This window comes from Mercenaria mercenaria, unplaced genomic scaffold (genome assembly GCF_021730395.1).
Source record: "Mercenaria mercenaria strain notata unplaced genomic scaffold, MADL_Memer_1 contig_3073, whole genome shotgun sequence".
Classification (NCBI taxonomy): domain Eukaryota; kingdom Metazoa; phylum Mollusca; class Bivalvia; order Venerida; family Veneridae; genus Mercenaria; species Mercenaria mercenaria.
Window position 1 is genome coordinate 1 of NW_026461179.1, and position 70,093 is coordinate 70,093.

A 70,093-nucleotide genomic window follows, 5' to 3' on the forward strand; every position below is an offset into this window, starting at 1 on the left:
TGGCACCCTGGGTGGTGATATGGCACCTTGGATGGTGATATGGCACCCTGGATGGCGGTCCCTAGCAACGGACGGGCTGGATGGTGATATGGCACCTAGCAACAAGCCCCATGGCACCCTGATCGTTTGACTGAAAAAAATAGATTAGAGGGGCCTCTGCTACCTGGGATGGTGATCTGGTACCCTGGATGGTGATCTGGCACCCTGGATGGTGATATGGCACCCTGGATGATGTTCTGGACCCTGGATGGTTATCTGGCACCCTGATCGTTTGACTGAAAAAAATAAGTTTAGAGGGGCCTTTGGAACCTTGGATGGTGATCTGGTACCCTGGATGGTTATCTGGCACCCTGTATGGTGATCATGCACCCTGGATGGTGATCTGGCACCCTGGATTGTTATCTGGCACCCTGATCATGTTACTAAAAATAGATACGAGGGGCATCCGGTACCCTGGATGGCGATCTGGAACCCTGGATGGTGATCTGGCACCCTCCAATGCTAAATTCCCACAGGGTGCCGGATTGCCATATTTTGTTCCTATTTTTAGTAACATGACCAGGGTGCCAGATCACCACCCTTTACTACTTGCATCGTTATAAATGTACGCACAATTTGAGTTTTTGACCCTTTTTTATCCCCCCGCCAAAGGCGAAGGAGATATTAGAAATGCTCTCCGTCCGTGCGTCCGCAACGATCTTTGTCCGGAGCATAACTTCAAAAGTACTGGAGGGATTTTCTTTAAACTTCATACACTGATAGAACACATTGGGAGGAAGTGCAGTGTGCAAGAACAGTAACTCTTCCTTGCCTATTTTTTGAGTTATTCCCCTTTATCATATTTTCTTAAAACATTTTGTCCGGAGCATAACCCCAAAAGTACTGGAGGGATTTTCTTCAAGCTTCATACACTGATAGAACACATTGGGAGGAAGTGCAGTGTACAAGAACAATAACTCTACCTTGCCTATTTTTTGAGTTATTCCCCTTTATCATATATTCTTAAAAAATTTGTCCGGAGCATATCTTCTTCATGCATGGAGGGATTTTGATATATCTTGGCACAAATGTTTACCACCACGAGGCGGAGTGTCATGCGGAAGAACCAGGTCCCTAGTCCTAAGGTCAAGGTCACACTTAGAGGTCAAAGGATACAAGAATAAAAACCTTGTCCGGAGCATTTCTTCTTCATGCATGGAGGGATTTTGATATAACTTGGCACAAATGTTCACCACCACGAGACGGAGTGTCATGCGCAAGATTCAGGTCACTAGGCCTAAGGTCAAGGTCACACTTAGAGGCCAAAGGTCAGATACAAGAATGACTTTGTCCGAAGCATTTCTTCTTCATGCATGGAGGGATTTTGATGTAACTTGGCACAATTATACACCATCATGAGACGAAGTGTCATGCGCAGTTCCCTTCTTTAGAGTTACTTCCCTTTGTTGTTACTTTAAATAGCTTTTATTGTAACTTTTTCATTACTAGTTGTAGGGAAAAAACGAGACCACTTTTCTGTAGTACAACAAGCATGCTAAATCCAATTTTGAGGTGTATTTTGACCAATCTCTACCTGATAAAGATTTTTGTGTGGACTTGCATTTTTTTTTTTTTTTTTTTAAAGATTAACTTAGTTAGTTGTTACTATAAATAACTTATATTGTAATATTTTTATAACTGACCCTAGGGAAAAAACAATACCACTTTTCTGTGGTACAACATAGATGTTACTCTCCAATTTTAGGTGTATTTTATTAATTATAAGGTATCTCTACCTGGTAAGGAGTTTTTTGTGGACTTTAAAAAACAAAAGACTTACAATGATTACTAAACAACCACAAAATTAACATTCCATTTGCAAATACAGCTGGTAGAGTAAAGAAATTTGCTTTGACGGGCATATATTGTGACATTCTGGCACTCTTGTTCCCTGTTAGCTATCCATTCCTTCTTTTTACATAGCTATACTGTTCATGAAAATTAATAAAATTTAGCAGTAAACCACCTCACTACTGACTTATTCTTTCTTCCACATCTTAAAACCCCTGATGCGGACCACAACTAAACGGTTCTTCAAAGCTTTCCCCAAAATTAATACTTTCAGACACTAACTTGCCAGGAACTTTAGCTTTCAATTATAATATGCCCGGCGGGGGGATTAGCCATGTGTAACATGGCTCTTGTTGTAATTTGTTTTAACCTTTTGACATCTTTACCCATATCAAAGCAGGTGTCTCAAATAATACCAAGGTCTCCTTACAATCCTTACAAACATCAGCAATGCGTGATATATGTTATTATAACCTGACCCCTTAAACCACCAATGTTGCAACCCTTTGATAATCCTTATTGTTCAAAAGCCAATCCGTAACAATCTATAGACTTTAGCCATGACACGTAACTTAGACCCTTTTTAAAAGAAGTGCTTAAACATCAGGCGTTTCCAATATCTTTATAAACGCATGCTCAGAAGATTGAATGCTTTTGATGCTGCTTTCCACTGTGGAATCGATGCAATGAATATCCCGAACGGACGTTGCTAATTCGCTCATATCTAAAGAAGCAATGTGGTTAGAACCATTCATTTATTTATCTTATGTTATATGCCTTTCAACAAATACACATCTCAGTGCTTTACCATCAAGGGTCAAAGGTGTTCCTTGGTCATGGCGTGAATACCCTATGTTTTATATTTGGAAACACGCATTGGTAGGTGCTAATAATATTCAACTGGACCTCGTTGTCTGGTTTTGGATAACTTAATAATATAATAAGTGCATTGTAATAGTATTAAAAAGTGATTACATTTTCACGCAGCACGCACACTTTGTTCTACCGTCGTTAAATCTGATATAGCTCTAAATGATATAACTGGATTGCACTTTCTTGCAACATGTTCAATTAACTACAGTTTAGCAATACCATTGAACCTCAGTCAAAGTGCTTCCAAAACAGCATGATGAAAAAGAGGTTTTTCGTGAAGTAAGTGAATGTATTTCTTTATTTGTTCTAGAGGAAACCCTTCGATCCAGAAGAAATTGGAGTAAATGAGACTTGTTGTGCACAGTTTTTTCAGTTTAGAAATATAAATCCAACGTTATCCGTTTTAAATACGTAATAAGTACCTTTTAGCTGTTCAACACGAATTATACTAACCATATACCTAGCAGTTATGCTGATTTTCAGTGATATTGGTTAAACAATATTAAAACTACATGACTTAAAATATATAGATTCCGAACAAATACAACCGCCAAATGGCAATGCTAAATATACATCTAAAGGAACATTATCAAATCAAATATGGTTAATTAATACAACATAATCCGACAATTGCCCAAAGTTTAGAGCCAAACCTGACCAAAGAAATTACACTGGGCTACACTATATTAATTAATAAAGGAACATTCGGTCATAAAAACTACTTTTATGACGGATCTGGACATGTATTAACAGGAGAAAATATTGTATAAGCAGATCGATGCACGTGCTGTTAAAACATTCTAATTTTCAACTACCCGATATTTATTCTTTCGCAGGGAAACATCTGGTATTATGCGTCTTGTTTCTTCCATAAAAAGTCTCTTTTTGTAGAATTCATAACATTTTGCTACTTTAGATACCAACCCCGACACACTACAATTTCCCTATATAATAAAGACTGTATCAAGAGTACTTCGCATAATTCAAATTTGATCATGGACTGTTATTTTTACTTGCACACAAAACAAGAACATATAAACAATGGAATTTATATCTAAGAATGAACGAAAGAAAGAATTCTTATTTACAGCGAATATATCATGCAGGAATGTATTTAATTTCTAACTGTTTTTGTTACTGATTGAAATCCTGTCGAAGTGCGTAATATCATTGAATAAAGTTCGCTGTCATTGGTTTTTGCTTGTTGCTAAAAGGGCAATAATGAAAGATTCAGTGTACTACATTTCGTAGTTTTGACTAAATAAAATTTTGGAAAAAAACAGATTAGAAGTTTTACTTTAACGAAAAACGCCGTTAGCGCAAATAAATCAAAACATCAATGTACGGATTACTTTGCGTATGTCATTGTCACAAATAATGGTTCCAGTTCATATGTTGTCGGGTAGAGTAAGTTTGTACTTATTTTAGTGAACAGTTTATTAGAGCTTTATTTAGAAATCCCGATCACTATGGAATGTGAAATGAAATACACACAAATACAAAATGCCCAATATAATATATCTCGTTGATGCTACATTTCCAAGAAGGGTTATATTTCTTTGATAACACAATTAACATTTATATGAAGCTTTCAAATGCTCATTGCAGTGCATTTTGTTTAAATGTATTAAGTAAATATAGTGTTACATATGTATATATAGCAAGTGCGTCTAAATTTCTTATTGCTTTGAGAAGTAAGAACATGGTACTGCTCAGGTCAACAGCTCATTCATTTTTCTATTTACACCTTTTACAATGAATGTCTGTAATGTCGAGTCATTTGTACATACGGAGCATAAAAAAAATTTCATTATTTACCAACAATTGTAAATTTACTTGTAAGGCAATCTTGAAATAGTACAGAACTTTCTATACTTTTATCGAGTAATCTGGATATCAAGATTATTGTATATAATATTAACGAGTTTAAACTAAGACTATTTTTGTAGATGGATAGGAAAATCAAACGGCGTGTGTGTATGTTTACAACTTTAACTGTGGTTTACATTGCTGGATATTTGTTAGTAACATATTATAAGAATGAAAAAATCATATATACTACATACAACTCAAGAAGTCAATATTCAATATTTTCTGGAAACAGCAAAAGTACCAGTAGAACGGAAAATATAGATATGTCCCATATGTCCCTTACGGGACATGAGGAGGCTCGAATCAAAACATGTGCACACAATTTAAGTTTGAAAGTAAGATATGATTCTGCACGGAAATTTCTTACTTTGAATAAATCTCTTTGTTGGACACATCATACTTACCTGAAGGGGAATACGTCTTTTTTGATTGAAGTTGGAGGTAAGCTGCTCCATATTAAGTGTGATCTTGTAAAGTAGTTCATTGTTTCTTTATGAACCTAATTCGCTTGGTAACATGTTATATTTCATTTACATTTAAAAGTTTCTTTTCAAACGTATGTCCGGTATGGACAAACTACGTAAGCTGATCAAGAAATTATAATCTATACATGTAATGCTTATAATCGCTTTCGATAAATCAGTGCAAAGAGATAAGCTAATTTCTGTTGACAAAATTCTTAAAAGTCTTATTGGATGTGACGTCGTTGTTCAGTTTGTGATATGTTGTTGATAAACAACCATTTATTTATTCATGTTTATTCATGTTTGTTGTGAGTGTTTATTTTGATTTTAGTTATTTCCTTTAAGTTTAATTTCTTTCGAACTGATATTTTAATAATTATACAGGCAACAAAGGAGACGACTCTGAGAAATTTCAAAATATTTATAGTCCAAAACATATCATTTTGGAGCCTGTCCTGATTTACTACAATCGTTTGACAGAGAGATTTAAAGAAAACCGAAGGTAAGGCAAAATGTTTGCTTTAATATAAGATGCAAAAATAATTTATGCTTCTCGATTAGTTGAACGTTACTCCTACACCATTATATGCCATATGGGAACTTTCCAGATCTTGTTTGTAAAGGAAATCCCCGGGAATTATTTCAGACAGACTTTCCTTAATAAGCAAGGACAAGGACCCAATAGAATAAGCAGCGTTACCAGAACATAGACACTACTGCAGCGTACGCATGTATGTGTAAACGATAGACTAGTCTGTATTCAGACCATATAATTTGTTCATATAACTACTAGGACTTTTCAAATTTGGTCAAAGTATGCCCCTTTCCTTCTCAGAACATAGGGTCTGTATTAAAAGTGATTTCAGCATTCTCCTGGATACTGGAGATTGACCGTTTCTCAGGTCTTGAATAAAGTAATAACTATAAGAACTTTGTGATAAGAATTTTAAAAATGTCATATCATAAAGCGTTATTAACTGTATTTCCTGGGGATCTGCGGATCTACGATGGTATGATCTGAGTTAGTATAATATAAATGTTGTCTTTTGTATTGTTCAATATCCTTGCAAAAATATCTTCTAAAGTTTTGCTAAACAGGTTCAAACAAGCATTAAACATGTCACTATAAACAAATACATTTGTATAAACAAAAAAAAAACATGTACATGCACATACTTATAAAAAAGAGTTTAAGTTGATTCACATATCAACATCTAATATTTCTTCAAAACTTACATTTGTATAAAGTCACCTGTCAGCAAAAATCAGTTGATGTACTATCTAAAAAAAAATGTTATCAGCAGACAACAAAACCAGCCAGAAAAAAAATAAAATCTTAACAGGAGAACACTCTGACAAGGGGCTATTTTTGAGTTTGGAATGTATGGTTGGCGGGGGCTGATTGAGAATGAAACAAACTGATACAACAATAAAGTAAAAATAAAAATGTATCTAAGCAAATGCTCGTCTCAGGACACTTAGGTAACTGAAGCAAATAAAAATGGATGGCGGAAGGTTGTGATGAGATAGTAAGAGAAATATTAATAAACAGAAACTAAACTTAGTTTAAAAATATTTCTTTTGATGGGGTTGAACTTTGTCGAGGGATAATGTGGGTGGGGTAGGAGTTGAGCGACTGAATACTTGAAGACATACATGAAAATGAGGAAACAACAAAATCTGAAGGAATGGCGTTTGTGGTGGGCGTAACGTGTAGGTAGAGTGACAGGATTCTAATAGACATCAACCTAAAAGTACAAAAAAAACTTTTGCTGCTTGTGGGATAATATGGGGGTGGGGGTAGGATGATAGGAGGAACAATTTGAGCGGGGACAGAGACCGTGATGCTCAGAGTCAGCGCAAGTCAACGCAAGTTGTCAAACACACAATAGAATTAAAGTGAAAACGATATTTACTTTTGGGTTAGTGGAGGTGTAACACTGTAGGGAATAACAAAATAAATTTTTGAAAGACAAAATAAACAATAGCATGAAATGTATATTGTATAAATGTCTAAATATAAAAAAAGGGAGATTATATATTTTATTATATATATTATGTAATATAGTTCAAACCACTGGAATATATATTGCGACGATAAGAGTATAGTATCACTTACATAATTATAATGTGTAAGTTTTGAAGAAAAATAAACTCGCTGTCAACATGTCGCAAATAGAATTTTGTTAAAAAACACCGCTAAGTAAAAACGTACAAAATGCCCAAAATGTGATAAAATGATTGATACAGCAAGAGATTTTAAACCAAGTCATTCAGTTGGTATCATCATGTAGAGATGGTACCTAAGGCCACGTATTCAACAACAACAACAACAAATCAAGTGCAAAACTTAAGCGCATATCGCTTATCTTACGCTAGCAATATTTTAACATAGCACCGTTCAGTAAATACGGGAACTTTTGATAGCGAATTTTGATGGATTAACTAAAGAAAGGTGATTGTCATTTCTTTTTAACTAACACAGCCATTTTATTGATACTAGAGAACGCATGCATTATATTAACAGAAGTTTCTGTAACGGCAGATTCCGCAAGGTAAATATGCAAATTAGGTACATTTGTAAACACAAGGTGCATGTCATAAAAAGTGAAATAACTTCTTTCGGCACAGTTTTTGGTATTGGTTTGGTGTGACCATCAGATAGAATATACATTTTTATATCGCTCTGTTTTAAATCATTCATTTTGAGGCCTTGATTATTCTTGGCAAACGAATTTTGTAAAATGTTGAGGGATTCAATGTCGTAAAATTCTTATAGTCTATTTATATTTTTTTCTCGCGAATAATGTTTTCTTTCCTATGATCATACCATACCTGTAAATTATCGGCAGTTATGAATAAAAATAATTTGAATTATTTCGTTCGAAAATGAAAGATAATGCTCAACTTTTTTGTTTGAATGACTATTTATAGATCTTGAAGTAAACTAAATGTTTGGGAAACACATCCGAATCTATGCGTACTTTGTTCACATAACTAAATAGTCCTAGAAGAGTTATCTGTCACTGGCTTCACTTTTCAAAGTAGGACCAAATTTTTTGGATTAAATATTGCCTTTCAAAAATGAAGTATGAAAGTTAAACCATTATATAATTGAGGTACTCCGGTATTAAGTTGTCAACAAAAAATAATATCAGATGCATTTGAATTTTTAGGTACCATCTCTACATCATGGCAAAGATGTTTGTGACTTTTCATTTTGTTGCGATGGGTAATTACTGAAATGCAGAATCGCTGACAATCATGAACAAAATATTGTTTAAAGGCCGGGGTTTGATTCAGTAAATTACGGGCCAGCAATTATGCCTATTAGGTATTAGGGGTAAAGGTAAAGGTAAAGGTAACTTTTGGTTACCGTCGCTCTGTGAAATAATGAACATAAGCTCTGTAGAGCTTTGAGCGACTCTATTTTAAGAACAGTTAAAACCAATTATACCTTACCCCCAGGACTTTGCTGGTACCCATTTACAGCTGGGTCGACTGAGTCAATCATGATAAAGTGCCTTGCCCAAGGACACATCGCAATGGGAGTAGCCAGGAATCAAACCATGGGCCTTCACCTCCGTAGAAAAGCGTCTTAGCCCTCTCGACCAATGCGTTTTAGGAGAGGAGCTTTACTACCTATGTGAGAGTCAGCAGACGACTTTAATATGATCATATAAACACAGAATTCGTCTGCTTGATATCTAAAAGTATTTAATTAATGTTATCAGTTTTGTTTGAATTAAACACTGAATTTATATAATAAATGTATTTTTTCTTTATAATGTTTTCTACATGTATAAAGTAGTTATTGCCTCATATTCTTTTCCTTCCTCGCTGTCATAAGTTCCATCTACATCACCAAGTAACTGCTAAAACGTTGCATTGTGTTCTTTAATACCCAAGTAAATTGATACACAGCCCTTAATATTGATAAATGCCATTCATTTGACAAAAGGAAGGTAAACAAAATGCTGCGCATGTGATGGTGGAATAGGCTAAATTTATTGATTGGTTTCATATGTTTAAATGTTCAAATTTTTCTACAAAATAAAAATGACAAGTGTATTACTGTGTATTCTTTTTTATCAATAAATGAGAAGATAGCTCTTCAATTTCCGTTCCCCAAAGCCATAACTGTTGGGACAATAGTTTTCTATGTAATTCAGTAATACAGTCATGTTCATAAACATGTGAAATCTTCCTGCCTTATGTCAAATGATACGTAGAGGGTGTGACCCATACAACTGCTGTTTCATGATTAGCTCTTATCCAATGGAGAAGCTGCCAATCATCTGAGAGGTAAATTCAAATATTGTATTAGACAACAATTTTTTTTCCTGGAAAGAACACTTCTAGACAATCATTCAACATATTTTTTACACAAATTATAAAAGAAGACTTGTGCAAAATTTCTAAAAGATCTGTGCACTTATTACTGTGAAATTATTATATAAACCTCTGATGTTGCTTGCTCACTGTATACAAAAAGAGTAGCCATTTCTCTACCTGAATCCTTTTTTTATAGTTATAGTATACTTAAAATGGCTAACAACAAAGAGAAATCAAATTGAAAGCAAAAGTTATAGAACCGGTGTGATGAAGGAGAAGGCAAAAAATGAGTAATAACTGACATATGAGCTTGCTGAGAAGCGTTAACAAGGTGTCATGACACCGACGCCGGGGCATGTATCGCATTACATGTACCTCTAGTGACTTTGTAACTCAAAAAGAAATTTTGATTAACCATAGCTGTTTATTTTAGAAAATATTGATTAATATAAAATGCTGACATCCTGATGACGTAGGAACCAAACAGTGATAATCATTATTATTACCGTGCCATAAATGATTAAGCACACATTTAAAGTTCAGGTAAGGATAGTTGGGACATAATCAGCATTACAATTCCCGGGACAATGTATTCACTGCCAATATTCAGATTAAATTCTGTTTTATCACAGCATTGAATTAATTAATAAATTAGCCGTACGTATTAGGATTAATGTTTATGATATAATCTGGGAAATACTGGGTACTATTCCTTTGGTTACATCGTTTATACAGTGGAAATCTGAATCAATGAGTTTTAATCAATGATTCTTTAGAGGACTGGTAATACATTTAGTTTGACCTACAGCGAGTAAACTATTACAGGTTAATACTGTCCCATGCACTTAGTAGTTATATATTTAGATTTTATATCATATACTTCTGTATGGACGATAAACTTTAGTTTGTTAAATTTCCCAAAGTGTAATAAAATCAGATAATAAGATCAGGCCACGACAGAGATTAGAACATGTCACGCAATTATTGCAGGATATAATTATTGATATCAACCGATCCATCAATTTTGAAATTAATAAAGTAACTAAACATTTTGTTCAATTTAAAATCATTCCGTTAAGTAATTACCTCCAAACGTCCAAAATGAATATTAGATATTTATGGGGCGCCGTTCTACATTTTTAGCTCAACTGAGCCAAAGGCTCAGGATGAGCTATTGTGATCCGTCCGTCCACACTTTCTTTTAAACAACTTCTCCTCCTAAACCACCAGACTAATTTTGATGAAACTTCACAGGGATGTTCCTTGGGTGGTCTTTTCAAAACAGTTTCAAAGAATTGCATTCCGTACAGAACTCTGGTTGCCATGGCAATCGAAAGAAAACCTTTAAAAATCTTCTCGTCCAAAACCACAGGGTCTAGGGCTTTGATATTTGGTATGTAGCATCATCTAGTTGTCCTCTACCAAGATTGTTCAAATTATTTCCCTAGTGTCAAATATGGCCCACCCTGGAGGTCACATATATAGGGAAAATTTTGAAAATCTTCATGCACAAAACCACATAGCCTAGGGCTTTAATATTTGGTATTTTGTATCGTATCGTATTCCTTTACCAAGACTGTTCAAATTATACACCTTGGGTTAAAAATGGCTCCGCCCGGGGGTGGATGCACATGGTTTCAATAGACTTGTACAAGGAAAAACCTTTTAAAAAACTCTTGTATTAAACCATAAGGCCCAGAGCTTAGATATTTAGTATATGGCATGCTTTAGTTGTTCTCTACCAAGATGGTTAGGATGGTTAAAATCATGACCCTGGCGTTAATATATGCCACGCCCCGGGCTGGGTGACGGGGTGTCCCTTGTTTTACATTGACTTATATAGGAAAAATATTTTAAAAGTTTCTTGTCCAGAACCAAAAGACCCCGACCATAGATATTTGGTATTTAGTATTGTCTAGTGGTCAACTATCAAGTTTGTTCAAATCATGACCCTGGGGTCAAAATTGACTGCACCCCAGGGTCAACAGTTTTTACATTGGATAATATAGGGAAAACTTTTAAGGAAAATCTTTTCTGAAACCATAAGGTCTAGAGATTAGATATTTGATATGTTGCATGCTCTAGTGTTTCTCTAACAAGATTGTTCAATTCATGGCCCTGTGATCAATATTGGCGACGCCCGGGTGGTCCCTTGTTTTACGTAGGCATTTGTTTTTTTTTTAAGCAATGGTAAAGTAATTTGCACCTCAAGTATAACGTTTGATACAGATTTCAATATTGATCTTGAATTGTCTTAATCGTGACCTACTGACCTACTTTCTCGCTTTTTAAGTTACAGCATAGAAATTTGGACCACATGCATAATTTTTGATACAGATTACAATACTCATCTTGAATAGTCCTAATGATGACCTACTGACCTACTGTCTTGTTTTTGAAGTTACAACAAGTAATTTGGACCACATGTATATTTTTAATATAGATTTCAAAACTGATCTTTAATATTCTTGACCCAATAACCTACTTTCTTATTTTTGAAGCTACAGCAAAGAGATTTGGACCACCTGTATAATTTTTCATACAGATTTCAGTAGTTATCTTGAATTATCTTTACTGTGAGTAGTAATGTAAAATAAGGGTGCGGAAACAGTATGACCTCACTTGACCCCATATCCCTATTTTATAAGTGGACTTTAACCTTACCCTAAACTTAAAATACTAACTTGGTACCCTGAAAATCTTTTAAATCTTTAGTTAAACCGAATGAAAACCTCTGATTTAACTAAAGATGATTTAAAATGAAGAAAACATATATTTTTATTCAAAAATAGTTTCCACTTAAAAACTTTAAACACTACACCGAGAGATAAAATGTAGAATAGGTTTGGCCTAATATAACATACAGGAAGTAAAATATAGTGTGGTTGAATTTAGACCACATTTATTTTCTGTTTAAATCACTCTTCTACTTCTGTTTTGTAATCCTTTACATAGATAAAACAACCGTTAAAGACATTAGAAATGACACAAAATGTACACAGTTCCAATAAATACATTAATAATTATCCATGAAACAAGAAAATTTCAAACTAAAAATAACACAGACCGGGAAAACCAAACGCTAAATATAACAAATATAACAAGGTCAGGTTATTTACAAATCTATCTCCCTTTAATAATTGAAATTAAAAAAAAAAAGTAATATCTCCCTTTGATAACTGAAATTCATACAAATTGTTTTAATTAATATTGGAAGAATAAAATTACTTGAGGAGTTGTTATTATTTAAAAACAAAAAATAATTGAATAAATTATAACATGAAAAATAAAATTATGATAAACCATAACATTATTATAATAAAGAATTTACGTTATATAAAAACGGTTTCAACTTTTATATCATTGAGTCGAGTTGTGGTTACGCTTAGTTCCGGAAGTTTATCTGACGTTTCCTTGTCTGTTTAAAGGTAGCTTGCAGTATGGTTTGTGTACTGGGTCGTCTTGTCTGTTAACGGTTACAGCCTGCTGTTATGACATTGACTGGTTGTGCACATAAAGAATTCTTCCGTCAATGTCGTAATAGCACTAAATTGCCTTACTTCGTTCTTGTCTCTAATTTCGAAGGTTTCGAGAGGCAACGAACAATGGGGTTGAAGGTGATTCTGGCTGCAAAACCGGGCAGGTTTGATGATTTAGGAAAACCAGCTGTATGGTGAGCCTACAGATGAGGTCTCTTAGGAAATACTAATGGTTCACCCCGGCGTCGGGTGTGCACGTAATAAATTCTACCTGGCGTCGGGGTTAAAATAAATGTACACAACACGGCTTTTGCACTTTTTTAATAAATATTGTTCAACATGCGTATGCCATACTCAAACGGTTGAGTGATTTCAGTTGTTTATACAACATTTACGAACATAGTTCTTTAATGTTATACAACATAACCGCGTTAAGGTATTAGAGCATTTAAGTATTATCATTATTCTGTGTTAATCACAATTTTAGGAGGGTGTAGGTTCGAGTCCTACCGGAACCCATTTTTTAGTAAAAATGCTTTTTAAATAATTTTAAATACATATAATATAAATGAATCAAAAACAAATATATTGTGTAAAAGAAAGGAAATTTACTGATAGTATATATCCTCAATATGTTACATCAAAAAATGGTAGACTTATGTTAAGAGCTCAGTGTGCATCCTGTGGTAATATAAAAACACAATTTGTTAAACGTTCTGGAGGTGCAATTGATATTCACAAAGCAATGTTACCTTTATTACCTAAAAAGGGGTTAACACTTCCGGGTTTTCGTTATTGTGGGCCTGGAAACGCTTTAGATAATGGACCCCCTGTCAATGAACTGGATGCAGTATGTATGGACCATGACTTTTGCTATGACAGCGGTGTAAAAAAGGGTACATGCGACAAAAAAATGCTTTCCGACTTAAATAAAACTAAATCAAAAACATTTGGGGAAAAGATTGCAAAACATTTAGTTGTGAAACCTATAATTAAAACGAAATACAAACTTGGGCTTGGACAGGAACAACAGTTCCCTATGGGTTTAACACCCAGACAAAAGTCAAAAAACGGGAAAAGGGGGTAGAGTATACCCCCGGAATCACTGCAGAGCCGGTAACTCCGAGCTACCGCTGGAGCGATGAATTAGCAGAAGAATTACACAAACCAATTAAAAGAAAATTTAGGAAAAGAAGAGTGATAGTTAATGACATTGATGATACTTGGTCAGCTGATTTAGTTGACATGCAAGCTTTTTCAAAATATAATAAAGGAGTAAAGTACTTGTTAACCGTTATTGATATATTTAGTAAATATGCTTGGGTTATTCCATTAAAGAATAAAACTGGAGAATCTGTTACAGAAGCATTTGAAAAAATAATTTCTGAAGATAGAATTCAGGGACGAAAGTCCCCGAAGACTGCAAGGATTCCACAAAATTTATGGGTAGATGAAGGAAAAGAATTTTATAATAAAAAGTTTGAATCATTTTTGAATAAAAATAAAATTAATATGTACCATACACTTAATGAAGGAAAGGCTTGTAGTTATTGAAAGATTTAATAGAAGTTTAAAAAGAATAATGTGGAAATATTTTAAGCAAATAATACTTATACTTATTTAGATAATTTGCAGGATATGGTTGATAAATATAACAAAACAAAACATTCTAGTATAAAAATGACACCAACCGAAGCTAGTAAAAACTTAATAAAGGTACTGTTTACTTTAATTTATATGGTAATTTAAAGATACCAAAGAGTAAAGCAAAATTTAAAATTGGTGATCGAGTTCGCTTAAGCAAACTTAAAAGACATTTTGAAAAAGGATATACACCAAATGGACAGAGGAAATATTTTAATTTATGGAATTAATAATACAAATCCCAGAATATACACTATTAAAGATTTAAATGATGAAATAATTCAATGTTCATTTTATGAACAAGAACTTTTACCTACTACACAAGAGGTTTTTAGAATAGAAAAAGTTATTAGACGAGACTATAAGAAAAAACAAGCTTTAGTAAAATGGAAAGGTTACAATGAAAAATTTAATAGTTGGGTACCATTTAGTGAATTGGGAGAAATTTAAGTTGAAAAATATTAATATTAATTATATAAATGAGTAATAAAAATCTAATTTCTAATAATAATGGAATAGAAACAATAGATCAATTAATTATTCACTTAACTAAACTAGCTGCTGCTTACAGAAAAAGTTATAAATTTTGTGGGAGAGCAAGTACTGGGTTATATATTACAGCAGGTATTTTTGGTTGCTCAGCTGCATTAGCACTTGTTCCAGCTATTCCTATATTTGTAGCAGTTGCTGGCGCTGTTCCAACAATAATTACCATATTTACTAATAGACTAAAACTTGACAAGAAATTTATTTTAAAAACACATCATCACAAAATAAAACAACTTATAACAAAAGCACGGATCGCAGCTTTAGCTGTTCATGACCCTAATGATCCTGGAAAAGTAAATAAAGAAGAAGAGAAAAAAGTTATTCAGGATATTTTTACAATACTATTAGAAATGCAGAAAGAAAAAAATTATTCAACACCTCTTGAAATGCATATGAAGGAATTTAAACTTAACGGATATAAAAGTAAAAAAGAAGAAGAGTTGTATTAAAGGTTAATAAAGATTATTAAAGATTATCAAAGATTATTAAAGATTTATTAAAGATTTTTCTATAAGTATTTTTATATAAATGAGAAAAATTATATCAGTTGAAGGAAATATTGCATCAGGAAAAGTACGTTTTTAGATATTATTAAAGAATATAATCCTAATTTTAATATAATTCCAGAACCAATTCACGAATGGCAAAATGTTATGGACTCTGATTTAATTCATATAACCTTTTTGAACTTGTGCTCAAGAACCTTCCAAATATTTATTTCCTTTTCAGCTAAACAACTTTAAACAGTCATATAAAAACGTTATCTTCTGCTAAACAGTTGATGGTGTTTTGTCCTTGAACGTTGTTATTTAACTAACAGTAAGTTTCTACAAAACAACATCACGACAACGGTGTTATAAATGACCCCGAGTGGGCAGTATACAATCTTTTCTTAACTGATCATATTATAAAACCATACGGAAAAACCCAATTGATGGATTTGTTTATGTTAAAACCGACCCAGAAATATGTCTTAAAAGACTCCAAAAAAGAAACAGAACGGAAGAAAATAGAGTTGGTTTAGATTATTTAGAAAAAACTACACAAATTACACGAAGAATGGTTAAACGAATGTCTCAAAATAGGTATTAAAATTTTAACAGTTGATAACAATTTAGAAAAAATGACTTTAAAATCTTATTCAAAAGATATAGATAATATAACAAAATTCTGAAATCAATATAATTTTTTAGGTGCGTTTTAAAGATTTTTTTCTATAAGTATATTATATATAGATGGTTAATAGAAAGGTAGATAGAATGATTATGCCAAAATTATCTAGTACTTTAGGAGAAATAATGAATCCAGACAAAAATTCATATAAAAAAGTTCTTAAAAGAAGAAATGTTATTAAATCAAAACTTAATCAAATAGTTAGCCATGAATATAAAAACCATGTCATTGATAAATTACAAAATGTTATAGATCCTTATCTTTTAAAAAATAATTTATTTGAATGGAACTGCGGTTGCTATTAACTGAAGAAGAAATGCTGAAAATTATGTGATTGTCCAAGACCAAATAATATTCGAAACAATCCTAAAAATGTTATTGCAACCAATTGGGATACTAATGAAGAAAAAATATATAGAAGCACTTACGCAGCATCCAAGACCTTAATATTAATTCGGGGTTAATAACAATGTGCTGCAAAGGAAAAAACAAAGTTAAAGTGGAATATCAAAAACCAGCGGAAAAAGATATAAATTTAAATATTTTAGTTTTCTTAAACTTTATTTGTTTTATTATTTTTTTAATCCTTTTTTCCTTAGTGATTTTTTTTCTAAATATAATATATAGATGGAAATTGAGAGATCAAAAAATCAATATTATAAGAAATTTGAAATTAAAATTACATATAGACAAGATCCAAGATTCAATTATATTTAACTATAAAGACTCTTATGAAATACTAAAATCTGAACTTAAAATTTTAAAAGGTATAAAATAAACGTTGTTTTAAAATTAACTTTTGTAAAATGAGTGCAACTGATACAATATATAAATCAGCTTATTTCAATCAAGGCTTTAGAAATTATTAACACAAATGAAATAAAAAAAACTTTACGTCAAGCTTTTGATGAAATAATAAATAGAATTTGTAATTGGATTTCTGAAGGAAGTGGCTGGAGAACAGAGTCAGTTGATGCTCATTATATAAATAGATATAAGTATAGTCCATTGGCTGCTTCAAGTTTATTTAGAATTACCAAAACCATTACAAAATTCAATGAAAGGATTAATAAAATATAAAGATGTGATAACGAATGTTTTAGATGGTGTCATTTAGCTTATAAATTTCTGTTAAAGAAAACCCTCATAGAGTTTCAAAATATAAAAAAAATATAAACGATCTTGATTTACTGGATTGAATTTCCTGTTACATTAAATCAAATACCTAAAAATAGAAGTTTTAAATGAAATATCATTTAATATATTTGGTTATGAGAAAATAGTATTTATCCATTGTACATATCAAAATATCATACGAAGAACATTGTGACATGTTGCTAATTACTAATGATAAGATAACTGATGATGACTGTAAGAGGGCTAAAGCCACTGTAGTCCAACATTATGTTTGGATAAAAGACTTTAATAGATTAATGTTTAACAAACAAAATGTAAAAAACAAAAAACATTTTTGCAACATCATGTTTACAAAATTTTTCACAAGAAAGAATATTAAATGAACATATTCCAAAACTGTTTAGCTATTAATGGTACTCAAGGTATTAAAAATGCCAAAAGAGGGAAGTAAAGTACAATTTAAAAATTATCATAAAGGTTTAGCAGTACCTTTTGTAATTTATGCTGATTTTGAATCAATAACTAAAAAAGTTTTAACTGCTTTACCATCAACTGAATCTTCATTTACTGAACCATATCAAAAGCATATAGATTGTGGTTACGGCTATAAAGTTGTTTGTTGTTATGATAACAGTTATACTAAACCAACCCAGATTTACAGAGGTCCTAACGCAGTTGATAGGTTTATTGAAAAAATGCTTGAGGAAGAGGAATATTGTAAAGAAATATTTAAAGAACATTTTAACAAAGATTTGAGAATGTCTAAAAAAGATGAAAGTGAATTTAAAAAACAAAAGTTTTGTCATATCTGTGAAAAAGAATATATAGAAGGTGAAGTGCCAGTACGTGATCATTGTCATGTAACAGGAAAATTCAGAGGAAGTGCTCACTCAGAATGTAATATTAATTTTAGACTAACACACAAAATTCCTGTTATTTTTCATAATTTAAGAGGCTATGACGGTCATTTTATTATGCAGCAAATAAGAAAATTCAAAAAAGAAATTAATGTTATTCCTAACAATATGGAAAGATATATGGCATTTATGATTTCTGACTTGGTCTTTATTGATTCATTCCAGTTTATGTCTCAATCATTGGATAACTTAGTAAAAAATATTCCAGAATTTAAATACACATCAACTGAATTTGGTAAAAATATTGAATTATTAAAGACAAAAGGTGTTTATCCATATGATTACATGGATTCATTTAAAAAATTCAAAGAAACAAAATTACCTTCTAAAGAAGATTTTTATTCAATTTTAAATGAAACACACATATCTGACAACGAATATGAACATGCTAAAAATGTTTGGAATAAATTTAAAATTAAAACAATGGGAGAATATCATGATCTATATTTAAAAACTGACGTATTACTTTTAGCTGATGTATTCGAAAATTTTAGAAAACTATGTTTAGAGTACTACAAATTAGATCCTTGTCATTATTTTAGTAGCCCTGGTTTAGCTTGGGATGCAATGTTAAAAATGACTGCAATTAAGTTAGATTTAATAACTGATATTGATATGTATCTTTTTATTGAAAAAGGACTGAGAGGAGGAATAAGTTATATTTCAAACAGATACAGTAAAGCAAACAATAAATATATGAAAGATTATAATCCTAAACTTGACAGCAAATACATTATGTACCTCGACGCCAATAACCTTTACGGTTGGGCCATGTGTCAACCTTTGCCCTCTGCAAACTTTAAATTTATATCCAAAAAACAATGCAAGAAATTAATTGCAAAAGGTAAAAGTAACTTTATAGTTGAATGTGATCTTGAATATCCAAAAGAATTACATACTGTACATAATGATTATCCTTTAGCTCCTGAAAAAATTAAAATACCAGATCAATGGCTTTCCAATTATAGTAAAAATATTAAAGAAGAATTTGAAATAGGAAAAAGTAATGTAAAAAAATTAGTTCCAACTTTAATAAAAAAAACAAAATTATGTAGTTCATTATAAAAATCTTGAACAATATACACAATTAGGGTTAAAAGTAACAAAAATACACAAAATATTAACTTTTGACGAAAGTCCTTGGTTAAAAAAATATATTGATTTTAATACCCAAAAAAAATCTAAAGCAAAAAATTCATTTGAAAAGGACTTTTTTAAGTTAATGAACAACTCTGTATTCGGTAAGACGATGGAAAATTTACGCAAGAGGGTTAATATTAAATTAACTCATGATGAAAACCTTTTATTAAAATATATAGCAAAACCTTCATTTGTTAGTTCAAAGATGTTTAACAAGAATTTGTTTGGTATTCATAGAATAAAAGAAAGTTTGTTATTAAACAGACCTTGTTATGTTGGAATGTGCATTCTAGATTTATCAAAATATTTAATGTATGATTTTCATTATAAATATATTAAGGAATGTACGAGGGTAACTGTAAATTACTATTCACTGACACTGATTCATTATGTTATGAAATTAAAACCAAAGATGCATATGAGGATTTTTATAAGGACAAAGATTTATTTGATAATAGTGATTATGATAGTAATTCAAAATTTTATTTCGACAATAATAAAAAAGTAATTGGAAAATTTAAAGATGAAGCTGCCGGCATTCCCATTGTTGAATTTGTCGGATTAAGAAGTAAAATGTATTCATATTTATTAGAAAACGAAGTAAATGTTAAAAAATGTAAAGGAATTAAAAAAACTTGTTGTTAAGAAAACAATAGTTCAATTAAATTACAAAGATACTTTGTTTAATACAACCCAAACTAATCACACCTTTAAAATTATTCGTTCTGATAAACACAATCTTTCCAGTTATGTTATAAATAAAACATCTTTATCATGTTATGACGATAAAAGATATATTCTTGATAATGGTATTGATACATTAGCTTATTCTTAAATTAACTCTTAAATTATAGAACCATAAATTGTTAACTGAATATTCATAACGTTTAAAGAATTAATATAAATAACATCATTTATTTTAAATTTATTAGCATAATTAATAGAAATAGATTCATTTTTTCTGTTATTTTTTACATTGTAACTTTGAAGAATTACATTTTCTTTATTGTTTAGTTGTAATTTAGCTTCTCCTTTATCTAATTTAATTGCATCAACAAGAATAATTAAAATGCAATTAAAATTAATTCTTACATTATTACCATTTTGAACTAAACCAGGACTAGCATTTACAGTTTTCCATTGAAATAATCCACTACCGGTATCTTGAGTGTAACATGTTAGAAACAATGGAGGTTTTCTTATTAATTGTGTGAGCTTCCAGCTCTCAGGGACTGACGTCCATCTTTCTATTTGTTTTTCTATTTTATTTACTTTTTCATTTATATTATTAAATATTCCCATTATATTAGTTATTCCAGTTAAATAAAAACACAGTTATAATAAGTTTTAATTAAAACTTTAATTAAACTTTTAATTCAAAAGTTTACTTTCTTTATAATTTATATATTCCTCCAATATGTAGAATTTGACATGACTATCCGACAAAAGCATAAATGATACTTCTGTAGATGTTGAATCGTCATAAGGATGAATGTCAAACATTGTCCTTTCTGTTAAATAAATTTTGATTTTTTTATGATATAAACATATACTGTCACCGGTCACACCTCCACTGACTTTGGGTGTTATATTTACACTTCCACCGGGAAATTTACCTGTAAAACCATCTTGCCACCACCTAAAAAGAAAATGTGATATTTTGCATTTTTCCTTCTGCTGTCCGGGCACCGTTAAATAAAACCTGATATCTATTATATAAGTTCCGGCTTTTTTGGCTAAAAACACATTTTTAATAGTACATCCGGTACAGGTAGTTTATATTCTTGGTTTGTGTTTATAAAATCTTAATAATCTACGATATTTCCAGATTCCAAATTAAATGCATCAAAATAGCCTATACCACTTTTAGTTAGAGTATCATATAATGAATATATCCAGACACCGTGGCGATCGAAATACTTTTTCATTTTTATGTATGAATATGTTTCAAAGTTTGTTGGTTCTGGTTTTGGTTCATCAAAATAACCGCTGTTATATTCAAAAAGAAACACTTCACGTCGTCTTACTTTTTCTATTTTTCAAATTCTTCTTTTATTTTTTTATCTTTCTTTTTAAGTTTAAGAATTATTTCAGCTAAATCATCAAGTCGTTTTGTTGTAGCAACTTCAAAAGCAGATAAATTGTCAACAACACCCTTTGTTCTAGCTAATTGTGTTTCTTGTTTTAGAAAAACATTTTTTACTTTTGTAATTTCTTGGGTATTAGTAGAAATTTTTTGAGTATTAGCAGTAATTGATTCACCTTGTTTAGTTGATATTTCAACTACAGAGTCCAGATCATTTATTATTTTTTTAATTTTATCATTAAATTCGCTGATATCTTTTTCTAACATTTCTGTAAGTGTACTTAATTCCGCGTACTTTAAATTGTGGCGTGTGTAATCAAGTTCCGAAGTTGTTTCTTAAAATTTTCTAGCTGATCATTAATTGTGTTAATTGCTTTAGCATTAGCAGTAATTGATTCTCCTTGTTTAACTGATTTTTCAACTACAAAGTCCAGTTCATTTTTATGTTTTTCAACTTTAGCATTAAATTCATTAATATCTTCTTGTATTTTTTTTGTAATATTACTTAAGTCTGCATACTTTAAATTATGACGGTTGTCAACAGTACTAATCCAAATTCGAATTTGTTTTTTAAACTCATCTTTTTTAGAATTGAGCTCTTTTTTAAGGTTATCTAATGCTGTGTCATGATCATCACCTCTTTGTGAAGCTGCCTTTTCCAGTTCAGATTTATATTCTGCAAGTTTATTTGAAAATGTATCAAGTAAATCTTGATTCCTTTTACCATTTCAGTATTTAGTTTATTTACTTCTGTTTTGATTTCTAACTGATACATATTTTGTAACTTTTTCTCAGCTTCAATATCTTGTCTTTTAGTTCTTCATGTTTAATCATACTGTCTTTAGTCTTTTATTTGATCATGAACTATAGCAATGTTTTGCTTAAATACTTTATTATTTGCTCATCTGTTGTGTCAGATTTCTCTCTAAGTTCTTTTAATGTTTTATCTAAAGTTTCATTTCTTTTTCAATTTTTTTCTTGGAGTGAAATTATTACTTCGTTATTCTTTTTAAAATCTTTTATTAATTCTTCAATATTCTTTACTTGTGCTTCTAGTGTCTGTTTTATACTTTTAATATCTTCAAGATTATAGTCATCTATTACACTTTGAACTTTTTTATACATAAACCGCCTTGAAACTGCATCGTTGGGTTTATCTGGATCTCCTAGGTTGATTATTTCATTACCTCCCATATCTAATGCACTGTTCATTGTGTTATCAAGTTCCTTATTTCTGTGAAGATATTGATTCCGTTTCCTTTTAAGTTTTTTGAATTGTTTTTTAGTAGCATAATCACTTAAATCAATATCAAATTAACTTTACTTATACTGTCAGGTTCACTTATTTGTTTCTATATTATTAAAAACTCCCATTATATAATTATTATATATTACCAGTAAAGTTTTTTCTAAAAAACTTCCTTGGTTTGTCAATATATAAGAAATCATATTTTTGATTTGTTGCATTAGCAAAAGATTTAGGGTTAATATTTGTTCATTACAATCATATCATTTTCTCGTTTACTGGCCTTTCAAATAAAATATAATGTGAACAGTTAATACGGATATCTTTGGTGTTTTATAGTAAGACTGACTTAAATAAATAACACAACAGTTTTTGTGACGTCCTTGAATAAAGTATTTTGTTATTTCATTTTGAACCATTTTATCTTCACATACAAAATCATCAAATATTACTACTTTTTGTTTTTCTGATTCAAGATTCTCACAAGGTTCAATTTGGTTGGAATCGGCCGAATATTCAAGTATTTCATTTGGATCTGCTTTAATTTTTTTTGCAATTTGATTTAATTGGTTAATTAAATCTTGATATTTAGATTGTTCTAGGTTTTTAGCATATAAGTATAATTTATCGTAATATATAAGAGGTTTTCGAAGTATATGCATTAATGTATTTGTTTTTCCTGATCCAGAAGATCCACATATTAACATTCTAAAACATGAATCTGGCATAAAAGGATAATGTTGTTTAAAGTTATTGGATTTATCACTTTTTGTATCATAATTTGGAATTTCCATTTATATATAATAATACATTATTTACATTATCTTACATTATCTTACATTATTTTACATTATCTTGTGTTATTATATAAATGCAATCAAAACTTAATGAAATAAGAATAAGAAAAAACTTAGTAAAAGATGAGAGCTCTTAGAGAAGAAATAATGAGAGAAAAAATTAAGAAAGCTACAAATCGGGATATGTACACTGAAATTTATAAGCCAATTACTGAAGGAATAGAAAGTCAAAAAGAAAAATTATCAAGTCAGTTAAAAGCATTACCTGCAATAAAACAACAATTAGAGTCATTTGGTGATGAAATGAAAGACATACAAAAATATCAGGGTTTACCACAGCTATTCCAAGAACCAATACGATTATTACCACCGAAAGATCATATGGGTTTGGATGATGAAGATGATGAGTTTGAAGACACTAAAGAATTCCTGAAGAATCAGAAGAATTGGGAGCAAGACCAAAGAAAAGAAAATACCTACAGTAGATTTAGATGCTTTTCTGGATGATAATGTTTTAAATAAATATAGATATTACAAACCGTTTAAAATGTTTGACATTTTAACTGCAGATAAATCTAATCCAGATAAAATAGATAAAGACGTACTTAAAAATACAATAGATGATGTTACTACGGATATCAAAAAATTAAATGGTCCAATAACAAGTAAATCAAGATCAAAAGATTCAAATAAACAAAAAGAAGCAAAAGAATTAAAACATGCCCAAGGCGAATTATTAAAGTACAAAGACCGGTTAAATCATATTCTTGGTATGTCTTCTACATATGGACAAGGAATAAAACATCATAAAAAACAAAGAAAAATATCAAACAGGGAATGCCACGCACCAAAAACGCAGCCTCCCCAAAACGAAACCCCCAGCACGCAGACGCGCGCACCACACACACATACACACACACACACACCCATAATCCATATAAAGTTTTACCAAATGGTCAATATGGTAATTTAATTATTGATCTTAATAAACTTTATGGTCAAAACAAATTAATTGCTAAAGATAGAATAACTGGAAAAGAAGTAATAAACACTGAAGTAGATGATGATTTGATTGATTTGATTAATAAAAGATATAACAATAATAAAAAACATTCAATTCATTCTAGAAAAATATTCAAAGAATTAACAGAAAAATCAGGATTACCTATCAATAAAAGATCTATGAAATTTAAAAAAGTAATTAGAGGACAAGGTTATGGCGTTTGTCCATGTAATCCAAAAAAATTGATTAATGACTTGGAGTTAATTTGTGGTTCAATTAATGCTGGAAATAATAATGAAGAACTAAAAAATGAAGGTATTAGAATAATTGATGAACTATTAAAAATGAAATCACTCTTACCAAAAGAACATGAAATGTTATATAAAAATTATTTTTCTTGAATTTAAATTTTTATTATATATAAATGGAACAAAAAATAGTATTAAGTTCTGAAACAGTTAAAGATGATAACAAAAATACTCCGAGTGATTTTACAATCAGATTTAGTCGTTCTTTAATTTTAGATAAAAATAAAACTTATGTTGTTGGTTTGGATAGTATTAACACTATGACCTACTCTTGGGATAATATTAGTGATGAATATGATAATAAAAGAATTCGTTATAATAATGGTAAAGAATGGAAAGATATTATATTTACAAATGGTTCTTACAGTTACACAGATATTAATAACTATATTAGGGAAACATTAATAAGTAATGGTGATTATGAATTTGATAAATCAGACATTGCTCCAATAAGTTTGGAATTTGATTTAAGTAGTTTTAAGATTTTGATTTCAATTACAGATAATTTTAAGTTGGATTTGGAAATATCAAATTTTCCTACATTGCTTGGATTTGAGAAAAAATTTGTAAACAAAACTGAATGGGGAACTACAACACCAAATATAACTAACTCTGTGGATACAATTTACATTCATTGTGATCTTATTGATAATTCACTTGTTGATGGTAATTTCAGTGATATTATTATGCTTTAAGTACTGCAGATTTAACAAGAGCTTATCCATTTACAAAAGAACCACAAAGAGTTGGATATTCTGAAATTAATAAATATAATAATATAAAGTTTTACACTAATTTTAAAAGAAATATAAATTTTAGTTTTATATAATGTACAAGAAAGTTTATGATAAAAATAAAGGAATATTTATTTATGTTGATGCTCACACAGGAAAAGAAATTATACGCGGAACAGGTATCTTTGACACTTTAACGAAATTGCTTTCAAGTTCAGCCGCATCTTCAATTAGCACAGCTGGAAAAAAAGCTTTGGAAACAGCAGGAAAAGCAGCACTTGAAAGTGGAACAAAAAAGGTTGGAACAGAAGTTGGAAATTTGGCTGCTAATAAAATTGTTGAAAAATTTAAAAAGAAACCTGCTCCGGCAGTTGGTAATTTAATTGCTAAGGAATTACAAGAAAAGAATAACAGTAAAAATAATAATAAAAATAATAATGATAATGAGGAGGATATTAATATAAGATTGAATAGATTATTGTCAGGATCTGGGACTTCAACTCAGCGTAAACGTATTAACAGATTAATTTATAAAAAATAAAATAATATATAATATATACATGTTTAGAACAAAACAAAATTGTGAAAGATATGAATTAACTCCTATTCAATTAGATACAGCTTTAATACCTGTCTTGGGAAATAATGTTAAGCAACAAAAAAACGGATATCATTTTACAATTAATGATAGAAGCTCATATTTTGATTGGTTTAATGCTTATTTTGAAGTAAGTTTTAAAGTAAATAAGCTTGCTAACGGTAATAATTATGCTGATGGAGATCAAATTGCTTTAATTAATAATGCAGCTTCATTAATTGATCAGTTAGTGGTTAAACAAAATGGAAAAATTGTTTATGATTGTAATAATTTATACAAAGTAACAAATTTAAAGAGTTTGGTTGAACTATCTGAACATTATGCAAGAACAACTGGATCAAACGAATATATTTATTTAGATACTACTGATACTGCTGCCGCTGATAATAATTCAGGTTTCAAATTTAAAAAGGAATTAATCCAAGGTGGTAAAGAGGTAAATGCTAAAATTCCATTAAATAATTATTCATTTTTTCAGGGTTTAGAAACTAATATTATACCTCCAAGTCAAATTCAAATAACACTGCAGCTGACAGATGATGATGAATTAATTTTTAGAGCTAATGCTGCTGATGCTGGTAGAGTAATTGTAACAAAATTAATTCTATGGGTTCCACGTTTGGTTTTTAATGAATTTGGACTTAATTTAATTTCTGAAAGATTTACAAAAGCAAGATGGTCATACCTACGGGAAATAGTGACGCAATCAACTGATACACAACAGATTAATACAACTTTTAGAATAACGGCTGGTGTAACAAAACCACAACATGTATTTGTTTATTTACAACGACCTGATAAAAGTAATTCACAAGAACATAACCCACATTTATTAGATACATTTAAAGTTAATGCAGTAGGTAATGGTTGCACTTTGAGTTCTTGTCGTCTTGAAGTTGGTAATGGTGTTTTTTATCCAGAAACAGAATACGCAAGTATATCAAGAATATATGACGATGTAATTAATTATTATTATAAACAAAATAACAAAACTACTGGAAGTCTCTTAAATAGGTTTAATTTTCAAAGTTTGTATGGATTTGTTCATTTTAACTTGGAATATAAAAGGGAAGTAATAACAGAAGTTCCTAAACAAATTACATTAACAATTAAATTAAATACACTTCCCACTGCAAGATATCGTATTTACGCAATTGTATTGTATGAGGAAACAGTTGAAATAAATACTATTGGAAATGAACTTGTTATTGTTTAAATAAAATAAATATAAATTATATATAATGACATCAAATTATATTGAATATAAAGTTAACCTAACAGATGGACAAAAGAAAAATTTAGCACAAGCTTATAATAATAAAATTCCACATACTTTTAGATTAAAACATGAACAATTACATGGAAACTTCCTTTACTATTAACAAAAACACAAATTAATCAAATTAAAAAAAGCTGTTGCAAATAAGAAGGGATTAGAAATTAAAATTTCAAAAAAAATGTCCAGTCAAGGTCAAAATGGTGGATTTTTAGGAGCTTTGGCTGGTTTGTTAGGAAAAACAATTCTTCCAATGGCAGCAAAATAGTTCCAAAATATTAGCCCTCTAGGCATCGGCGCTTTGTCTGGGTTTGCCAGTATGGTGTTAGTAAATACTTGGAATGGTTATGATTTCAGTAGCTAATGATAAGAAAAATGTTATATCACCATATCTTACACCTAATCAAAGAAAGCAACTAGTAGGATCTGGGGTGATTAAATTAACACAAAAACAGAAACAAGACGGTTGGTTCCTGGGTATGCTGGCTGCTAGTCTAGGGATACCTTTGATTACATCTTTGTTAAGTGGTAAGGGACATGGTCAGGGTATACAGATTGATTCTCAGAGGAGACCTTACAGACGAATTCCTATAGTAAAAAAAAAATAAAATTTATAAAAAAACCAATTTCTAACTTTGAAATTGAACAATGGGTAAAACAATTAAAAATTAAAAACTTTAGGGGTGTATTTAGTAGAAATAATTTATTAAAATCAAAAGCAAAGGACGAGTGTGGAATAATCAATTTAGATGACTCTGTTGGGTCTGGAACACATTGGGTTTGTTACTTAAATAATATGTACTTTGATTCATTTGGACTTCCTCCACCAAAGGAAGTAATTAATTATATACCAAATGTAAAATACAACAATGTTCAATATCAAGACAAAACAAGTACACTCTGTGGATATTATTGTTTATTTTTCATTAAAATGTTACTAGACAAAGTACCGTTGTATGATTTACTGTATAAAATACTAAAAATTAATAATGTAAAACAAAATGAACAAACTATTAAACTTTATTATAAATTATTTTAATTAATAAGGACAAAACTATTAAACTTTATTGTAAATTGTTTTTAGTGTGGAGTATAAATATAGAATCTCTGATTCTCTTAAAGTTTCCTTCGGGTTTTTTTTATTTTTAAATATATGTTTTCTTCATTTTAAATCATCTTTAGTTAAATCAGAGGTTTTCATTCGGTTTAACTAAAGATTTAAAAGATTTTCAGGGTACCAAGTTAGTATTTTAAGTTTAGGGTAAGGTTAAAGTCCACTTATAAAATAGGGATATGGGGTCAAGTGAGGTCATACTGTTTTCGCACCCTTATTTTACATTACTACTACTGTGACCTACTCGCGTACTTTTTTTGTTTTTGAAGGTTTAGCAAAGAAATTTGTCCAAGTAGCTAAACTCAGGTGAGCGATATAGGGCCATCATGGCCCTCTTGTCCTTATTTTATGATACATATGAGATTTATTTCGTAACATCACTAATTCATTCGATGCTATTATTTAGTGGTTGATTTAAAAAATATATATATATTTCAGATGCATTTTGTGACGTCATGAAATAATTTTGTGATATCGTTTGTAGTTTTCACGTCATAAAATGCTTATCGAAATATCATGAAATGGTTTACTGATACCTATAACCCGATTGCTTGTTTACATAAAGTTAGTTTTATTTCATCAGCTGCTTTATTCAGTTTAATGGTATCTATATATTGTAGTTATAAATTATGATATCGAAAGATAGCAAAGCTGAATAAGGATATCACTTGATAACATATTTCTTTTTATGAGATGTTTATCTCGTGAAATTATATCTAAACATGCATTTTAGTACGTTCTCGATTTACTTTAGCAAAAGTGACATCATCTATGTATTTAATTAGAGCATGAAACTACTTTATGATGTCACAAACAGAATAAATATTAAAAATTTAATAGGTTCTTGAATATTTATTTAAGAAAATGATTATGAGCCACAAGAAATCTGAATTTCCAAGAAATGCTGAACACAATACTGATTATTTTTTGTAGGTATAATACACGTTTTTTTGTGTATTAACGTCTGCAGAAGTCCGCGGAAATGTTTGCTTGGTCTCGGTCACAAACAAATCCCAAGGGCTTCTGCAGACGTTAATAAACAAAACAAACTTGTATTGTCGCTATTCTTGCATAAAAAACATAACACGACGACTAAATGTATTGTTTTCATGTGATGACTTTACGATTCCGGAATATTTTTAATTACCATTTTGTTGTTCTTGGAAATGTTACACATGTTTTAAATATCCAGGGCCCAAAAATCAATAACACTGCAAAAAAGCACGTAATAAAGGTTTTTAAACGATGTTTTCATGTCTCGTTATAAGAAACATGTCACTACCAATAATTTTCCATATTGCTTTAAAAAAAGGTAAACTGGAGCACAATTTCAATAATAATAACTTTACATTCGAGTTATTTTGAGTACGAACACATTTCGAGTAGGATGAGTACGAACGTAGTAATAAGCTTTCAAGGTTTTTATATAAATTCGCCTCAAGAAATTAGTTCTAAAACATACCGACCGATACTTACCAAAATCATTAATATGATTCCTAACAACAAATAATCGCACAAGTTACACACGATTCTTAAACATTTCATTATCAACAAAAACTGAATCCACGCTGACGTCTAAAAGGGGAGTAAATAAGGGAAGAAGCGAGTGCAAACATTGTTGGGGACAGTGCATGTGGCGTTGGTAACTGACACAGCAAAACATTGTATGGATTATATTGCATCTTTTATGCTACAAGAAGAGGCTTTTATAACCGAAACAAGACGCAGATACCAGATGTCAATCTGCGCAGAAATACTTATACGTCCCTGGGAAACCATTTCAAAACTAAAAAGCATGTATTAACAGCACACGAATTGCCTTGTTTGCACACGATTTTTCTCCCGTTAATACATGGTCGGATCCAGTGAAAAAAGTAGTTTTATGCAAGAATGTTACTTAATCATTGATCCAATCGACATATTTTCACATTCTGGCAGGTCATCTCAGATGTTATATCTGTCGCGTTTTACAAGACTAGATCATCAGAACTAGGACGGTTGCTGAGACAGTTAAAGGAAGAATGTAGTAATTTAGATTTTAAAAAATCACAAAGATTATCTAGTTGGTTGCCAAACTAACGATAGACATATACAAATAAGATAAAGCCACAGCCAAAAAGTAAGAAATAAGGAAAAATATATATAGAGATTGAAGAATACAGCTGGATGGCTTCCATACAATAAATAATTAAATACCCAAATCGATGTGAAGGCGAAATAACTCTAAGCAATTTACTTTAACCACACTCCCATGATGCACTAAAATGTAATCTACGCTTCATGTTCTACACACATGCATATCTATTACAATACAAACTGTTCCAAGTTAGATGCTGTTTTTTATCAAATGTTGCACGAAAATCAGTGTATGATCTACATTAAATCATCCCGCTTTCCTTTTAGACAATACGATGACGTCCAAACTGTAACCAAAAATGGTAAAAAATCCAACGGGAAAACAATATGTATTTCTTACAATATCGTACACATAAATGGCGTGTCCTTAGGGGAAATGGGACATTTGCCTATAGGCAAACATTTTCCTACGGGCAGAATTTCTTTAAACTTTGTGTACTGACTGAAAATCAAGTTTAAAATGGAAATATGTATTAAAAATCATAGGTACCCAGGCTTGATCTTGAATTATCTGCCCTTGAAAATCAGAAAATACTAAAATATCCAATTTTCAAGGGCAGATAATTCAAGATCAGGGCAAGAGAAGTTATAGGTACCCAGGCTTGATCTTGAATTATCTGCCCTTGAAAATCAGAAAATACTAAAATATCCAATTTTCAAGGGCAGATAATTCAAGATCAGGGCAAGAGAACTGTGTATTTTAAATTTCATTTCTTTTCAGACTTCATTTGCAGTCAGTTTACAAATTTTAAAGAAATTCAGTCCATGGGAAAGACTAGGACTTTGCGGTATCATTTTGTCATGTTCCTAGTTCAGGACATTTGCAACAGTCTCTATATTGACATGGGGCAAACATTTTCTTACAGAAGGAATTTCTTCTTTAAACTTTTTTTCCTGACACAGAATCAAATCAAAAACAGAAATATGAAATAAATTAAACCATAGGAACTCAGTCTTTGTCATGAATTATCTACCATTGAAAGTCGGAAAATACTGAAAAAAAATCTACTTTCAAGGGCCGATAATTCAAGATCAAGCCTGGGTACCTATGATTTTTGAAATATATTTCTGTTTCAAACTTGTTTTCCAGTCAGTATACAAAGTTTAAAGAAATTCTGCCCGTAGGAATTTGTTTGCCCTATATACATATAGGCAACTGGGGCATGCATGCCTCCAGATCGTTCGACAACAACAAATATATATATATTTTTAGATATCTTGGTGTGTTTCCACTCATGTGTTTCCGTAACGTAAAGTTTGCCAGTAATTAAGTTTTAAAGCCTTCTTAAGAAATATAGCATTTCTTAAACAGTTTGTAAAACTTTAGGTATTGTATTTAGATTTATAGACATACACAGAATCAGGCCTACTGTAATCGTGAATATTAAATAAACATATAACACAAAATCCTTGAAACCGGCCACACACAAACGGAATGCTGTCGAGTTTGATAAAAATAATCGGATCAAATTTGTGTTCTAAATCAGACAAACACTGTCAAAACCATGGCCCGACTGCTGTTAAAAATATAAGGAGACATTTTGAAAACAAGAGGGTCATGATGACCCTGGATCACTCACCTGAGTAATATGAGCTACATGTTTCAAATGTCAAACTGATGATTTTTAGATTTTTTTGGAAAATTTTCCGATGTACAATCAAGTAACCCCTGGGGTGGGGCCAATTTTATCCCAGGGGTCATGATTTGAACAAAGTTTGTAGAAGTCTACTAGGCAATGTTACATATCAAATATCTAAGATCTAAGCCTTCTGGTTTATTTTTAGCAAATTTATGAAGATTTCCCTATGTACAATAAAGTAACCCCTGGGGCTGGGTCAATTTGACCTGAGGGATCAAGATTTGAACAAATTTTGTAGAGGTCCACTAGGCAATGCTACATGTCAAATATCTAAGCTCTAGACCTTCTGGTTTATTTTTAGAAAATTTTGAAGGTTTTTCTATGTACAATCAAGTATCCCCATGGGGCGGGGTCAATTTGACCCCGGGGGTCATGATTTGAACAGATTTTATAGAAGTTTACTAGGCAATGCTACATGCCAAATATCTAAGATCTAGGCCTTCTGGTTTATTTTTAGAAAAGTTTTGAATACATTCCTATGTAAAATCAAGTGACCCCTGGGGCAGGGTCAAATTTACCCCGGGGATCATGATTTGAACAAATTTTTGTAGAGGTCCAATAGGCAATACTAAATTTCAAATATCTAAGCTCTAGGCCTTCTGGTTTAGTTTAAGAAAAGTTTTGAATATTTTCATATGTAAAATCAAGTGACCCCTCGGGCGGGGTCAATTTTGACCCCGGGGGTCATGATTTTAAACAAATTTTGTAGAAGTCCACTAGGCAATGCCACATGTCAAATATCTAAGCTCTAGGCCTTCTGGTTAATTTTAAGAAAATTTTGAAGATTTTTCTATGTACAATCAAGTAACCCCATGGGGCGGGGTCAATTTGACCCCGGGGATCATGATTTGAACAAATTTTGTAGAAGTCTACTAGGCAATGCTACATGTCAAATGTCTAAGATCTAAGATCTAGGCCTTCGGGTTTATTTTAAGAAAAATTTTGAATATTTTGCTATGAATTTTGTAGAAGTCCACTAGGCAATGACACATGTCAAATATCTAAGCTCTAGGCCTTCTGGTTAATTTTAAGAAAATTTTGAAGATTTTTCTATGTACAATCAAGTAACCCCATGGGGCGGGGTCAATTTTGACCCAGAGTGTCATGATTTGAACAAATTTTGTAGAGGTCCAGTAAGCAATACTACATGTGAAATATCTAAGCTCTAGGCCTTCTGTTTTTTTTTAGAAATAAATTGAAGATTTCCCTATGTAAAATCAAGTGACCCCTGGGGCGGGGACAATTTTGACCCCGGGGGTCATGATTGAACAAATTTTGTAGAGGTCCACTAGGCAATGCTACCTGTGAAATATCTAAGCCCTAGGCCTTCTGGTATATTTTTAGAAATTTTTTGAATATTTTCCTAATATGTAAAATCAAGTGACCCCTGGGGCGGGGTCAATTTTAATCCCGGGGTCATGATTTGAATAAATTTGGTAGAGGTCCACTAGGCAATGCTTCACACCATATATCTAAGCTCTAGGGCTTCTGGTTTTTGAGAAGAAGATTTTTAAAATGTTTCCTTTCGGTTGCCATGGCAAGCAGAGTTCTGCATGGAATTCAATTCTTTGAAAAATTTTGAAAGGGGGCTACCCAGGGATCATTCTTGTGAAGTTTGGTGTAATTCTGCCAAGTGGTTTTTAAGAAGAAGATTTATTTAGAAAATGTTGACGGACACACGACGCACGACACACGACGGACGACGGACATTGAGCGGTCACAATAGCTCACCATGAGCCTTTGGCTCAGGTAAGCTAATAAAAAATCATAAAGATATACACGCCGATAGTTAAGCGAAAATAAACAGGACGAAATTAAGTTGATCAGGTTGACTGAATGCTATCGACAGTCGTGTTACTCTTCAAATATATTATGAATGATCAGCAAGACCTACTCCCATAACAATATAAGATAAACTTCAAATTTCAATTGCAAACAAAAAGAAAGACCTATCAAGCCTTTTCGGAACAGGAATCATTCAAAGCGAGTTTTGTGGCTATTACAAGTCTTCCGAAACAAAGGAAGTGAAAGTAAAGGAAGTGCTCGCACAAAGCGATGTTGACACAGTTGATGAAATAATAGTGTAAATTATCAATTATTTTATTCATGCATTGCATTGCTTCTTGTCGGAAATCATAGCATCTGCATACAATATGTTTTAAACAGTTTTCAATGAATACTTCTCATAAATTTGTTCAATGCAAATGTCACTCCCGTTTATAAGCAAGGTTCTTACACAACAAATAAGTGATACTGTTAACCAAACTATGACAACATATGTCCTGTATTTATAACTGCAATGTTTATGCAGAATGTATTACGAATAGAAGTAACATAAGTGTGCAAGCACAAAACCTCTATTTACAACTGCGTTTTTTCTGCACTGTGCATCTTGTTTGCATTTTTAACTAGCCCCTTACTGCTCCAGCAGAAACATGTTTTCTTAATATACAACGTGATTGCACAAGCATTATATTTAGAATTAACACAAAGTGTTAGTGCCAAAAATATTTGCTTTTAACTTTTCAATATTTAACTGTATTGTTAAACGGCTTATACAGACATGATATACATTAGTTTAAATATATGTATAAAGTTGAATATATGTGTAAAGTTATGTACGTGTTCAAAATTTAATAGATAAGAAAATATAATGTTTTTTGTTTATCTTGAAAAACAATTAGAATGGCGATGTGAGGTTTCTGTTCTAACCTGACGATATTTATCAATGCCTATTGTCATGTAAACATTTCGATACTTATAATTTCTATTTCAGAGTCACGGTGCTTAATTTCGGGCTTGGTAATGTCAGCAAACAAGTAAATGTTGTTGTGCATGAACCGGGAGGTCTAGGCACTTCTATTTATGAAAACAAAAATGGTTCGACTGAAATAACCATTGTAAATGCGATCGAATTCTTCAAAAACATCGGAGTAGGACAAACAGAAGTAGATTTGTTATTTCTGGATTGCGAAGGTTGTGAATATATTGTTTTAGAATGTTTAATCAAAGCAAACATGATTCAGTTCTTCAAAAACATTCAATTTGAAGGGCATTCCCATCTTCCTGGTATTAAATTACCGTTCCAACGATACTGCACGATATGTGAGCTGTTGTCACGTACCCACAGACCAACGTTTCGATTTATATTGTATTATGAAAACTGGCGGCGTACTGATCTTCCTTAAAAGCTGCTACATATCATAAACTTATCATTTTATAACCCCTTAAGTTGCAGTTTATTATGCTTTCATTCAACCGAATAACAGAGCATATATTATGCAGTTTTTTTTCGCTCCGTCTGTCTGTCGCCCCGCCTGTCGGTCAGTTTTGCTTCCTATTGATAACTTGAGACGTCAGTAAGTCAATACTGAAGATCAAATTGACCTCGATATAGATTAACAGTTTCTGCTAATTGTCTGGATAAAACTTGTCTGGTGAAGCCTTTACCTTTCCTGATTATTTTCAATGTTCAGTAGATAACCCATGCTGTATTAGTGAGGGTAGGTAGGTCAACGGTCAAGTTCAATGTGGCTAAAATAGTTTCCAATCTATGACTTCTGTAACTCTTTGTCATATGGTCACCTGATTTTATGCTGATTGCCTGTGTTTACATTTTTTGATAATCTTTTATAGTCAGTGTGTCAATGCCCGTGGTCCCAATTATCTTGAAACGGAAAATTTTTAATCAATTTCTGGAGTACTTTTGGTTTACGGTTGCCACATTTCATACGATTTGTTCTTGTGGTAAGTTAAAGAATGTGTGTATTTAGTCAATGCCTGAACTCTGTTTTTAGCTCAAAAAGTCAAAGATCAAGGTAACATAATATTTAAGACTAACAATTATATACTCCGTTACCTCTGACAGGCTTTCATGGAGTTTTAATCGTTTAAAGAAACAGACCCATGCTACCTACATGCAACGATAAGCAATGAATGTGCTTATGATTATTATTAAACTCTTAACGTACTATAACTGATTTGCAAATTTACTTAGATCACTACCATGTGTACACTTTGCTTTCTACATTTTTTTATTTACTGCATGAATGTTTCATATTATTATGTAGTATCAGATTTAGAACTGGAATCGTTAATAGCTAAGCAAATAAAATATTAAGAGAACGAGGAAATTGTTGTCTAAACACAGAAATACTTAGACTTCAGAATAGTTCAAAAAATTACCTGTCATCTCAATATCAGTTGATTTTTCAATTTCAAAGCATACTAAACAACACATTTTTATAGCTTAAATACTGTGGCGCGCTAATAACACTTTAAAGTTATGCAAACTAGGCTCTTGGTAATCTAATAAAAAAGTGCAATAATATCATAAAGCATTTAACATTTTACAATGTTTATAGCTAAAACACAGAGTAAAACACAAAAGGAACTATACAATGCATTTTTCTGTGACGTCATGTATATATTTTATCCACGCTTGTCAAACAAAGGAAAATATACATACCGTTGTATTTGTTTCTTTTTACCATAAATAAATTCATATATGAGCCATGCCTGCATGTCTCACTTTCAAATACGAGTCATGCCCGCATGACTCATTTTAGAGTTGAGCCATGCCTGTATGACTCACTTTCAGAGAGAGGCTTGCCTGCATGACTACTTTCCGTCATATGAGAATCCCTGGAGGGTACTTCTGTAAACGAGCCATCCATGGATGACTATGTAGCCGTGTCACCCAGGGATGACTCATTTTCAAGGGGGACATCACGAATGACTCAAAAAATTTCCTGTTTTTCAATTGATGTTTATATGTGGGAGCCAAACATGTATGTCCCCAATTTAAAGCCAGTCGGTTGACCCCTAGGTTCATATAAAATTTTTAAATACTGAATCTGAAAATCACCTGTTACTTCGTTTTAAAGATAAGTTAAAAAAATCATTTAAAATTTTGGTTTTCAAAGTTTTTTTTAAAAATTTGGAGACAAGGGGTGTTGATCGGAAGCAAGTCCAAGAAAAAAATATAGTTGTGCTTTTTTGGGTATTTTATATGTCGTTTTTTAAAGCCTAAATTTTTTATTTATTAATATCAAACCCCTTTAAAATTTCATTTTACACAACAAATTTTTTTGAAGTTGCGAAACTTTAAGTAAACCCGGAAATAAATAATTTATCAGAATATTTTAAACCCAAACGGGAAGTTTTGATGAAATGGAAAATGTTCAGTGGCAAATCTAAACCATGCAAATCTACCTCTTTGTATATCAAGGAAAACCAGTTCATTTTTTCAATTTAAGTTTTTTAATATTTATACAACATACTAAAATTTTAAAGGGTGTTTTAAAAGGGTTCCTCGAATACTTTCAAATATTTTTTAAACCATCGATCTGCCCAAAAATTGATATTTTTAATTACTTTTTCAATCACAAGTAATGAAAATATCAAATTATAGTTTTAATTTTTTTGTAATCTCTTTTTAAACCCTGGACCACTGTACACCCTTGTCCCAAAATGCAAAAAGACCAACTTCTTTTTGTCATCCAAAAACCCCTTATGACCCCACCCCCCGAATCCATTGAAAACACCGTTTTTATGAAAAAAAAAAAGGGGTAATGATAATATTAGAAATCTTAGATATAAAATCTTTCAAAAAAGGGGTTTTAAATGTTTGCAAAGATTTAGAAAAACAGAAGCAAAAATACATTTTAACAGCTCTTATTTTAAAACCCCACAGTTTTAAATTTTGAACTGTAATATACCTCAAAAAATGTGTTTTTGGGCATGTTGAAAAGAAATTTTTAAATTAAAAGAGCAAACAAGTTTAAAGTAGACTAAAATTAAAACGAGAGCTTTTTTAAAAAAACACATTCCCCCCCGATACCTTTAAATTTTTAAAATTGACCTTAAAATTTTTGCCCCGGGTTTCAAGTTTAAAGGGTCTTCTATTAAAGGAGACAAAACCATCCATAAAATTGGAAGTATGAAAGGGTCAAACAGACCTTCGGGTGTTGAAAAAAAATTTGGATTTCCCCCCTAAGTGCCCTTGACCTTTGCCCCAAATGCCCCGGAAAAATTTTTAAAGGGGTCATTTTCTCAAGGGGGACGGGTAAATTAGATTCCCTGATATTGATCTATAAAGGGTACGATGCAAAGTGCCTTGTTTCTTTGCCCCCTGACCCAGGGGCCCCAAAATTCAAAAAGGCCATTTTAAAAAGGAGACCAATAAACCCTTTAAAAATTTTTGAAGTAGTAGTTCAAAAAAAATTTTAAGATATTGCTTTTTGGTTTGACCCAAACTGACAATGACCTTTAACCTCATGACCCAGAAATTTTTTGGAAAACTAAAACACCCAATAAACTTGAAGGTTTCAAGTCCAAAGGGTTCCCCAAGAAAAACCCAGTAAATTGAATAAAACCCATGCAATAAAAAGTCTCATGGAAAGCCCCTAATGTTCTCTACTGCAGTAAAAATTATAAAATTATTAATATCTGTCTGATGTAAAACAATATTGTGTTTTTTATATACAATAGGTTTTTTTAAAAACGTTTGGTTTAAAAAATTTGCATATAAAAAACCCTACAGAAAATTTTTTGTTAAGTAACACCCATAAATATAAACAAAAAGGGGCAAATGTCACAACAAAACTCCCGCCCATTTTTTCCCAAATTTTTTTAAACCTTTTAGAAACCTGCTTTTTAAATATTGATTTTTTTTGGGCCCAAATTAAAAAAACAAGAGGGCCAGAAAGTCCTGTAACCTCCCCGGATCTTTTGGGCCCTAAAGACATCAGGATTATCTTTCTGCCCAAGTTTCATAAGTATGGTCATAAAGGGGGGGCCTTTTGGGGTTTAAATATTTTTTTCCTTTTAAATTTTGCCTAGTGCCCTATTTTTTGCCCCCACATGCCCAAGATTCCAACTTGGCCTAAAGATAACAAGTTTAAACAGGTCTGGCCAAGTTTTCGTGAAGAAAAATTCTAAATTTGACCTCTGGGATTTTTGGAAAAAGCTTTACCTTTGATTTGACCTTTTTGATCAAATTTTTTGAACCCAAAATGACCCAGTTTTCAAACCCTGACCAGGGGTTCATCCAAGAAAACCATGATTTTAAAAATTTTAAAGTCAGGTCTCTCGAGTTTTTAACAATCTTTACTTTTGTTTTAAACTGGGACCTTTTTTTGCCCCTTTACCGACCCAATTGAAAACTTGACCTAAAGATCTTCAAGATAAACTTTCTGAAAAGAAGTTATAAAGGATATTGTCAAAATGTGGCTTTTTACAGTGAAAAACAAGCTTTACCTTCAAATTTGATCAGGTGACCTTTTTTTTTTTAGGGTTTTCCCCCATCTGACCCAGTTTTAAAAACGGGGAAACTAAAATTCATAAATATTAACTTTTCTGCCCAATTTTCCCATTAAGATAGGGGTATAAAGGGAAACTTATCGAGTGTTAACTATTTTTTTTCCTTTGATTTGGCCCTTTGGACCGGGGTTTTTTGTTTCTCATTTGGCACAGAATTAAATTTGAACTAAAGATCACAAGTTTAACATTCGACCAATTTTTCATTAAGAATGGTCATAAATTGGCCTCTAGTGGGGTTAATTTAGTTTTTCAAAATTTTGGCCCTTATGACCTTTTTTTTTGACCCCACATGACCAAGATTCCAATTTGGGCCCAAAAGATCACCCAAGATTAACTTCGGGACCAAGTTTCATTAAAGATAAGGCCATAATGTGGCTTTTAGGGGGTTTTAAAATGGCTTTTCCTTTGTTTTCCCTAGTGACCTAGTTTCTTTTTTTTACTTAAACCTAGATTTTAACTTGACCTAAAATTCACCCAAGAGAACATTCTGACCAATTTTCATAGAAAATTTTTTTTTTTTTTTTTTTTTTTTGGTTTGGTTTTTTAACGGAAACGACACATGATGGGCCCTTTATGGCGACTTTCGAGTTATTATCAAAAAGTGACTTAGAGATTGTTAACAAGCTTTCCCTTTTTGTTTCTGCCCGGGGTGCCCCTAGATTTTGCCCCAAAAAACCCCAAATATAAAACCCACCCAATTTTTTTATTAAGGTAACTTTTCTAAATAATTTTCATTAAGTTTGGGGCCAAAAATTTGGACCTCTAGGTGTTAACATTCAAATTGTTGACGATGACGGGACATAGGCGATCAAAAAAAAGCTCACCTCGACCCACTTGGTGCTCATTTGAGCAAAAAAACTTACAAGTTATTTATAGAAAACAAAAATGGGAAGTTATCCTAATCCCAAACAAAAAAAAAAATATATCTAAATAAGTCCACACAAAACTCTTTCCCGGGTAGAGATAGGTCAAAATAAAAACCTAAAAAGGGGCCCTGTGACCCTAGATTGCTCACCTGAGTAATATGAGCTACATGTTTAAAAGGTCAAACTAAATGATTTGGGAATTTTTTTTGGGAAGTTTTTCCTTTTGAAAATAAAGTAACCCTTGGGGGGGGGCCCAATTTTTACCCCAGGGGTCATGATATGTTCAAATTTTGTAGGGGTCTACTAGGCAATGAAACATACAAAATCTTTTTTTAAGGCATTCTGGTTTATTTTTAGAAAATTTTTAAAATTTTTCCCCTATGTACAATCTTTTTAACCCGGGGGGTTGGGAAAATTTTGCCCCCTATGGGGGAAAGTTTTGAAAAAAATTTTTAAGAGGTCCACAAGCAAAAGCAAAAAATAAAAAAGGGATCTAGGCCTTCGGTTATTTTTTGAAGATTTTTTCTATGAAAATCAAGGACCCCTGGGGTCATGTTTTGAAAAAATTTTTGCGGGGCCCAAACTAGGCAATGCTACATGACAAATACAAACTCTGGGCCCTTTCTGGTTTATTTTTAAAAAATTTTGGGAAGATTTTTTCTATTACAACAAGAAACCCAATGGGGGGGGGTCAATTTTGCCCCCGGGGGTCATAAATTTGAAAAAATTTTTTTAAGGGGGTCAACTAGGAAAGCTACATTGAAATATCAAGCTCTCTAGGCCTTTTTTTTTTTTTTTAAAAAATTTTTTAAAGATTTTCCTAGGGAAAATCAAGTGCCCCGGGGCGGGGTCAAAATTGCCCCCGGGGGGGGCCTGTTTTGAACAAATTTTGAAGAGGCCCCACTGGGAAAAGGGCTAAAAGTCAATATCTAAGCTTTGGGCCCTTTCCAGACGGGTTTTTTTTTTAAATTTTTTTAAAAGGTTTTTCCCTATAAAATTTTCTTGAAAAATAAAGGGCCCCCTGGGGCGGGGTCAATTTTGACCCTGGGTCTTTATTTGAAAAATTTTTAGTGAGGCCCCTTTAAAATTTGTTCATGTCAAATACCCTTAAGCTTAGGGCTTCTTTTTTTTGAGAAAATTTTTTTTAAGTTTTTTCCTATGTAAGTCAAATCCCCCTGTGGGGGGGCCAATTTTGCCCCCGGGGTCATGTTTTTAAAACAAACTTGGAAGGGGTTTTCCCTCAGGCAATGTTTCACCCCAAAAATTTCAAGCTCTAGGCTTTTTGTTTTTTGAGAAGAAGATTTTAAAGTTTTTCCTTTCGGGCTCCCCAGGGCAACCAGAGTTCTGCATGGAATTCAATTCTTTGAAAAATTTTTTGGTAGAGCTTCCCCCAAGGGAAACACCCCTGTGAAGTTTGGATAAAAGGGCCTAGGGTTTGATAAAGAAAAATGTCTTTTAAAGTAAAGTTTACGGAGGGGACGGCCCGGGTGAGTGATCAAATAGCTCCCCCTGACCCCTTTGGCTCTGGTGAGCTAAAAAAAGGACCATGAAGGCCCTTATCGCTCACCTGCCCTATTGACCAAAGTTTCAAAGTTTTAACTTTCTGCCCCAAGTTTCAAAAAGATGTGGCATAAATGTGATCTCAAAATTGTTAACTAGTTTTTTTTCCCTTTGATTTGACCCACCCCCTAGTTTCTGACCCCACTTGCCCCCAATCAAATTGACCAAAAGAAAATTTCAAAACATTCTGACCAAGTTTCATGAAGATACGGGTCAAAAAATGTGGCCTTTTTACAGTTTTTAACAAGCTTTTCCTTTGATTTGATCTTGAAAACCTATTTTTTGGGCCCCCACCTGCCCAAGATTTAAAATTTAAACCTATAAAACATCAAGATAAAACATTTGACCAAGTTTCATTAAGATATGGTCATAAATGTGGCCTCTCAGTATTAACTAGTTTTCATTTGATTTGACCGGGGACCTTTTTTTTGACCCTTTACCTGCCCCCAGTTGGGGCCTAAACCTTAAAAAAACCATCAAAAATTAAACATTGTGCCCAAAATTCATGAAGTTACAGTCATAAATTTTGGGTTCTAGTTTTAAAAAAAAGTTTTTCCCTTTTGTTTTGACCGGGTGCCCCTAGTTTTTTGAACCCGATGCCCCAAATTTTAAAAAATTTGGGCCAAGTTTTTTTATTGAGAGTAATTTTTGACCAAGTTTCATTAAAGGGGGCCCAAAAAAAGGGGGTTAACAAACTTTCCCTTTTGTTTTAAACCGGTAAACCTTTTTTTGACCCCAGATGACCCAAATATCAAATTTCCCGCCCAAGTTTTACTGAGAGTAATATTTGACCAATTTTTCATTACGTTTGGGGCCCAAAAATTGTGACCCAAAGGTTTTAACAAGATTTTCCTAGTTTTTGACCTGGGACCTAGTTCTTGACCCCAGTTTCCCCCAATATCAAAATCACCCAAAATTTTCTTTGAGAGTAACATTCTGACAAAGTTTCATTAAGATTGGCCGAAAATTGGACCTCTGGGAGTTTTAAACCCAAGCTTTTCCCTATGATTTGCCCTGGGGGCCCTGGGTTTTTGGGCCCCCAGTTTGCCCCAATTTTGAACTGTCCAAGTTTTTATTAAAGAGCAACATTCTGACCAAGTTTCATTAGGTTGGGAAAAAATTTGTGACCTCTAAGTTTTAAAACAGTCAAATTTTTGAAAAAACGGAGGGAGGGACGACGACTAAAGGTGAAAATGTACCCCCGCATGAAAGGACCAGTCCCATTCCCAATTTGACGCACACAAGATTATATTTTTTGGACTGTAAAATATAGACTTTTTTTTAATTGGTTTTACATATGGGGTAACAAAAAAAAAGTCCCACAAGATGCAGAATTTATTTTTTAAAAACGAAAACATCACCATGCACAACTGGGGTTTAAAGTACTAACCATTTGGGGTCCCCAAATTTTCCTTTAAAAGCTGTGTAAAAGGGTTTCAAAGTTTGGGAAACGCAAAAGGGATTGCATTTGAAAGACTGTATTACACAGTATGTTAACAAAAACAAACCCCTTAACTCGGGAAATTTTGAAGTTGAAAGACCTAACTTTGCCCCATGCAAAACTACGGTTTTTTAACTGATCACTTGTGGGGAATTTCTTTAAATTGTGTCAAGAGGATGAGGAGAGTTGGTGCGAAAAAGATTGTGTCTATGTTTTTTAAAAGTTTTGTAAAAAAAAAACAAAGCCCCGTAACTGGGGGGGTTTGGGGGGGGTTACAAAAACAAGAAGCCAAATGGTCCTTGGCGCTCATTTTAGAACAGTTTAAACCAAATTTTAAAATGAGTATCTTATTTAAAAATGCGCCCATTTTTTCATAGGAAAGGTATTTTGGTTTGATTCGACCGGGCCGATCTTTTTTATGCCCCCAAAATTTAAAACTCTACCTATTTTTTAAAAAGACAAACATTCTGATCAAATTTCAAAAAGGGGCCACTAAAAAAGATGAAACCCCCCCCTATTGCTCAAAAGGGTTATTCTTTGATTTGCCGGGTGACCGGGGTTTTGCCCTAACATAACCCTTTTTTTTGAACTTTACCAAATTTCTTTAAAAGAAAACTTTTCTCAGATTTCATGAACATCCTACCTAAAATTACCCCCTATTGAATTAAAAAAATTTTTTTTTATTTTCTGGGGGACCCAGTTCTTGACCCCCATCACCCCTATTTGAAAATCTGTCTAGGTTTTTTTCAAAAAAAACATTCTAATCAAAAATCTTGAAGATCCAGTTAAAACAAAGCAGCCCTATTGCTAACAAGGTTTTTCTTTTTTTTACCCAAAAGGGCCCATATTTAAAAATTGAATAGATTTCACAAAACAAAAAATTTTGATCAAAATTTTTTATGAAAACACCTGGGGCCCAAATTTTTAGCCCTATTGGCCCTTCACAATATTTTTCTTTTTAAATTTTTTTTTGTGACCCAGTTTTTTACCCCAATGAAACCCCTATTTGTACTCCACCTAGATTTTATTTTTTAAAAAAAAAAAACCAAAAAAAGGGAAAAAAAAAACAAGAATATCCCAAAGAAAAAAAGCGCCCCCTATTGTAAAAACAAGGTTTTCTCTGATTTTACCTAAAAGACCTAGTTTTGACCCAAGATTACCCAAATTCGAACTTGACTTCATTTTTTTTTAAGGGAAAGAGTCTGACTAAAATTTTTTGAATATCTATTGTAAAATTTCAAGTCCTACTGCATACACAAGGGTTTTTTTTTTTGATTTGCCCGGTGATCAGGTTTTTTACCCCCGATGACCCAGTTCGAACCTGACCCAGATTTCATCCAGACAAATTTTTGGGAAAAAATTTATGAAAAATCAGGGGGTAAAAAAGCAGTCCTTATTGATTACTCAACGTTTTTTTTAAAGATTTGACCCAGGGGCCCAGTTTTTTAAACCCCCGATGACCCATTTTCAAAAAAGACCTAGATTTTTTTCAAGGCAATCATTTGAAAAATTTTCATGAAGTTAAATTGAAAAATAAAGCCTCTACGCAAATTTTCCCAAACTCAAGGGTTTACAGAAAGGAAGACAACAGACATTGAAATGACACATAAAATCACCTTAGCAAATTTCCAGGGGAGCTTACAAGGGGGCTCATGGTGGTGAACATTTTTTGCAAGTTAAAAACAAAATCCCTCAAGGCGGGACGAAAATTTTCCCTTGGGGCAAAAATCATTCTTCAATTTGACATCGACCTCCGTTTGGCTTGATGTTTGACCTAGGGGGCCCGGTTCTTGCGCATGAAAAATCCGCTCATAGTGGTGAACAATTTGGTAAGTAACATTTTAAAAACCCTCCGTACAAAGAAAAAAAATGCGTAACAAAGTCATTCTTGTATCTTTACCATTGGGGCCCCTATATGTGACCTTGCCCTTGACCTAGGGACCAGGGCTTGGGACATCCCTTTTTTGGGGTAAACATTTGTGCCAAGTAAAATTAAAAAAAACCCCTTTAAAAGGGTTTTTTTAAATTACAGACTGGGCCGGGAAAAAAAAAAAACCCCTTTTGGGGCCCTTTTATTCCAAGTGGGACTTTTTTCCTTTCAGCTAAGTGCCCAGGTTTTTGGGGGCATGCCCCTTTGTCTCATTCAGAAGATTTTGCCTAAAGTGTTAACAAAGTTTTTCTTTAATTTTTGCTACTGTCCTACTTTTAAATCTTTTGCAATCTTTGTTTGGACTTGGGGCTGATTTGACAAAAAAAACCCAAATATTCTTAGGGTTAAAAAAAAATCAGGTCCGGATGTGGCCCCTAGATTGTTTTCGAATTTTTTTTGGTTTGCCCTAATTTAAACCCAGTAATTTTAAACCCGGTAAATTTCTAAATTTTTTAGAGCAAACATCCTGACCAAGTTTCAAAAAGGGTTTTATACAAAAGTGCCCCATTGAGTGTTAGAAAAGGGGTTTAAATATCCTTTTTTTGCCCATGCACCTAATTTTTTTGGGCCCCCATGAAAACCCCGTTTAAAAACCTTTTCTGAGATTTTTTTTAAGGGTAACAGACGACCAAATTTCAATTTAAAATGTGAATTTAAAATGTAAAAACCCAAAAAAGTGCATACAGGCAAAATTTTTGATGCGAGACACAGGGAGTTTACATAGTTCCCCTTAGGCACTTTGGGCTAAGGTTTAGCAAAAAATCTTACAGTTTAGAAAGTGGTGCCACGATTTAAGGGTATTTGCCCCCCAAATGGACCTTTGGGCCTTGGTTTATGGGTTTCGCACCTTTCATGTCTGGGAGAAGAAGTAAATTGGGGGAAAAACTTGATGGGCAATAAAATTTTTTGAAAATTCATTCCCAAAATGTGATTGGGAAAAAATTTTATTATCTGACCAAAAGGGCCTAGATTTTTGCCAGGTGAAAGTTTTGCAACTACCCAAATTTTTTTCATTTTGACCAAAAATTCCCAAAATTTTAGGTATACAGACAACTGTTTTCCTTTAAATTATTATAGGCCCCCTTTTACAAAATTTCCATATAAAAAAAACATTCTTTACAAAATTTTATGTAGAAACACTCAGAAAATGGGCCGTGGATTTAAAACATGTTTGCCTACGATCTTATCCCAAAATGCATTTTTTTTTTTTATGGATTTTTCCAAGTTTCTTAAAAAAAATCTTTATTTCTTAATTTAAAAATATGAATTTTGGGTTTGTGGCCTTGTGCTTAACAACTTATGACCTAGTTTGTTAAAATTTACCAAAAAAAGTATTGACCCGTTTATATATACAAGTAATTTCAATTTCAAAAAGGGGTATAAATCTTTGGGTTTCCCCAAATAATGCAAAATGAAATTTTCAGGAAAAAATTTCTTTTTTAGCAAATTTAAAAAGTACTACCACATTTTATCCCACGGGAAAAACTATGGAAAGGCCCGGCCGAAAAAAATGGGCCCGGGCCCAAAACCAAAAAATATATACTTCCGGGCCTTTTGGCAGGGGAAAATAAAAGAAGCCCGTATGAACTAAAAAAAAAGGGTTTTTATGAAAATGGTTGCCATCCCTTTTCTTTAAATACGTACCAAATTTTTTTATTTTCATGTTATCCCTTCCTGAAATTTTCTCTGCCCATAATTTTTTTTGACTGTGGGGATTTGTTCTTTTTGGGGGAAAATGAAATTTTTAGGATTGACAATGTTTGACACTTGGGTCAGTCCAAAAAAAAAACCCCCCTTTAGAATTGGAAAAAAATTTTAAAAGAAACTAAAAAATCGTATATCATAATGTATATATACATAAAAAATTTAATCAGTTTTACAACTTTGGGAAAATTTCCCTTTAAAAAACCCCTTTAAAAAAACCTAGTTTTTATTATTTGTATGGTAAAAGCGCATATATTTTTAAATTTAAAATGAAAATTTGCCCAAAATATTATTCCTTAAAATAGTGTCCAAGTTAAGGGTGCAAGAAATTATTCATATATATCAACAAACCGGGCAATGCATTCAATCCCCAGCAAAGAAAGACCCTTAAAAAAAAGCTGTCAGAGGGGCAGCAACGCCGACCCATATGTTAAAAAATTTTTGGGCAATTGAATATTGAAAAAGAAAAAAGAGGCAAATTTTGTAAAAATTTTCAAAAAAAGGGTTATGGAAAACCCGTGCAATGCAAATCACTTTTAAAAAATGGAAAAATGTGTTTGTTTCCCAAACCCTGATTCCAACTATGGGTACTAAGAGATAGTTTTAAACTTTACATACAAAAACCCCCAAAAAACTGAAGTTGGGAAAAGGGGATAATTTTAAAAATACAAAGTAGGGGTTAAAGGAAACCTTTTGCACTGGGGAGTCCCGTATCCAGTGAATTTTGTAAATTTTAATCCAATCCCTTTATGGGTACCCAGTACTAGCTTTTCCCCAGGGGAAGTCCAACAGCTTACCCATTCTTTTAATAGTCGAGTAAAAAAATTGACCCCTTGTGGAAAGGAATTTGCCAATAGAAAATTAAAACAAGGGTTTTTACTAGCCCCCGAAGTTTTTTCCCCGAAATTTAGAGCGGGGGGCCTGCACCCATAATTCTTTTTATTGTTTTCACTGAAACATTTTTACTATTGTTTTTTTTTGCTCATTTCATGGTACTGATTTTCCAAAGGGTTATCAAAGGTTTGTGCACTTTCACTCCACATCAGGGATTTCTTCTTTTTAAAGACCCTTACCCCCAAAAAACCCATTGAAAAAAAAAATAATTTAAGGGATTTGGGTTCCCTATCTTTTTTTAACAAAATTTTTATTGAAAAAAAGCCAAGTAGTGAAACCCAAAACTCCTTAAATTTTCCAATCATAAAACTGTTTAAATTTTCATTTTAAAACAGCTAAAATAATTTAAATAAAAAGTTTTAAGTTATTTCTTATAAAAATGATAAAGGGTTTAAAAAAAAAGATAAATGCTTTTTAATTAAGGTTTTGGGTGTTTAAACTTCAAAAACCAGAAATATTTTTATAAAGGGGAAAAACATCTTTTTCCCTTAATCCCACCCGACCATTTCATGTTCTGCTGTTTTTGGGCCCCCTACATGGAACCGTACTTTAAAAAATTCTCAGCAAGAGGTCAGGATGACCCTGTATTGTTCACCCGGGTTTAAAAATGCAAAAAGCAAAATATGTAAGGCTGGCCCTGTGGTTGTAAAAAGATTTTTTAAATTTTCTACCCACCTTTTTTGGGCTTTTCTATGTGTCCCCAGGGGTTTATGTTTGAATAAACTTGGAAGGGGCATTGGGAAATGTTTTTGGGCCCCATGACCCAGGGTTTAACTTGAAAAAAGGGTCATCAAGATAAAAAATTTGATCAAATTTTTATGACAAAAAAAGGGGAATAAAAGTTCCCCTTTTAATGTTTTCAAGTGTTCCTTTGATCCCAGGTTTTGGGCCTAGTTTTTTTTCCCCCAAAGACCCTGTTTCAAACAATTTCCCGGGGTTAGGGATCAAGATTTAAAAATTCTGACCAATTTTTATGAAGAAAAGGGGCGTAAAAGCTGCCCCCTACAGTGTTTAATAGTCTTTCCTTTTAAAGTGCCCGGTGACCTAGTTTTGACCCCCCCGACCCGAAACTGGGTTAGGGGGGTCATTTAAAAATAAACATTTTGAACAAAATTTTTTAAAGAAAAATTTTGGGTCTTAAATGTGGCCTCTAAAGTATAAACAAGCTTTTTTTTGAATTTGGGAAAAATTAAATTGGGTTTTTAATCCACATCTTGGCCTTGGAATATTCAAGATAAACTTCTGACCAAGTTTTATGAAGTAAGGTAAAAAATGTTGCCCCTAAAAGTGTTAACAAAGCTTTTCCTTTGAGTGGTGGGGGCCCAGTTTTAGATCCCCTATTACCCAGTTTCAAAAAATTGGCCTAAAGGGTCTCAAAATAAAAATTTTTTTCCAAGTTTCCCTGAAGATTGGTCATTTAAAAATGGGCCCAAACTTTTCCTTTTTTTTGATTTAATTTTTTTAAACCCCCATGACCCCGTTTCGAACTTGACCCAGAAAACATCAAGATTAAAATTTATTTTTGGGCCATGTTTCAAAGAAGAGAGCTCTAAATTGGGGTTTAAGATTTTTAACAAGCTTTTCCTTTGATTTCTTTGGGGGACTTTGTTTTTGAAACCCATATAACGGTTTTTTTAAACCCGGCCTAGAGATCTTTAAAATAAAAATTTTTTGCAAGTTTGTTTTGGGTTTTAAAAGGGCCCTTTTTTCAACAGTATTTTTTTTCTGGGAACGACGGGGGAGTTAAAACCCAACCCCGTTTTTTAGTTCTGTACCATACAAACCCGTTTCTCCGCAAGTAACTGCCCCCTTTCCCCCCATAAATCAACAGGAGGACGAACGTTTTAGAAAACAAGTTTTTCTATCAAATTGGCCCCAGAGAAAAAAATGCCCCGCCTGAGGAAAAGAATTATGACCCCCCCGATCTGTAGACCAACGCATTAAAATTCCCTTTTACTAAGGGGGTATCAAAAAAACCTTTTTATGGCTAGAAGGGCCAAAATTTAGAGGGATTAACTCTAGAACCAAAGGGGGGAATTAGTCGGATTTTTTGTTTTTATTTTTTAAAGGGGGGAAAATTTTTTTCGATTAATTTTTGAAAAATTTTTATATAAAAGTTTTTTTGGGGTTAAAAAATTGAAAAAATTTTTAAAATTTTTTCAAAATTTCTATTTTCCCCCGAAAAAAGGTTTAAAATAACAAAATTTCCTCCATTTGGTTCCCTAATTCAAGGCTGTTAGTCTGGAAAAACCTTAATTTTTTTGCGGAAACCTGGCCAAAAGGGAATTTCATCAAAAGGAGGGAATTCCCTTTAAGGAAAAAATTGAAAGTGAAAAAATATGGTTTTCCCCCGTTGGTTTTATCAAATCAAAAACATAAAATGAAGTTTTTTAAATTTTTTTATTTTGGCTTTTTCCCAAAAAAATAAAAAGCAATTTTTTCCTTTTTCAAAGGGGGCTAACCTTTTGGAAACCCCCCAAAGATTGGAAACTTTTTGGCCCCCGTTTTTCAAAAAAAGGGGAAAAACCAAAAAATTTTTATTTTCTTTTACCACCCCCCCAATTTTATTTTCCAGGTTTTTTTTAATTTAAAAAATAATTGGGAAAAATTTTGGTTTTTTCCCCCCAAATTCCCCAAAAAAATTTTAAAATGGAAAAAACCCAAAGAAAAGAAACCCCAAGGGCGATCCACCAAAAGTTTTCCTTCAACAGGCCCCAGTTTAGCCCCCAAAAAAAGTTGTTCCCAAAAAAAAAAATGAAAACCATTTGTTAAAAAAAATAAAAAAAATAAAACTATATTCCATCAAGGTTTTTGGTGAAAAATTTTAGCAAGGGATGATTTTTTGCAAAAGCATTAAAAAAAAGATATGTACCCGTTCTTTGATATTTATTTTTCAAAAATTTCCGAAATGTTTGTAAGTGTGGGCCCCTTTTTAAAATATTGGTGATACCCGGGGACTTTCTTCGGGGGAAAAAATAACGTTCATCGACTGCAGATCACGAAATTTTGACGTTAGTGAACATTTCGACCGCGTGCCCGGGAAAAGTCAGCCCCTCATTTTTTTTTTATTTTTTCCATTTTTTTAAATTTTTGCCCGGGGGAAAAAAACGGTTTTTTAAAAGGGGGAAAAAAAAAAAAAATTTTCTTTTTTTTATTTTATTTAAAACCCGAGCTTTTTTTCAAAAAATTTAAATGATACAAATAAACCCATTAAAATGTAAAAAAGCTCCCTTCATTTTGGGCGTCCTTTTACGGCCCTTCCCAGCGATTTTAATTGGGGGGGAAAAAAAATTCCCGAAGGTCTGCCAAGCCTTTAAAAACGATTGAGTTCTCTATAATATATAAACAAAACAGGGGTAAGTAAATTATGGGTACCTTCGTTTTTTATTTTGTATCTAAATAGCCACCAATTTTAATAAGCCATGAACAACGTTGGAAAATCCGCCTAGAAATTCTAAAAAAGATTTCAAACTTAGATAAGAAATTTAAAAGAATTAAACGCTTCTTTCCCTATTTGCAAAATTAATATTTTTTAGGGGCCGTTGTTAATTAATTTGGAGATATTGTCTCTCAAACCCTTAACTTTCCCCCCGAAAAAATTGGCCCATTTTCCATGGAAAAAGGTTTTCCCAGGACAAAAAAACCCCACCCCCCATGAGAACAAAGTTTTCCCCCTGGGAAAATTAAAGAACCAATATTCTCAGTTTATATCTCACTTGAACAACAAAGAAGGGGTTTGAAAGTTTTGTGTTTTCCCCGCATTCTAGAAGCAATATTGGTGAAAGATATGACCCCTTTCAAAAGCCCAAAAAATTTTTTTAAAAAAAACAACAAAAAAAAAAAAACCAACCCAAAAAAACACAGGTGATTGCACATGCTCTCTGAAATTTTTGAGAAAAAGTAACCTCAATTCATTGCAGGCTCAGTTATTTCATCGACAGAGCAGACTGCAAAATAGAATATCCAATCGCATACACAAGCTCTATGGTGTTTGTATATGAACCCCCAGTTATGTTGGATCTGAACGCATAGAGATACATTATTTTTAAAAGCTAAGCGAACTTTATCAGCATGAATAAGTTGTCATATCAGATGCTTCTTTTTTCCTCGTAAGAAGATTTGAAGTTTCTCTCCTTTTAAAAAATATACATGACAGACTGGTATATAATGTGATATGATCGTATGTAAAAATGTTAATAGTCACAAGAATTTTTAAGTGTTGAGAATGAAAGAAACCAGTTGCCTTAGTTGTGAAAATGCTCATTTCGATTTTGTTAATATAACGATAGCTACATAGTATTAAGAAAGGAACTAAATTAATTTCTGTTCTTCCTCTATTCTGTAAATTATGAAAAATATGACCGACTAAAACGCGAAATCGGATTAATTTTGTTTTACTATCAATAACAAATAATTTCGGTAGAGGATGACAAAAGAACGCTTCTGGTCGGTATCAATATACCATTATCTTAGAAAGAACGACTAGTATATTACTTTTATTTACTATTTAATTAAAATGATAATTCATCAGAAATGGTGTAAATATCAAATTTAAATCAATGAATTATTCATGCCTCGTACCGGCTCAAAAGTAAATGGCGTTGTAAATATTACGTTCGAGATTATATGACTACAATGTTACTAACTTTGATTTAGTTATATTCAACAATGTAAAAAAATGTTATGGTGCTAAAAACCAAATAACCCCCTTTTCAACTTTGTTAACAAAAAAATGTTATTTTGAGATTGAATCAAATTACTAAAGGTGATAATACTTTGCAGCAATTCTGGCACGTTTTTTACATATAGATAACGATTCAATTAATCATATATTACCTTTAATTTAATAAATTAACGTAAATGTTAGATTCAATATATTACATTGTTTGCAGACAATGTGAGGTCTGAACCCTACCAAAGGCGTCCCAAACTTGCAACTGGATCAATTTTTAAAGGCGGATCCAAACATCCATGATCTAATAAGGTTTTTTTTTATACAGTTGGCAGACTTAACATTCATTATTTATCGCTTCGCCCATAATTTATCAGATATGAAAGGTACCGAAATAGTCTCAATTTTCAGTTTTTTCATTACCATCTGTTTCAAATGATAAATCTTTAGTTTATGAATTTATCAGAACTGTATAGAGAGTATTCTTACAGTTTTCTATATATCTGGGGACCGTTTCACGAAAATTCATAATTTATGTTATAAGTTGACTTATAAGTTTGAACTTTTAACAAAACTTAGGAGTGTCATAAGTTTTAACCTAACCAGTTGCACAAACCTTAGTTAAGCGTGTAATAAATTGTAGTTATTTATTTAACAACTGTAAATAGCACTTAACGTAGAGATCTGTTTTTCAGTGCTCAAATGTTAAATATGCTATGTATTTTTTTTACATTCATTATTCATCATTAATGTTCAGAATACATGGAATAAAACATTATTATTATTATTTATTATCCTCCAATAATGAAGATTACATACACAAAACATAGCACATACATATATATACAGAAACATACAGAAAAATATATAAACAGAAATACACAAATATTTACACATTTCTAAAAGCTATTACAGACATTATATATCTCAATAATCTTTTGTTTCTTTCGTTCACACATATATCACTGAATGCCTATAAAAAGTACGGTTTTACAATCTTTTACCTTGATATTACTTGCTGTTTACATACATTGAGAGCAACATTATCTATAATTAGTCATATATAAACCATTAAACAATATACATTAATACCCATTATGTTGTATGTATGGACTCTAGGCAATATCATCCACACCCCTTACCGAAACGAAATATGAGAGGTTTAGACATTCTTGCCATTATTTAAAGACTGGTTCTCACCTTATATCATTCACATGAGGGCATTATTAACCTGTGTCATTTATAAGCCTACAATCACACAATTGTAAACTTGCAAGCAGCATCATGAAAACCCTTACCGAAATGAAACATAAGAGTTTTAGAAACTAGTGCAATTTTACCACATCCTACCGATTACATAACACAGTTTATCATGTATATTAAAATACCTTTAAAGTATTGTGCAACAACATTAAAATATTCCTCAAATAGTTTATATTTTGAACATGCTCATTTGTTGCCAATACAGAGGTTAGGTCGAACAACAAGATTTTGACCTGCTCTTTGGGGCTTGATACAATCAAATGAGTATAAAAGTCTTGTCCATTCGTAAAAAAAAAAATATACCGCCACAGCTTAAGCCTATCGCCATTATTTCCTGTACAGAAACATATCTTGTGTGTTAGCAAATCAGTTACTAGTCTGTTACACTTTTGACACACTTGTAGATATTTGCGAGAATAAAACAGTCCCATGGCATTTACAACAGAAGTACAATATGGTGATAACACCGGATTGGCCTTACTTAATTTCCATAACTCACAGCTTCCTTCAATGTTCACTGTTAACTCCGTCCGAACGCCAGGGTATTTTGCAGTCAAGTTTAAAACCATATTCCATTTTGCTTGACCAGTTACTGCCGCACGAAGAATATTTCTCCACTGATAATTACTGGGGAACATACCCGATAAACTATACTCTGTCAAAAAATCTAAAAGATTATACTTCTGCAATATCTTATATATATCTGGTACAAATCCATGCATTTGCATATCACAATTTAAAAAGCTGAATAGTATCTTGTTAAATAAGTCTTTTGCATTGTATTGTGTAGGAAGCCGACATAACTGCCCTAAAAATTGCAACTTTCTGTAATCAATTTCGAAATCAATAGGATGGGAACCTATGGCCCTTAAAGCAAAATCGGTGTTTATATTTGCGGAAAGATGTTGAACATATCTGATACAAAATCTGTGTGATCGTTCAAGCTGCAGCAGATCAGACGGAGCATAATTGTTCCAAAGCTCATATCCATACATCCCTTTCGGTATGACAATTGATCTATAGATGGAGTACAACGTTACTGGATTTAACTCATCAGCATTTAAACCACAGTTAGATATACTGAGTAGGGTACCACGTAGTTTAACACCCGCATTATACATGCTACTTTTACTGGATAGTAAACTGTCTGTGTTAATACCAAGATGAACATAGGACTCAGTTCCCAATATCTGTTTGTCACCCAAAAACCAACGCTTTGGTATATCGCTTTTACATTTGCTTTCATTAAAAACAATTATACCACATTTATCTGGATTATACTCGTATCCCCACCTGCATAATTGTGTCAGATTTGCAGCATTCCATTGAGTCCAGCGTGTGAATACGACATGAGTACCATATCATCCGCAACTGTCGGTGAGGAAATATTCATATTGTACATGGAGAATCCTAAATTACTGTTCTCTAATTCTTGTATAAGCCCATTTATAAATAAAAGATATAGCAAAGGCGAACTCTTCCCGCCTTGACGCGTACCCTGTCCAACACAGAACCACTCGGACCTAAATTCGTTACTTCTGACACAGCTGGTCATGTTCGTGTACAAGCTGACGAATGAAAGAAAGGCCGTCGGGTCAATGTTTGCATCAATCAGTTTAAAAAGAATCGCATCATGCCAGACTCTATCGAAAGCCTGCTTGGCGTCCAAGAAGCATACGTACAATTTACTGTGATTCTCTTTGCTGTATAAAATACTTTCCCTTAAAATAAATGAAGTCATTAAACATCCTAATTTTTCTTGAAAACCACCTTGATTTTTACTTAATTTGTTAATAATGTCATCTTTAGATCTGTCTAATAAAACAAGTTCGTATAATTCTAACACCACAGATGTTAATGTGATGGCTCGATAATTGTTTGGATTGTCTTTTTACAAGACATATGTATGAAGTTAAACGGCTTTGATATGTAGTCAAACGTCCATATATTTCTCAAAATACATATATTTACAATATTTTAACCAGAAGTGTATAGATATGAGCATTTAATATTTTCATATTAAAGACAATTTTGTGATCAAGGTAATATAACTCTTCCCAGAGATTTAGAGCAGAAACATCAAAGGGACATAATATATTAGATATTTTCTCTTTGGTGTATTTCATTTTTTATTCAACAGTGATCTGGATTGCTAAACAATGATCCATTATACCGTTCGCTAAAAATAACATCATGAACAGTCAGATAACCTTCGAATACATACTGTAACAGAATGCAAATATTTAAACTCTGGCCGGGACTCGATCCCAGGACCTCTCACACGTAAGGCAGGCTCCGCTATAACAGCAGTATCTATAGCTAGGCAGTGTAAGTGCATCCCTATTCACTACCCGACTAGATTGTACTGGAACAATTTTGTGACAATAACGTTTTCGAGGTACTCTGGATTATCGGCGTATCGACTTTGACAGCTAACAGCAATTCTCGTGTAAAGAAAATATAATCTAATCTTGCCAACATTTTTAATCTGTCAAAACTGACCAAATTTCTCTCTCTGGTGTGATTTTCAGAATATGAACTTACTAACTGGTGGTACCAGTAAAATATAACTTCCGCCGATTCTGTTATAACTGCCCCTTTAGCAGCAGGCGAACGGCAAAGACAGCGAGCTTTGTTCAAATTCAAGCAATATTTTTTACAAGTTTCGAGAGGATTTCAATCGATAGGAAATTACAGTTTCAAACTAAATACTTTTCTGTATCACGTGAAGTCATTAGCATTCGCTGTCAGTCAGTATTATGTCCAAGACTGACTGTCATTCAGTCTTTCCAGTGATTTTTAGACACCGATCCATTGTTTAGGTTTTACTCCTTACCGGTACACTTGCTTAAACCACTATATTAATAAAAATCAAAGTACACCAATGACTTTTGTACGATCTCTAACAAGAGACTTTCATAAAACTCCTTATAAGACATCTAATTACTGTGTAAATAACACACACATTTTATAGCAAAAAATGATATCATACAAACCCTAAAAACTAAACTGTTATTGCTAATCCGTGGTTTAAGTTCTGCATTAAAATACATAGAATCAGACACCCATAATAGAAAATGGGCGCAGATAGCAATAGCATTCTAGTATTATCATCAAAATATATAAAGAAAGAGAAAGATAAAGGTACATTGTGTACACTGGTTAAAATATATTTTGTATCTTTTCTAAGAGAGAAAAAAATGATCGTACATTATCTACATAGTTTAAACGATCTTTGTTTTAAAACATTAAAACATGCTTTCGCGCTATCTCTAATGAACAGTGGGTTGGAAAACGTTTCCTTTGTCTGATTTTGCTTTGACATATTGCCAAAATGTAGATTTATAAAACAGGCTTTGCCAAACAAGTCAACTGTAATGTCATTGTATATGCGACAATCTAAAAGTACATGGCTTTTGAGTGTGAAATATAAAACATATGACATACACAATTTTGAAACAATTGTGAGGTAATTTACCATTTAAACGCCATAAAACACATTGAATATTACGATCATCGCCTCAAAGTGCTATTTTTTCTCACTGTTTTATAGCGACTCTGTCTCATTTACAAAAGATAATACATAACAATATGTCCTAATGTTCGATTTACTAAAGCCATAACAACGTTTATCACGAATTTCTTTCCTACAATGTTAAACTAAATACAAAAATGATCATTATTTCTTTCTTTAGGTCTAGTAACTTTTCGAATGTTAACGCGATTTTAATGTTATGATCAAAAATAGTTGTTTTATGGGAAATATCTGAAAGAGATATTTGTTTTCCATAATTTCACACATTCTTAAAAAACTGGTTTATACAAACTGAGATACCCCGAATACATTTAAGAATCCAGACACAACTGGAGTCAGATTTGTATGATATTTTCATTTAGTCTAGTTCAGATTTCAATAAATGTGAGAGGTACAGGCCTTTTGTTAGAATTTGGTCCCATATACTTTTTAGTATAATTTTGGTATGCTTATGGCCATCGGAAACATGATATTTTACAGGTCAAAATGGCGGAAATCAAAATGGCCGCCAAATTAAGATATTTCTAATATAAATATGTAGTAGTATCGCAATTATCAAAAAATATGTCCGTTTCTTTATCAAAAGTAATGTGTAGCATAGTAACAGATTAAATAAACAACACTTTTTTCAAAGATAAATAACTTTTAGTCTAAATGTGTGCTCCGTTATATGAAAAAAGAAACATTTAAAAAACACTTGACTATTTCGCCAAAACGATGAATATTAAACAATTCACGTTGTTTATAATTGCAAAGCTATTGTTGAATACAGTACATTAATTTTATATTTGGAATCAGTTACACGTCAGAAGCTAAATCCATGAACTATTTATCATATTATTATTTCAAAATAATATAAATTGAAATATTTGAACCTTAAGGTATGCTTTCACAGTCACAGTCATATGTTAATTTACTGCTTTAAGTTCGTTCATACGGGTGGTAATGTTTTTATCGCATTTAATATATCTGTGCATAAGAGCCCACTCTTTTTACATTTACATCTAAGGTTCCTATATCCAGATTGACACTTGAAGCAATAAACTCCATACAAGCTTGGGGAATTAGATCACGGTAATAAGAACTGGCTTAAGTGTGTCATCTGCCACCTTCCATCCCATGTCGGCAGGTGCAGGCAGGTCTGGATTGGCAGTTGCTTGGTTCCATACCAGAGCTTGATAATGAGCGTTTCTAATGTGAAGTGAGTAGGCATCACTTATTAGGGCATGTGTTCAGGACTTGTAGACCTGTCAAACATAACATTTCGAGCACTGTCAGTACTTACAATATCTTGGCCATACATTTTGCAAATAAACTATTCATAGTTTTTCATTACTTCACAAAACAGTTGTCCATATCCAAGACCTTCTGTAAGTTTTGCATTGGTTGTAAAAAAACTTTAAATGCAGGTTTTTTTAGAGATTCCACAGACATATGACGTTTTGTCACAGCCGGTGAGTGCATGAAAGGCAAGTTAATTTCTCGGCAACTCTTCAGTTATGATACATCTAACACTATGTTGACTTGAACATATTTTCGTTTTTATACTGTTCCAGCCAACATCCATACTGCTGCATTTATTTCCTGCATGTGGCATAGTAACAGCGAAAGAATGTCAGTTTCTCTGGCAGAAACAACAATCGTGTTACAATTTGATTGTTCGTTGCAATGAACAGCATGGAGAATGATTACTGTGTCAGCTTCCTCGTGTTTAGCCTTTAATTCATCCAAATTAAGTTCACTGACAGACATTGCTGTCAACAGTTTATTCTTCCCGAAAGTCACCGCCAACAACCAACGTCTTTTCTGTAGGGATTTCCATGATCAGCTCTCCTGATAAAAATCTAGCTAGGTCAATTGTTTTTGCAATTGTTTTTGCAGGAAGTGCTAAAAAGTTACACCAGATTTCAAATAATTCATTGATATATGCAAACCACCATTTCTAGGTATAAACCTATCCCTGTATGCAGGCACTGTCCATTTCAAATCCATAAGCTTAAAGTAAAGAGCCTGGTCTACAGTTATAATTGTATGTGACTGCCCCAGTCTTTCTGATATATGCATATGCACCTCTGAACAACAGTGTTTAATGTGTCGATATCTCATTCTCAGTAAGATTAAGCGAAATAGCATGACCAGTTTCAGGATCCATTGATTCAAGGTTTGTTTTTCAGCTAAAGATGTGTCTACTCTTAGTAAGTCTCTGTAGCTGAAAGTATGTCTTGAACTATGAAATAGGTTAACTAAATGTTTTGACCTAGTCACCAGGTGCAATGAACTTTCAAGACCAATGTGTTTAGGAGTCCATTTTTTACCATCATTCACTCCATAATCAGTATCTTGTGCTACACTTAATATTTTTGTTTGTCTATCAGATTCAAGATCTTTATGGTCAAATTCTTCATCTAGAAGCTCTTGGCCACCATACATTAAATTCAGAAACAATAAACAGACACTCCGTAACACTGATTATTGCACCATTTTCACTCACATCCAGTCCAGAATATCCTTTCAGAGAGAAAAATTGGCCTTAATTTAAGTGCTACGTGTACCAATGACAAGAAATCGTCACGGAATTACATTTTGGTACCGTCAGCCGTTCATCACTATTGTCAGTAGTATTATAATGGGCTGCACTAAGCATTGACATAGCACATTCATAAGGAACAAGGAGTGTATTCCTTTCATCAGACGATCTATGCAGTGGAGTTGCAAACTGAAACTAGTTTTTCAGTTTACGTTGTAGGGCTTCTTTGAATGATGATCTTCTAGATTTAAATGACAAAGGAATATCTGTTCCAAAGGTCTGAAAGTTGCAGTATTTGCGATTTCGTTGCAGCATACTTAAGTTCATGTATAAGGAAGATCATGGCAAGATCTGTATTTGAGTTGTCCGACTTAATTTTGCGAACTCCGTATCTAAAAGAATTTAAACACTTGTTATGATATTTGCCCTCTGCAGCTATGAGGTCGTTGACATCAGAGAGTCGCAATCGCATTGTGTCGTCAAGTTTAGATCCTTTAAAATACTATCACTGACTTGGAAGGCAGTTAAGTTAAAGAGTGTTCATGTTTTTGTCATGATAGAACATGCACATTTCCAAGTTTATTGGCTTAACCATCTCCTTGGAAGACTATATGATAAGTTAGATGAGGATGCAGCTTTATCTGATGTTTGTGTAGATGCTTGTTCTATATTAACACTTAACTTTGACTGAAGAGTTTGTATTAGTTTTTTTTTTGAAAAAAAATAGAATAACACTTCCTATGGTAAAGTATTTTGTCATTTTCATTTTTATTCAATTCTACTGATGGCTTCATAGTTAGAATAATCTCTACAAAAAATCTTGATTCAGCACACTGTTTTAGAGATGTTATGCCTTGAGGCTGTTTAGTTTCAAGTTTGTCAGATTTTGCCTCCTGACAAGTGATGCACACTTCTGTGCTATTTTGATATGGTCTCTTGAGATGCAGTCTTGTTCATCATTCTTACTGTGGAAAATTTTAACACCTATGAAAACAAAACGATATTTATTACTTATCATTCAGAAGCAATTATAGTATAGCTAGCTTTACGAGATTCTTATAAATGAACGTATACTGAAAGTTAAAATAAATACAAATTCACCAAATCTTTAAGTATAACGAAGTATATAAAACAAAACATCTCTATTTTTTTAGAAACAAAATATACATGTAAATTTTACCTACCTGTAAAAAATCCTGCGAAAAGTCTTGATTCCATGAAGTATTCTTGGCACCAATAAAACTTTAATGATCATGAAAGAGTGTGTTCTTATCAGAATTAATGTACATTAATTAACAGGTAAAGCACTCCAAAGTGTTTAGATAAGGACTTTAACAAAAACATGATCAGACTCAGATTGTTATTGTAATAGAGACCTGGATTGTTTATACTAATTAAGTTCAAATTAGCCTTAATCTTTAACCCTGTGACACTTACTTTTCACCAATTATTATGTTGCTTAGGTATTAAAAAGTTGATTATTTAATAAAATGATCTTGCCAGGATAAAATATGTTATACATGATATTCTGTTAATTATAGACAATGTCATGTTAATTACATTTTAACTTCCCCATTGTTTCTGTCTTAAATGACTATTTTTAGACTGTAAAACCATTTTGCAGCAGTAGCTTTCAATCTAATACTTAGTTTCATTTTTCTACTGTATGAACTATAAATGACGTTGGTTATTTTAAAACTTTTTCTTTTAAAATTGTCTTCAAATTACCATTTTTGAACCCCGTAAAGTACACATTTTTAACTTGTGATTTATTTATTGATAAATATTTACTCATTTATACTAATACTATGAAATAATTTGTTCACACATATCTAAAGATAAACATTTGTATAATAAAGTAATATCAATGAATGTTTGTTCTTGTTACAAATAGTAGGCATTTTTGGCCCCATTTTTAACCCTTTCAGAGGCATTTGCCAGATGGCTAACATATATTTTTGGATTCAGCATACCCAAATTATGTTAAAAAAGTATGTTGGACTAAATACTAACAAAATACTTGTAACTTCTTAATTCGGACTAGACTATTTTAAATTCTGTAGCCTAAAGGAGGCGAGATTTCCATATCAGATTTTTATTCATACGTTTTTTTCAAACTATTTCGATATCTTCAAAATTTAAGAAATTCCAATTATCAGTAAAATCTAGAAATCGTGAAGTTGAATAACTTAGAGTAAGAAATTTTAATATATTTTCTTACTTACTTAAAGAGTTTGTAATCTTTTCCATATTTCGTAGGTAATTCAGACCTTGTGTGTAACTCTATAAAAAAGCACAGTGGGTCTTAACAACATTAATTTCATCAGTTTAACCAAAATTACTATTACTTTACTATATTTATGTGTGTTGTTTATGGTTATTGTTATTGGAATATACCTTTAAATTATCATTCATGTCGGAATTGCCTGTCAGAAAAAACCCTGAAATTTACAAAGCTTAGTAAGCAATATAGCACTTGTGTTGGTAGTTTTCATACACTTTCCGGGCAAACACTTTATTTTTGTTTGAGACCGTTTTATTTTATGATTCTCTAACTACTCTTTCCGCAACTAGCTGAGAAGTTAAGGGAGACTAATAACTTCAGACGATATCAAACTCGAACTCGATTCATTTCAATCCATAGTTATGTCGTGTGTTCTCTTTCTCTAGGGATGGGGCGTTTTGGCCTGTAAAGGCACAAAAACAAAACCTTGATAAAAAAATTATTGAGAGGAAAAAACTTCACGCGCAATCTATTTTCCAAGTGCGCATGCGTGTAGTTACATCCGAGAAAAATTAAAACAAATGAGGCCCGGCATGCAATCTTGTTAAGGCCTTAAATAAACTGGTAAGTGTTAGAAAATGTTAGACTGATGAATGAAATGAAAATGATATAGGAATTCATATAGGATCGGGCTGTATGGACATAACACAAAATAATAACACATAGACATTTAATACAATATATACAAGGAACGAGGACAATACAACACATAGATAAAATACTGATATTCAGTGGTTTTGGACCTCGTGACAGTTATTTACTACATCTTCTTGATTTACTCATTTCAGGTGAAACTAACTTCAATTGTCAGTTTTTCATAAAATATTGCACATAATTATTAATTGTCATAATAATATACAGCATACGCGTGTTGTATTTAATTAAATTTCACACCAGCTATTACAGTATCAAATACGGGTATCGTTATCGGTTCAGTTGGGTACTATTAATAACATAAACATATTATCAAATTTGTGACAGCAATCTTGTCTTCTTAAGCCAAGCAAAATGATGTCAATGTTACTGTCAGGGTCAAATTCAGTCATATTACGAGACCTTCATAACATTGATACAATTATTGTCAGTCATGTTTTCATTCTTGAATGGTTGCGATTTCATACTTTTACGGGTACGAGTACGTGTAGGGTTTTATCTTTTTTTTGTGAATAATCGTGTGCGGTATTAAAATTAAATGAATACACGATTCACATAATTTTGGTGAACGAGTTCAATGTGTTCTTGTTAAAATTTACACATAGTGCGCAATTCGATAAAATTTTGAAGAAGCGTTATTCCTTACGTTTATTAGAGATTTTCGCTACATACGGGTACAGGTGTAAGTATGGATCGCAATATAAAATCCCAGAAACATACATATTCGCCAAATTTAGTTTCATCCTATGTCATGGTCAGACAATTTGGACCTAGTTAAAACAGATGTCGTGAAACAGCTTATTGCATCATTGACTTCCAATTTATACCATAAGTTCAAATTTTGTCATAAGGAGGATTTGCGAAACCGGCTCCTGAAATCCTTTACCTTGACATTTACAACATCATATTGTTTAACACAAAACCACTGCTTTAAGATGATTTGTTTGGGGCTGCAATAGTAATTTCAGTCATGTAACGGCGAGCAGATAACCTTACCACTGTTCCTTCCTTAATTCTGCACCAAAAAGATCTGTTCTCCGCAATAAGCTGCTTACTTCAAGATACGATTCAGAGGTGGAGGACGAACAATTTCAGACAAAATGTTTTTATCAAATCGTCAAGAAGAATATAACCCTCGCACGGAGATCAAACTAAAGACCCCGCGATCCGTACATCTGCACTCTTTATATTGAGCTAAGCGGGCGGGTTGTGTTTAAAGATAAAGAGTCAGCAATTCAAACAGAGAATAACACGCATACAATAAAGTATGTATATATTCGTATTTGCTAGATTACTTTTTCTAGATGCTTTTATGGAGCCGTCATTTGCGATTTTCCCAACATAATATTTTACTTGATTCATTTTAAGTTTTGACCGATTCGCCTAATTTAAAGTTTGTTATTTAGATCGATGCGTTACCTAAACAGCAGAAAGGTAATTACTATTATTTTGAAAGCAAACGTTTTTAGATTTAAATTTTCTAAGCATATATATTTAACCCTTCTTATGATTTCGATTCATGATATTTTGTTTAAACAGTAAAACTTTACCTCCTTACTATACGGCCTATATATTTCTCGATCAATCCGTCCTCTGATTGTATACGTTTTAACTTACCGACAGGGGCATTTTTCTTAATACCTGCAGAACATGAACACGGTCAAATGACGTCGTTGGTCCCTATACTTATTATGCTTGTGTATGTACAGAAATATTGATCCCTTTTTCTGGTTTCCTAACAATGATTTTCAAATATAAAGCATATTAATTGTAGTTAAATTGAAGAAAATTAGCTTTTTGCCACAGAGCGAAAACAACAAAGAAATCTGATTCTTACTTTGGATTTATTGTCAAAGAAAAACTTATGAATTAAAATGTCTTATTAAAAATTGGTGTTCCAAATTGACAGTCCTTGCCGTAATGTAAAAACAGAACTCCAAGGACTTATCACCCGTTTTAAAACTATTTCTAAAATTGCTGGAGCAACACCTGGAACTTCTTTCAGCATATGACCTACTCAAATGTCAGTGTAACGTTAAACCCATATAAAAATAACCAAGTCATCTATATTTATTGACATTCGCCGGTATCCTGCTTTTACAACTCAACACTTCTTGTACGCTGACCAATACCGGAACCAATCATCACTCTTTATCAAATTTTCATCATCACCATTAGTATCATTATTATTACTATTCAATTTCATTCAACGTTATTCAGCATTCAGCATTATTCATCATCATCATCATCGTAATCATCACCATCATCACCTTTACCATCATTCATCAAATATCACTTTGCATTTAATTTATCATTCATCAACAGCATTATCAACATCACTTGTCAAGCACTATTATTACACATAATCGTCATTATCAGTTATTCTCATAATCATTATCATAATCACCAATTCTTCAACATCATTTGTCACCATCGTCATTGTAATTCATCATTATCGTCAGCATCATTCATCTTTATCAGCAGTTAATCCCATTCAAAACCATCACTATTCAGCATTGTCATCATCACCCTTTCATTCAAAATCACCAATCATTCATTCAACATCGCCTTATTTCATTATCATGTTTCATCATCCGTTCAATCATAATTATTATCATTCATATTCTGCAGTTAAACCGACATTAAATCAGATAATAAATCACATGTTGACTAATAGGGCATATAAAAGAATAATCAGTTATCAATAAAAGTGTAATTATTAATGCATTTGAATAGTAAACAATAAACACTTGTTGACTAGTATGTCATAGAATACGATTCGCATAAACTGCAGTTCATCAGCGAACATTTCCTGAGGTGAAACAGGAGAGTAAATACTACTATTAAATTGTTAATGCATGCTTTTCAGATGTATAGAGGTTTTATTGTAAATGGTTTATTTGAAATCTGTATCTTCAACAATGGAATGAGTATCATTTTAGAGGTATAGGTAAAAACAGCAAACATTCCTAATTCTTAGTGCAACTGTGTATTTTATAATACATTTAAAAGACATTTGGGCTGTAATTCTTGTTTAAATGTTGTTTACTTTTCTTAATATTTTAACAATGAGGTTCGGACCTAGAGGTCACATGTTGAAAGATTTGCGAATAACATATCTGCCATACATTTTATTGTTTCTTTGTCAATTCAATTTTTCATTTAAGTAATTGCAGTAAGACCGCCATTGAGTGATTAAACATTTAGAAAAGTAGCCAATCAGATTGTCAATTTTAGATTTATCAAACCTGTAACTTAGTCAATAAGCTCATATGTGTCATCGATAAACCACACGGCCCGTTGGTCTGTTTCTAGTTCTTTTATCATCATCACAGATTAACGTGTACCAAGTTATCCACGCGATATTTATACAGTCCAAAACGGTGTTCGTATATCTACATACGGTCAAAATACGTATTTGGTCCTTTGACTTACAAAACAGTTTAATCCAAGGATAGAGGCCAACATATCAATATTGAACGGATATACAATCGCAACTGAACTACTATAAATGTCAAAAATGGTACTTCTTATATGCTGAAGTTGAAGGTGCGTAAAATAATTTAAGGTAGTGGACATAGTTCGAATATGTTTTCTCCGTATACGTCTGGGGCATTATTCGGATAGTTTTTGAAAAGTAAGTTCATAGTATAGCCAATGAATGCCGAAATAGCATACATGTTTTCACACGAAGATGGTTGTTCACTAATGTAAACATTATTAGTCCGATGGAAAGGCCATGGTGTGAATGGTGTTTTTTCGAAATATTGGTATTAGGAAGATATTGAAATTACTGTAACATAAGAGAAGTTGAGTGGTCAAGAAAAGAAATTCGTGAGGGCCGTGCATGACCTCAAGGTATGCGTGAAACCAAAAATCATTTACACCTATAAACTAACAATACTTTAACAGTTTTACAGGGAGTCATATTTTCCGCTTTAAGGAGGTATCAAGTTTTGACTTCTGGTTGAATAAGTAACAAAAGATATTCATTTGTTTACAAAAATACAACGTTTACAATCACATTGATATTTTGCTTCATCCATCCAAAAAGAAACCATTCTTATGCATTAAGAATAAGTTTTGGTGAAATCATTACAAACAATTATCTAAACAGTAAGAATACAATTATCTTCATCAATAAGAATTACTATATGATTTAAATGAGCTTGACAAACAATATCTAGTACAATTATTGTTATAAAATTTATTTTTATGTTACATACTACAATGTACTACCAATGTACTTTCACAATCCAATGCATATGAAAAAGGGGAAATGAAACTAATTTTGGCAGATCCTGATTGAAAGATTGTTCCAGATTGATTTTCTCAAGAAGCCTCTTCTGTAGTTTACAACTCATTCGTTAAAACAATAAGAGCACTGACTTTTAACTTATTGTCGTTTTCTAAGTCCAATCTTGTATGAATTCCTATTGTTTCAATCAACTGATACTTATATTGATTACTGTATTTTAATTAGTCGAAACAGATCACTTATTTTCATTAATTTATTGAGGATTTATCTAATGAGCACATATGTTGGTAATGAAATTTCAGACATATTGTGTAAACTCGTATTTATTTAGCGACCACCAAAGTGTTTGAATTCAATAAAACGGTCACTTATTAAAACCTTTTTTTTAAATACAAAAGTGACTAAAAATTAATATTTACATATAAAATTATCAGTATATCAGTAACCATGGAAAGCAAAGTTACTCTGAGTTTTTTACAAACAGTTACAGCTGCTTATTTGTCACCAAATAACTCAATACATTCCTAAAAGATATTTACTTACTTTTTGCGAATCATCTACTTCATCAACCTACGCACTAATGAAAGCTGGAATACATCATTGCTTTGTTTCGATTAAGGTACTTATTGCTAAATAAGACAAATCGGAAGGTGGATTGAGGAAATGGACCCATCTATAAACGAACTGTTTTCAATGGGAAAATATTTAATTTCCCTTGGGAAGGATTTTCAATTGGAAATAAATGGTTTTCCCTGGGGAACGCTTTCATGTATTAGACCAATTAGTACTTGAATGTATTCAACATGTGTACAATATTTACCAAATATAATCATTGAAAGTACACATATGTTTTCTTTGAGAGATGAAAAGCTTTACCTGTGACAATTTCCAAAAGTCCTTTTGTCATAGTATTTCCTGAACCCGGAAAACTAGCTAGAGCAACCTTTGGCAAAGTGCTGTTGAATAGCTTCCTAGGCTTGAAATGACAGTTTAAATTATCCAAAGTTTTTTTTAAAGTGAAATCATATTCTATACGGTCCTTAAAATATCCATTTATTTTACACACATTTATCAGTTCATTCAAACGGGCCATTGTAACTTGCAGCTTCATATAATTCCGAAGAAGAAGTTTGCAAGTATCATTTTTTTCAACACTTATATTTTGACTATGATTGATACGAACATAAGCGCTGCTATTCATAAGCATCACAACGATCACACATAAAATTGTAAAACTGCTCAAAACAAAGAACACCTTAAGTTCCATATTAAATAATACGAATAAAGTGAATACAACTAAGCAAACGTCAGTCCCGAAAGGTTTGATTATCTTGACTCGAAAAAGCAGTACTTCTTTAACATGAGATAAAAAGCAAACACCAAAATTCATTGGCGTGAAAATGTGTGTTGGTTGTGTAAAGTAAACAATTCAAAAGTTAAAGTTTTTCAAGATTTCAAATGGACATAAAATTCATACCTGTTGGTTGATTTAAGTAAATAAAATGCAACAATTAATATATTTAAATTGTTGTGTCTTCATTTTTCGGAGAAGCTAGATATCACTCGTGCTACGATTAAATTTATTACTGATGTGAAATAAGTATCGCTACTATATTTTATCAAAGAGAAATAAATCTGAAGTAGGATCCTAAGAGGAAGAGTTTGAAAAACATTCTCAGCTTGTTTGATATATAATTATACTGAATTCATGCATACTCGATCATTATTTTATATTCAAAATATATGCAGAAATTAGACATTTTTCAAAGTTTAAAAAATGCTGTCAAGCTCGTATTTACTTAATGACCACCAAAGAGTTTGAAACCAATGAAACGGTCACTTATTAAAACATTTGTAATGTAAGTCACTCATAACCATCAGTATGCCAGTAACAAGTGAAAACGAAGTTACATTGAGTTGTTGACAATTCAGTTACAGCAGTTTTCTAATCAAATAATTCAATACATTACTAATACATACTTAACGTATGTTTAGAGAATCGTCTAGTTCTTCAGCTTAAGCACTATTGAAAACTGGAATACATCATTCCTTTGTTTCGAATACGGTGTTTTTGCCAAATAAGACAAATTGGAAGGTTGATTTAGGAAATGGACACATTTATAAGCCTGTTTGAGCTTAATTAAATTCACATTAAATCTAAATAACAAATGCTATTTTCCATGTCAAAATTAATATACTACCATTTATACAACCAAGTATTTTCAGTCCGTCCTCCTAGCTGAATAAAGAGAGCGCTGATCTACTGATCGCAAGGTTGTGAGTTTTATTCCCGAGCGTCGCGTGTGTCCTTCATGACGATTTGATAATAGACAGTATGTCAGGAGTCATTTTGTCCCCCATCTCTGAATCATAAGGAGGGGTTGGCTGTTATTTGTTGGGAACAGGTTAGTAATGGCTTAGAATCGAGAAATACTGGTTATGTCAACTGTCCGCCGTTATATGACTAAAATCCTGTTAAAAAAGCGCGAAACATAATACAAAGAAAGAAAAAGAAGAGTATATGAATTAAAGAAAGAGAATGTTAATTCTCGAAAGATATCTATTTGTAATTTAAACATGATAAGATATCTTTCATGTTCCTTATCATAGAAATGACGTTGCTATGTCCTAACATTTATCGTGTAAACATAAGGGGGACGCCTCTATTTATTGTCATAAACCAAACGTTACATCGTTTTTCATGAAAATCTTTATTGCGAAAATTATAACAAGATCTATATCTTTACACACAATAAGTAATTCACTTTGTACGAAATGTGTATTAAATACATCTTCCTTTATAAGTTGCATCTAATATTCTGGTTTTGAAT

The 70,093-nt window shown here is 32.2% G+C and overlaps 1 protein-coding gene across 1 annotated transcript; it reads left to right on the forward strand.

The window, feature by feature from the left end:
* Window positions 1–3,634: 3,634 nt before the first annotated feature.
* On the forward strand, window positions 3,635–36,787 carry LOC128552711 (uncharacterized). The gene is made up of 3 exons (XM_053533758.1): window positions 3,635–5,016; window positions 5,424–5,541; window positions 35,128–36,787. Exons 1-3 carry the CDS (start codon window positions 4,653–4,655, stop codon window positions 35,537–35,539), a joined length of 894 nt encoding a protein of 297 aa, XP_053389733.1. The 5' UTR covers window positions 3,635–4,652; the 3' UTR covers window positions 35,540–36,787.
* Window positions 36,788–70,093: the final 33,306 nt, after the last annotated feature.

Bases quoted from the DNA above. Each gene is read 5' to 3' on its own strand.
- LOC128552711 (XM_053533758.1), top strand. From the start codon at position 4,653: ATGGATAGGAAAATCAAACGGCGTGTGTGTATGTTTACAACTTTAACT. The intron at 5,017-5,423 runs GTAAGCTGCTCC...ATAATTATACAG, and splicing joins TTTTTTGATTGAAGTTGGAG to GCAACAAAGGAGACGACTCT. The intron at 5,542-35,127 runs GTAAGGCAAAAT...TTTCTATTTCAG, and splicing joins AGATTTAAAGAAAACCGAAG to AGTCACGGTGCTTAATTTCG.